The sequence below is a fragment of the Meles meles genome, chromosome 12 (assembly GCF_922984935.1).
Source record: "Meles meles chromosome 12, mMelMel3.1 paternal haplotype, whole genome shotgun sequence".
NCBI lineage: Eukaryota > Metazoa > Chordata > Mammalia > Carnivora > Mustelidae > Meles > Meles meles.
The window spans coordinates 13,542,455-13,595,713 of NC_060077.1; the positions used below are offsets into that span (position 1 = coordinate 13,542,455).

At 54.2% G+C, this 53,259-nt stretch overlaps 2 protein-coding genes across 3 annotated transcripts; one reads left to right on the top strand and one right to left on the bottom strand.

The window, feature by feature from the left end:
* The first annotated feature begins 5,422 nt into the window (after positions 1-5,422).
* On the top strand, positions 5,423-29,173 carry SETD1B (SET domain containing 1B, histone lysine methyltransferase). 2 transcript variants are annotated; one of them, XM_046026077.1, is made up of 17 exons: positions 5,423-5,616; positions 6,118-6,305; positions 6,551-6,649; positions 7,313-7,583; positions 9,642-9,754; positions 10,630-11,868; positions 15,389-16,216; positions 16,572-16,833; positions 16,914-17,266; positions 17,354-17,459; positions 18,028-18,531; positions 19,806-21,059; positions 21,883-22,049; positions 23,837-23,968; positions 24,057-24,176; positions 24,260-24,397; positions 26,533-29,173. In XM_046026077.1, exons 2-17 carry the CDS (start codon positions 6,132-6,134, stop codon positions 26,704-26,706), a joined length of 5,934 nt encoding a protein of 1,977 aa, XP_045882033.1. In that variant the 5' UTR covers positions 5,423-5,616; positions 6,118-6,131; the 3' UTR covers positions 26,707-29,173. The 2 variants fall into 2 exon arrangements, with proteins under 2 accessions (XP_045882033.1, XP_045882034.1); XM_046026078.1 differs by lacking the exon at positions 5,423-5,616 and adding an exon at positions 5,844-6,009.
* Positions 29,174-32,471: 3,298 nt separating this feature from the next.
* Positions 32,472-42,718, bottom strand: HPD (4-hydroxyphenylpyruvate dioxygenase). Its single transcript, XM_046026032.1, has 14 exons — positions 42,659-42,718; positions 42,518-42,544; positions 41,828-41,890; positions 41,366-41,470; positions 40,763-40,805; positions 40,487-40,569; positions 39,460-39,549; positions 38,030-38,133; positions 37,313-37,390; positions 36,615-36,777; positions 36,436-36,507; positions 34,934-35,056; positions 32,905-33,021; positions 32,472-32,807 (listed from the first exon to the last, which is right to left on the bottom strand). Exons 1-14 carry the CDS (start codon positions 42,659-42,661, stop codon positions 32,697-32,699), a joined length of 1,182 nt encoding a protein of 393 aa, XP_045881988.1. The 5' UTR covers positions 42,662-42,718; the 3' UTR covers positions 32,472-32,696.
* Positions 42,719-53,259: the final 10,541 nt, after the last annotated feature.

The following is a 53,259-nucleotide window of genomic DNA, read 5'->3' on the forward strand; positions in this document are numbered from 1 at the left end:
TAGAGATCCCATGGGGGAGGGGACAGAGATCAAGGGCCACACCACCTCCAGCTGTGGAGCTTCCTGGAGATAGGGGGAAATGATCAGCAGTCCGATCAGCAGTCCCCTTGAGTAAGGAGAGAGTTGCCGTTACTGGGAAGCTAACGCCTGTGTCACGCCCTGAGCTTGGGGTTTCCAAGTGCACTAGCTCCGGTCCTCACAAAACCTCCAGGTGTTACCCAGCCCAAAGGTTCTCAAAATGCGTCCTCGGCTTGCAACCATCAGCATCACCTGGGACCTTGTTAGAAATACAAGTTCTCAGACCCCGCCTACCGAATGAAAAACTGGGCCCTGCGGCCGGTTCTACCCGGCATACCCAAGACTGGGAATCAGGACCCAGCCCCATCTGTGCACGGGGAAACGAGCTCAGAGACTAAGCGGCTAGAGCAGAGTCACAGCACGTAAGTGGCTAGCCAGGTTTCAAATCCTTTTGTCTGTTTTTAGAAACAGTATTCTTTTGGGGGGGGGCGCAGAGAAAGGTGGAATTCCCAGGAATGGGGAGAAGGGTCAAGAAACCTCTTTCTCAAGAGGAAGCTGGCCCAGATCTCAGGTCCTCGTGTTCTCTACCTCCCTAGCAGCTAGACAGCAGAGAGAAGAGGCCAGCTCACATAGTCACCCCACCCGCCCCCACTCAGCCGGAAGGGAGGGCCAGAGTAGGGCCGGGCTTCCTGGCAGCAGACAGTGCCTTTCAGAAGAGGCACCCAGGGCCCTCCGCGCCCCCCCCCCAACACACAAGTGGGAAATGCTTGCAAGCAGCCTCCTATGCAGCTCAATACCGCAGAGAATTGCACGCCCCAAACACTTGACAACAGAAGCTGACAGGCGGGGATGGATGGATGGAGCAGGCCCAGCAGGGAGCCGACTTCACACACACACACATACACACACACAGTCCCACACATCTGTGAGGGGGAGGGGCTGCAGAACCAGCCTAGCGGGTTTGGGGTGCCCGCCCTCCCTGGGCACCAGGCCCAAGCCCCCCAAATCTCCCTCACAGGCTGGCAAAGGGCTCACACCTACCTGATTGTCAGAGTGAAATTTTAGGCCTGCTCCGGCTGTCCAAAGGAGGGTGGTTCACTCTGGGGGTACCGGGCGGTTGCCCTTCCTCCAGCCAAGAGCCTGACAGGACAAAGTCGGAGGGTTTGTTAGGGACTTGACAGCCACAAACGGGCAGGGTCCCCTTTGAAAGGGAGCCTTACAATAGCCCCCCCTTTTCCATCTGCCCAGGCGGCCCTCACTCAGGAAAGGATGGGGGGGGGGGTGCCGCTGAGTCACGAAGGTTCAGCCGGGGCGACTAGCAGCAGTAGGCGACTCATCTGCATTTCCAAAGGCCCGCCCTGTCCGCATCCCCTCCCCGAGAAACGGCCGGAGATGTGAGGGCTTACCCTAGAGTCCTCCGCCTCGGGGGATCCCGGGGAAGGCCCGCTCAGCTTTCCCAGGCTACACTCTCCCCCCCCACACACCCCCCCACCCCCGGCCTCCGGAGCGCAGGGTTGGAGGGTGTGCCCCGAACGACCAAATCAGGACGTCGGTGGCCTCCGGGAGGGCCTCAAGCGCAAACTGGGGACAAAGGGCGCCCCCACCCCTCGGGCTCGGGGAGCCAGACTTGGGCGCCGAGGCCCGGGTAGGCAGCGGGGATCGGCCTCGGGTCAGGGCCCGGCCCCGAGGAAGGTTGCCCCCGTCTCGGGAGGCACCGGTCGGAGTCACGGGGACCCTCGAGGCCCCGACCGTCCCCGTGGTCCTTTGCTACTGGCTCCCACGGCCCCTCCTGGCCATGAGGCCTCCTCGTGCCCGCGCGGGGTCCGAGACCTCTGCGGAGCCCGCGGTCGTCGTCGAGGCCTCCCCGGGCCAGGGGCGTCCACGCGGGCGGCGGCCTGGAACGCGGGCGGCGGCGCGCCGGCCTCCCCTCCCCCCTCGCCCGGCTCCGCCGCCTCCTTCCCTCCTCCCGCCTGGCGCGCAGCAGCCGCCACCGCCCGAGCCGCGGGCGGCGCGCGAAATGGCGCCGGTCTGGCCGCCTCGCCCGGCGGAGGCGAGCGCGGGAGCTCGGGCGCGCGACGCCCCCGAGCCCGCGGCCACCCTCCGACCTGGGGCTCTGTGCCCTGCGGGCTCTCGGGGCCCGGCCCGGCGAGGGGACCCCATCAGCCCCGGACTCCCAACGACAACCGGGAAGGAACGAGGGAGGAAGGAGGAGGAGAAGGACGGCCGCCATTTAGCCACCGGCAGCCCGGCCCGCCCGCCCGCCTGCCTGCCCCGGCCCCCGGCCCCCGGCCCCGGCCCCGGCCCCGGCTGACAGCTCTGCTCTGAACCTGAAAATAAAACTCGTGTTTGGGAGGGAGGAGCGAGCGCGGCCGGGAGAACAGGCACCGCTCGGTGGCAGGCGGGAGAGATGCTGCGTCATGGTGCCAACATGGACGCCGGCCTTTTGTCCTTTTTTTGCTTAGGAAGCGCAGGCACGCCCCGGAGCCCCGAAAAGCCGGCTCCAGAGTGCGAGCCCCACAATCAAAAGAGAAAGAGTTCCTAGGCCGAGCGGGGACGTTTCCTTGTCTTTGGAGCCCCCCCACCGCCCAAACACTTCAATTTTCCCCTCCCCATCAGGGCGCAGACCTAGAAAAGCCAGGGGGGGATGAGCGCAGGCAGCTCCGTGGATCCCCGAGCTCGCTGGGGGAGACCCTCCCCTCGCCTCCGGGGCAGAAGGGTCTAAGGAGCCCTCCTCGTACCCCCACCCCTCCCCATCCGGCTGCCAAACCTAAAGCTCCAGAAACCTCCTTCTCCCCTCGGCTCCCAAGCATCTGCAGCCCCTTGGCCTGCTCGAAAAAAGATTTCCTCGAAGGGGCAAAAGGCCTTTTTTTTTTTTTTTTTTTTTTTTTTTAAAACTTACCCGCTCAGCCCGGTGCCATGGAGTCTGGAAGATCAAGCTGGGCGGAGGTTTTGGACGTGTTATGTAAAAAATATCTTTTGGGGGGATTGTTTAGTTAGGATTTGGGGGAGAATGGTGGTGTCTTTCCTGTTGTTACCTTTTTGTAAGTTACACTCTCATGGCATTTTCTGCTCCTTCCACTTCTGCAAACTTTCCAGGGTTGGGTTGGCAAAAGGCGGCTTCGCTGAGGACTGTTTACTGCTCTGGATATAGCAATGGTGTGATCGTCATTAAGAGACAAAAGGCGAAAATACACAGTCAAATCAAACAAAAGGCAAAAGACGCACGGCCATCCCAACCACCATAGAAAATACCCGCGAGTTAACGTTGGTGTTTGGCTCGAACCAGCTAGGACTTGTTTTCCAGTTTTAATCTAGTTTCCTGTGACGGCTTTAGTCTCTGTACACAAAGAGAAGGTCTTCCTTTCCCTCACCCACTCCCCTACCAAGACGAGAAAAACAGAGCTGTTTTTCTCCAAATAGATCGATTTTCAAAGAAAGTGTACATGTTACTGGGAAGAAAGCTGACTAGCATTTATGGCTGTAAACATTTTCAAAAGCTTAAAGCTAAAACCTTAGCTTTCTAAAAAGCAAAATCGTCTAAAAGCATTTTAACTGGCTTATATTAGACAAGAGCGACAAAGACATACATGCAGATGAAGGTTCAGAAAATTAAGGACATCTCAGCAACATTAACATAGAAACTGCACTGCGGAAGGACACAATGGATTGGGTACTTACAATGTAAAAGGTTTTTAAAAACTTAAAAGAGTAACAACTGCTTACAATTTTTTGTTGCTGCCATTTCGCTAGTCCTAAAACTATACATTTAAAACATTACCTTGTTAAAAAGAGAGCAGAAGGAGTTAATAAGATGGCCAGGTTTAAGTGTTTAATAGAGGAAACTATATATATTTAAAAATTTATTGTTCAGTCAGTCAAGAGAATACAGATTAAGACAGCTCCAAGCTCCCCCCACCCACCCAAGAAAAAAAAAGAGGAAAAAAAATTAAATATGTCATTTACTTAGGTTTTTTGGAATTCAAAATTGTTAACTGCTGACATTAATGGTGTGCTATGACCTAGTTATACAAGACAAAGATGGATTCCAAGTCATAAGGAAAAATCCAGATCTTTTTAAAAAGTCTTCTTCATTCTTCCAATTGTGAGTCCTTTAGCCTGTTGACAAATGTTAAACACAACACTGAGGCGTCCTGAACTGGATGGTGGAGTCAAAGGAAAAACATTCCCCATTTGCAACAAAGGAAAAACCCACTTGGCCATTTAATTCCATTGCAGAAAAATGGCTCCCCTCATCTGTTGGCCTCTCCTTGGTGTCTGATGAACGATGTTTTGAGATCAGCGTCTAATAACTCAAGCCCTATAGAAGCCGCGCGCTGATTGGCTGCCGCGCCCTGCCGCCCTGCTCCAGCCAATTACCTACCCACGGCCAAATTACAAACCCCGAAAAGAGCCCCAATATGAAATACACCACCACGAAGCCCCAGCAAGGCGGCTCCTTCGCCTCGGCGGCCCGAGAGGAGAGGCAGAGGGGGCTGCAAATGCGTCCTCGTGAAGCCCGGGAGCCTCGGAGTTGAACTCACAAAATGGAAGCCGCGCGCTGATTGGCCGCCGCCACTCCCGGACCTTTAATAAAGAAAGGGGAAGGAAAAGATAAATGCAAAAAAGGGGGACTCTCTCCTCTGCTGGTGGAGGAAGAAGGGGGGTGGAAGAAGCATGTGTTTAGGACAATTACAGGGCGCTCCTCTCCAAAAATAAAAACAGAGCAAAAAGCTTCTATCACCCAAGTCCAGGCGAGGGCTACATCCTCCCAGGAATGTGAATGCTAATTTGGTTAAAATCCTGGTTTCCCCTCCCTAGCTCAGCTCCAAGGGGGAGGGGGTCTCGGGGCAGAGGAGGAAGCCGGAGCAGAGATACCTCGATTGCAACTCGTCTTGAGTCGTTTTGCCTCTCCCCATGGTTCCCAGAGTCTGAACACACAATCACACCCCCCCCCCCCACCACCAAAAAACCCAGCCCTTTCCCTCGAGCCCCCACGCGCCCACCTCCGGTCTTGGCAGTTTGGAAACAGTTTTGGAGGCCCCAGGCGCACGCCGCGGCGGCCGCGGCTCGGAGGGTAGCCCCAGCCGCGGGAGGTAGAGCCCGGGGAGACCCCCCCTCCCCCGCCAGCCAAGCCCCCCACCTAAGTCCCAGCAGAATAAATAAATTAAAAGGCCTTCCCCCGGGGAGGGGGGAGGCAGTGTGGGAGCGCGCGAGTGAGGGGTGGGGGGCCGCTGGGGCCCGGGGCTTTGGCGGCGCAGCTGCCGCCGCCGGGAGAGTGCCTGGGGAAGCGGCGAGGAAGGAGAGGGGAGGAGGAAGAGGAGGAGGAGGAGGAAGAGGAGGAGGGTGAGCGCTCGGGTCGGGCTCCTTAGCGGTGTATTGTGGGATGTGCGGCTACTGGGAGCCGAGCCTCCGCCGCCAGCCGCCTCCCGGGCAGCAGCAGCAGCAGCAGCAGCAGCGGCGGCAGCAGCTCCGGGCCCGGCAGCCGCGGCGGCGGCGCCCCCCCCTCCCGGCCCCCCGTCCGGCCGCCCCGGCCTCAGCTCCCGCGGGGGACACCATGTACTGGCTGGCGGCGCAGGGAGGCCGGCGCCCGGCGGGGATGTAAGCGCGGCTCGGGGAGAGAGAGGCCGCGGTCGGCAGCCGGGCGGCCCCGAGCCCCCGGCCCCGGCCCCGGCTCCGGCCGAGCGGGCGGGCGGGCGGGCGGGCGGCGCCAGGCCTGCCGCGAGCCCGGCGCGCGAGCCGGGCCGAGCGAGCGAGCGAGCGAGCGCCACGCCGGGCGGCCAGGCGGCCGGACGGACACCATGGGCCGGAGCCCGCGTCCTCCCGGCGCCCCGGGCCCCGCCAGCACGCACCGGGGGCCCCCGGGAGCCCCTCGCTGCCGCCCCGAGACGGTGGCCGAGCGGGCGGGCGCCTAATTCTCCCGGAAGGGTTATTCTCTCGCTCTATTCTTATTTTGGGGGGAGCCAGCGAGACAGCTCCTTTTGGGGCGCGCTGGTAAGGTGGGAGGGGGTGGGGGCTGGACGATTTGATTCTCTCGCGTGTGTGTAGAAGCGGCCGCCGCCGCCGCCGCGGCGGAGACGACAACAACTTGCTCGTTTTCAGGTTGGGTTAACGGCATGGAGAACAGTCACCCCCCCCACCACCACCACCAGCAGCCCCCGCCGCAGCCCGGCCCTTCGGGCGAGAGGAGGAACCACCATTGGAGAAGTTACAAGTTGATGATTGACCCGGCTCTGAAAAAGGGGCATCATAAACTGTACCGCTACGATGGGCAGCATTTCAGCCTGGCGGTGAGTAGCCGGCGCGCCTCCCCGCCGCCCCCACCCACCCCCAGCCGAGCCCGGGGCGAGGGGGGAAAGGGTCCGAGCGGCCCAGGGTACCCCCCTTCCGACCACCGGGCCAACTGTCAGCCGGGTCCCCAGTCCTGGAGTTTGACAAGTGCCTGGAGAAGGGGGGGGGGGTCTGCCCCTGCCCTTGGGGAGTGGGACCAGCCTTCCCATTCCGCCCCCCCCCCCCCACCGATTCCTCCCCACAGATGTCCAGCAACCGCCCGGTGGAAATTGTCGAAGATCCCCGGGTCGTTGGGATCTGGACCAAAAACAAGGAGCTGGAGCTGTCGGTGCCCAAATTCAAGGTAGGACCCCTCCCCCCCAACCCCACGGTCCCTTCCCTCCCCCCTCCCTGCTCCCCGAGTTCGAAAATAACGCCAGTCCTGACCCAGCCCAGCCAGATTCTGAGTTCCCGCCGTCCACGGCTGGGGAAGTTTTGGCGGGGAGGGGGAGATGGCAGCGAGAGGGGTGTCCCCTCCGGACTGCTGTAAACAGAGTAACACTCAGTGAAACTGTAATCAAGGATCTGATACAGTATCCTGCCGGCCCACCTGGGGGCTCCGGGTCCTCACCTGGCTCCTGCCAGCCGGGCTGCTCTGCCCCGGGACCCGCCCCCCTTCTCAGCCTTACGGCTTAAGGGGGACAACTTCCTAGACCAAGGGTTCGCCCCTGACCCCGCAGCAGGGAGAGGAGGCCGGAATGGGGGGTGGGGAAAGAGAAACTGTTTCTTTTTCCCCTTTCCTTTCGAACCCAAAGGACTTCCACGTTCCAAACGATTTAATCCTCCGCTTCCCGGGCCCGCCCGCGTGCATTTTTTTTTCCCAAAAAAACCCCCAAAACATACACATATATGTATATGTATTTTTTAAAAATTCTTCATTGTTTTAAACGGGCATGCAAGTGGGGAATGTTGTGTTTCCTTTTGGTTTCAATGTTCTCCAAACTCCCTTCCCCCTCGTCCCTGCCAGATCGATGAGTTCTACGTGGGCCCGGTGCCTCCAAAGCAGGTGACATTTGCCAAGCTGAATGATAACATCCGAGAAAACTTCCTGAGGGACATGTGTAAGAAGTATGGGGAGGTGGAGGAGGTGGAGATTTTGTACAACCCCAAGACCAAGAAGCACTTGGGCATTGCCAAGGTGGTCTTTGCCACGGTCAGGGGAGCCAAGGAGGCTGTTCAGCACCTTCACAGCACTTCGGTCATGGGCAATATCATCCACGTGGAGCTGGACACTAAAGGTGAGTGCTTAGGTTCTGCCTCCCCTTCGCAGTAGGCTGTTCTGTCACTAGGACTCCTTTCCCTCCCTGAGCCCCTCTTGTAGTGTTGAGGAACCCCCCCAATCCTATTTTATTTTTTTGCCCCCTCCTGAGGGTAGAGTCACGTGGAGCTAAATGTGTTGTCTGTTGCTAGGAGACAAGCTATAATTTACCAAATGTGCTGTCCTTGGCTACTGCATGTACCCCTGGGGGCCACCCAGAGGCTTCCCCACCACTGACACCCCTGTGGGCCCCTCTCAGAGCCCTGGTGGCCTGGGTTTAGGCAGTCCCCAGTGTTGCCATCTGTGTTCCGGGGAGGAGGCGGGGTTTGTTTATTTGTGAGGGGCTTAGGGAGAGCGGCCAGAATGCCTTTAAATACAGAAAGGGTAGGTCTTTCAACTAAAAAGAGAGCCCTCCAAGGATCCAGGGTCCTCCCTACCACCCCCATGCTACCCCTTCCCTCTAAGTGGAAGCCAGTCTGGGCCCAGAGTGTGGTTTCATTGATAATGTTCCGATGGAGCTGCTCTGGGTGCTCAAGGGTTGACACTGTGCCTTCCCTCCTCTCTCTTAAAGAGACAGCAGCGCCTCCCATGCACCAGGATCCAGCTGTGTGCTCCCTCTGAGCTGGCTGCTGGGAGAGTGCAGCTGGAGAAGCCACCCTTCCTCTCTTAGGTTCTTGGGAAGAGAAGCTGGATGCTGCAGAGAGGGGCTTGGAAGACTAGGGCATCCCCCAAAGTTCGCCTGCGGCCTCTTTAGGGAAGTTCCCACCAATATAGAAGAAGGTGCTGGGTGCCCTGAGGAGCAGCCTGCCCTGTGAGTGGGCAGGCCACCTTGGGTCCAGTGCTTCCTGGGGTCTCCTGGGAGATACTGCCTGGGAGGGCTTTGGCCTGCAGTTTCCAGGAGTTCTGTGAGCACAGGGTTTCAGGGCAACCAGGGCACACCAGACCCAAACAGGAAAATCCAAACCCTTCTTTTTTGCTTCTAATAATGAATACATGTTGACTGGGTCTCTAAGCCCTTGCAGGAGGTTGTAGAGGGATGCTGGAGGTGGGTGGACACAGTTATCCCACAAAGTGTTGCCAAGCCTGTACCTGAATCTGAGTTTCTTCAGGGCACAAGCCCAGGTTCGTGGCCAGGACACAGCAACCCTCTCCCTCCCTCTAGTTTCTCAGTCTTTGTCAGAGGCATTCAGACCCTTCCAAATCTACTCATCCCTGGGGGGGCTGCTTTCTGATGTCTCCCTGAGAATTGACTATGGACCCCTCTCCCCTGTCACATGCCCATTTTAAGGAGCAGCCAGCTCTCACCAAAACTCCACTTCTGAAAAGGGGGGGGGGGGAGTGGGAGGCCCTCAGAAACTACCAGCTAACTTTGTATTTCGAGAAAGAGACCAGTAAAGTGTAAAGTGTAGCTCAAGGAATGTGTCTCCTTTGCATATGTAAGCAGCTGCCTCAGAGGGCTCTATAAATATCAATAATCTGGGGCCCCCTGGTCTATAGAGGCCTCTCTCTGCTGTGGGGGGAGGGTTACCAGACAGGCTCTGGGACTGAGTCCCACGCAGAGCTGGAGAGCCTGGGGAGCCTGGTCAGAGGAGGAGGCCTGTGGAGTTCACAGTAATGGGGAGCTGGAGTGTGTTTTACAAACTGCCCCGATAGTTAGCAACAAACTGTTGCCTCTGTGTCCCTGGGTCTTTCCGCTTACTGTAGCCTCTGGCTGTTAAGTGGGAAGACCTGGCCCAAGTGACAGTGACAGGAAAGAGCTTTGTGTTGGGGGTGGCATTTCTGTTGTGGGGGTAGTCCCAGTCCCACAGAGAATTAAGTTCTGAATCTTGTCCAAAAAAAAAAAAAAATCATACAGTTTAGCAGCTTCATTGAACCGATGGGACTTCTCAGGTGCAAAGAGAGGGGGTTACCCAGTCAGGGTCACACAGCTTCCCAGGCTTGGGGTCTCAGGCATAAGGGACCCACAAGGAAGCCAACCTGTGGGGTCTACCCCAACCTGGAGCCTCCCTCAGTCCTCTCTCCCTTGCCTTTCTCACAGGGGAAACCCGCATGCGGTTCTACGAACTGTTGGTCACAGGCCGATACACACCCCAGACCCTCCCAGTGGGCGAGCTGGATGCTGTCTCTCCGCTGGTGAACGAGACCCTGCAGGTGGGTACATCGCCATCAGCACCCCACACACACACACACACACTCGCACTCACACTCATCACCAGCTTCTGGTGTGCCCCCGCCCCCACGTCACCATCTCCGGCGTTGGACTCCAGAGCCTAGGAGGGAAAGGAGCCTAGCCTTGTCGGGGCTGGGGTTCCCGCAGACCCGCAGCTTCCCAGGGCTTACTTTGTGTCGGTGCAGTGTTGTGTCTGACGTCCTGTCACTGCTCTGCCGCTGCCCCCAGAAAGCAGAGCAAGACCCCTTACCCAGCCGCTCCCTTCCACCTGCACGGCCCTCGCACAGGGTCTCAGTCTGGCCTTTCCCCAGCAACAGCGCAGCTGCCCTCAGGAGGAGCATTTCCAGAACGAAGGGTCTTTGCTGGCTTGCTGGGTGTTCAGTAGGCATTTTAACCATGCCATGCTATTTAACTCCTAAAATATTTGGGGACCAGAGGGAACAGGGCCTTTGGCCACCCCTTCCCTCCCCAAACCGTAGTTCTTCCTGCTGGAAGGTTTTTGATTTCTGACAATCTGAGACAGGAAGGAAATCCCAGTTCAAACCAAGATGTCAGGATCTTCTCTTTTCTCTGCTTTAGAGATTATAAAAAATCCTCAGGGTTCCTTGAGGATAACTGGATAGCCTAAGATTAGAGAAAAGTTAGGACCCTCCAGAAACTCCTCTTCAGTCTCCTGCTACCCCCCCCCCCCACCCCGCCCCACCACCTCCTCTTACCGGGCTGCAGTTCTGGAGTGACCAGTTTGGCTCTGAGATCCCCAGAGTGAGAAGGGAGAACAGCCCCCTCCCCGTTGCACGACGCCCCCCACCCATCCCGGATCTCATATACCGCTCTCCCTCTCTTTCCCTCTCCTCAGCTGTCCGATGCTCTGAAGCGCTTCAAGGATGGTAGCCTGTCTGCGGGCTGTGGCTCTGGCTCATCCTCTGTCACCCCCAATAGTGGCGGGACCCCCTTCTCCCAGGACACTGCATACTCCAGCTGCCGCCTGGACACGCCCAACTCCTACGGACAGGGCACGCCGCTCACACCGCGCCTGGGCACCCCCTTCTCACAGGACTCCAGCTACTCGAGCCGCCAACCCACACCCTCCTACCTCTTCAGCCAGGACCCCACAGTGACCTTCAAGGCCCGGCGCCATGAAAGCAAGTTCACAGATGCCTACAACCGCCGCCACGAGCATCATTATGTCCATAACTCTTGTGCCGTCACTGCGGTGGCAGGGGCCCCGGCTGCCTTCAGGGGCTCCGTGGACCTCCCGTTTGGGGCAGTCAGCAGCAGTGCGGGCAACAGTGGCCCTCCGTTCAAGGCCCAATCACAGGACTCGGCCACGTTCGCCCACACTCCACCACCTGCCCAAGCAACCCCCACTCCTGGAGTCACATTCAAGTCGACTTTCTCTCCGTATCAGACCCCTGTGCCCCCTTTCCCCCCACCCCCCGAGGAGCCTGCCACCACAACCACCTTTGGGGCCCGTGACAGTGGGGAATTCCGGAGAGCACCTGTGCCCCCACCCCTGCCACCTGCTGAGCCCCTGACCAAGGAGAAGCCAGGCACCCCGCCTGGCCCACCGCCTCCTGATGCCAACAGCATGGAATTGGGTGGCCGGCCGACCTTCGGCTGGAGTCCTGAGCCCTGTGACAGTCCAGGCACGCCTACGCTGGAGTCATCACCTGCGGGGCTGGAGAAGCCCCATGACAGCTTGGACTCACGCATAGAGATGCTGCTGAAGGAACAGCGTACCAAGCTGCCTTTCCTTCGGGAGCAGGACTCAGACACCGAGCTGCAGATGGAGGGCAGCCCAATCTCCTCCTCTTCCTCCCAGCTTTCCCCATTGGCCCCCTTTGGCACCAACTCCCAGCCAGGCTTTCGAGGCCCCACACCACCCTCCTCACGCCCCTCCAGCACCGGCCTGGAGGATATCAGCCCCACGCCACTGCCTGACTCAGATGAGGATGATGAGCTTGACCTGGGCTTGGGGCCCCGGCCCCCTCCGGAGCCAGGCCCCCCGGACCCTTCTGGTCTTCTGGGTCAGACAGCTGAGGTAGCCTTGGACCTGGCTGGAGACAGGACCCCAACCTCAGAGAAGATGGATGAGGTACCATGTCTGTCCGCCTCTGTCTTGGATTGGTTTTGTCTATCTTGTGTCTCCCTCTTTCCTCCTCTGAAACATTCTCCCCTTAGGACAGTGAGCTAAAACACAGAAGCATCAGGGTTAGGACAGCGAAAAATAACAGGTCAAATACAGAGAATAAAAAGAGAATACAAAAAGCACCAGGGACTGTGACTGAGCAGCTGGTTGGCTCTGAGCAACCCAGCAGCCATAGAGAGAAGGGCAACATGACCTAGTTCTGTTGCTCTCCTGTTAGGTATGGGAAGCTAAGACATTTTTCTAGGGATCCATTCTGACTTGAGCTTCTTGGGTGGGAGTTTACTGAGACCCCAGATAGTATGGACTGTGGTAATGGTTCTGGATCCCCTCTGTTGGGTGGCTTAGGTGTGATCAGGGCTGATCCTGACACTCAGGCTTATTTGGGAAAGAGATTAGCCAGAGCATTCTTAGGCTAGGCCAGGTGGGAGCTCTGGAGCATTGTATCCTAGAACTTAGAGCCCTCTGAAGAGATGGAAAGCCATGGTGGGCAGGGAGGACATTGAAATTTCTCTTAGCCCTCTCTCTCTGTCTCCAGGAGTGAGGGAGTTAAGGGTTAGCCCACAGGGAGGGCCACAGCCAGAAACAGGCAAAATATCATTCTCTACTGCTCCTCACCCATAGAACCTCATCGGGGGTTATCTTATTACCAAATCTCCAGCCTCTGGGTTGGGGTGGGCGCGCTGCTGTGCTACGGTCCCTTGGAGGGAAGGATTAGGTCATCTTCCCTTGGCTCTGCTCCTCCCCATTTCTGATCCAGGCACCTGTCCCGGTACTCCCAGAGACCTGAGTTGGAACCTGTGCGCCCAGAGGCTTTGAGCAGCCAGGGACTTAGACAGAGCTCTGTACCCCTGTGGGCGGCAGGAAGGAGGGTTCCCCCCTTCCCATGCCCTTTGATTAGGCATGTTTGGCTGCCTCAGGGAGGAACAGAGAGGAACTTGGCCTGCCCAGGAGGGGACTGCCCAGGAGGTGGCTGGTGCTCCAGATGCCCTTGAGACGGTTCTAGGGAAGTGGTTTCTGGTGCCAAGGGGTCTGAGCAGGAGGAGTTGACAGGTGTGTAGAGGTGAGGGGCTGATAGCCCTGCCATCTTCTCTTCTCTGTGCTACCTGGGATAAGGGGAAGTTTACCATGCTGACTGGCTAGTCCAGGACTGGGAAGCCCAGGGCAGCCAGAGGGACTGGACTCTCCTATCTTGTCTCTGTAGGAAAGGGGAGACTGAGGCCCAAGAGAGGTGGGGTCGGGATGCCCCAGGACATTAGCCCTGGGAAGCCCACAGTACTGATAACATCCAGGCTGGCCCTCGGGAGCCCCCTGCTGGCAGCTTGGAGAGCGGCACCAGCGTTCCTCCAGACTGAACTGGGAGGCTGTCCCAGCTCATGCAGAAGACGAGAGAGAGAGGAGAGAGAGAGAGAGAGAGAGAGAGCGAGCGAGCGAGAGCAGGGGGCACCACTAAGGGGCATTCCCTTTCTTCACAGAGGCTGGTGGTTAAAAGTTCAGGCTTCAGTCCTTGAGCCTGGAGACCCAGCTCTGTCACTTACTGGTTATGTGACCTTGGTAAGGCACTTTACCTCTCTGAGTCTCAGTTTCATGGTCTGTGAAATGGGACGGTGGAAGTACCTGCCTCCCACTGTCTTCGGCTTAAGCGAGGGGCCCCAAGGAGAGCTCCAGGCACGGTGGCGGGCTGGTGCCGAGCACTTCAACTGTTGGCTAGTTCCCGCTGGTTCTCACCCCCACCCCCGGGCGGGGGAGGGGCGGAGGGAGAGGCAGGGCCTGGAGCGCAGGATCCCGGTCTCCTTGTGATTGGCTGGCCCCAGTGCCCGGTTAACCCTGTGTGTGCTGCGCTTTCGAAGCGGGGCGCTGTCCGGGACTGATCTCCCTCCCCGAGACTCACGCTGAGCCTGTCTGTGTCTCGTCCAGCATGTGCTTGATGAACCCTTCAGAAGGAGAGAGAGAGAGACACGAGTGTGTGTGTGTGCGTGTGTGTCTGTCTAGAGGGGGTCTAGCAAAATCCAGAGCTTCCTACAGGTGCTGAAAGTTTGGTATTCCTCCTCCCTGCGGTGCTCAGCTTTAGGAGAGGGAGCTCTCCTAAAGCTGACCCTGGACCTTAGAGCCTCCACACACCCCGCCTCCTCAGGCTTCAGGTGCACTCTCCCTCCGTCTCTCCAACCTACAAACTCTGTCTCCTCAGCCAAGTTCATCTAGGTCAAGACCTGAGCCACCTTCTCACCTCCTGTCCTGACATTAGAGCCTGACTCTTTCTCCCACCTCTGCTCTGCCGTTTCACTCCACCTCTGCCATGTGCACCAAAGTGTCCCCTTCCATTTTCCAGTCCTGTGTCCCAGTGTAAAGGGGCCCGTGCCCATTTCAGAGCCGGGGTCGCCCTCGGCTCCTCCCCTCTTCACCTGGTACCATGTCCCTAGATTCCATGGGGATCCATTCTGAGCTTGAGTCCCAGCCTTCTTTCCACCTGGCTGTGCCTCCTTGGCCAGTGGCTGTTTTCTCACCTGTCAGGGGGGCTGGAGTCGACCCCCCACCTTACAAGGCTAGAGCGTGGATGAAAAATGAAACACTGTACCCACAGCACTCAGCCCTACACAGGCCCGTGCTCAGCGTGCGGTCTCAGGACCAGATAGGAAGAGTAACTAAGGAAGGGAAAGACACACAGCCTTAAAACTGCCAAACCTTTAGCTCAAGTGTCACCTTGGACAGCTGGCCCTGTCGCAGTGAGGAGGCAGGGGAGCCACTTACTGGTTTGAATCCTGGTGCCATCTCTTATTGGCTCTGTGGCCTTGGGCAAGTTACTTAAGCTCTCTGTGTTCCAGTTTCCTTGGTAAAAAAGGAGATAACAGATCTACCTTGTAGAGTCGTAACTGACTCAGTCCATATATCAAGTCGTTAGGAAGATGATGGAAATGGAAGCACTGTGGCACCTTAGTATTACTTTTTCTGAGTACAGATGGAAATAGAATCTCTCATGCTCACGGAATGTGCTTCTCTCGCCACACCCTGTCTCCCTCCCCAGTGTCCTTCCTCTCCATGGTGGGCTCTGTATTTCACATCTGCATTCTGCTTATCCTTTGCCTCTTCCCGCTAGAAGCTTAGCTCCATGAGAGCAAGAATTTTATCTGTCTTGTTCACCACTGTGTTCCCAGCACCTAGAACAGTGCCTGGCCCACAGCAGGTGCCAAGCAAGTGTTTGTTGAATGAATGAACGAATCCTCATGAACCTTGAGGCAGGTACTGAGATGCTCATTATGCAAACAGGGAAACTGGGGTTTAGCAAGGTTAAGAGACTCACCGAGCCTACATGGTCCAGGAGGGAGGGGACCAGGATCTGAACCACAGGATCCACAGTGCTCCTGAGTCTTGTGGAGGGGGTTCTCTGACTTTCCGGTGTTTGGAAGGGCTCTCTGAGCCAGCTTGGTCTCCCAGGCTTAACCTCAGCACTCTCTCCTGGCTCTCCCTGCAGGGCCAGCAGTCCTCGGGCGAGGACATGGAGATCTCGGATGATGAGATGCCCTCAGCCCCCATCACCAGCGCTGACTGCCCCAAACCCATGGTGGTGACCCCAGGGGCAGCAGCTGTGGCGGCCCCCTCTGTGCTGGCTCCCACCCTGCCACTGCCCCCACCCCCCGGCTTCCCACCACTGCCCCCGCCACCGCCACCGCCTCCACCACAGCCAGGCTTCCCCATGCCCCCCCCTCTGCCGCCGCCCCCACCCCCGCCGCCCCCGGCCCACCCAGCTGTGACGGTGCCCCCACCACCCCTGCCAGCACCCCCACCCGGTGTCCCACCCCCGCCCATCCTGCCGCCGCTGCCGCCCTTCCCTCCCGGGCTCTTTCCGGTGATGCAGGTGGATATGAGCCACGTGCTGGGTGGCCAGTGGGGTGGCATGCCCATGTCCTTCCAGATGCAAACGCAGATGCTGAGCCGGCTGATGACCGGCCAGGGCGCTTGTCCCTACCCACCCTTCATGGCGGCGGCAGCGGCGGCGGCCTCAGCGGGGCTACAGTTTGTCAACCTGCCGCCCTACCGTGGCCCGTTCTCCCTGGGCAACAGCGGGCCGGGCCGTGGGCAGCCCTGGCCTCCCCTCCCGAAGTTTGACCCGTCAGTGCCGCCACCAGGCTACGTGCCACGCCAGGAAGACCCACACAAGGCCACTGTCGATGGCGTCCTGCTGGTGGTACTCAAAGAGCTCAAGGCTATCATGAAGCGTGACCTGAACCGCAAGATGGTGGAGGTGGTGGCTTTCCGGGCCTTTGACGAGTGGTGGGACAAGAAGGAGCGGATGGCCAAGGTAGGCAGCAGCTGTGGGGTGCCCCGGGGCGGCCGGCCAGCCCCTGCTCCTCTCCCAAGCTGTGTTACTGGAAACAGCGCTCCCTCTGACTCCTAATTAGGACAGCGTGCGTGTGACTCCGTGAAGCTGTGTGTCCGTGACACGGGTGTGCACCCGCTCCGTGGGTGGGGATGTCGGGGTTCAGGGAGGCAGAGTGGAGCGCTGCCTGTGACTTGAACCGTGGGCACAAAGCGCAGCCAGTTTTGTGGGAAGGAAGCAGCAGTTACGATGTGGCTGTCACTTTAGGGAAGGCAGGCTGCTGAGAGAGGGCCGCCCGTAACCATGGTGACAGTCTCCTCCTCTCTGGCACCCCCAGGCCTCACTGACCCCAGTGAAGTCAGGTGAGCACAAGGACGAGGACAGGCCAAAGCCCAAGGACCGCATCGCCTCATGTCTGCTGGAGTCGTGGGGCAAGGGCGAGGGCCTGGGCTACGAGGGCCTTGGCCTGGGCATCGGGCTGCGTGGCGCCATCCGCCTGCCGTCCTTCAAGGTCAAGAGAAAGGAGCCGCCAGACACAGCCTCTTCTGGTGACCAGAAGCGCCTGCGACCTTCAACCTCTGTGGATGAGGAAGATGAAGGTATATGCACCCCTCACCTGGTGCTGGGCTGTCCTCCAGCGCTTCCCCAGCCCGGCTCAGACACCCTTCTTTCCCCTCAGAGTCAGAGCGGGAGCGGGAGCGGGACATGGCGGACGCCCCCTGCGAGCTCACTAAGCGGGACCCCAAGGGTGTCGGTGTGCGGCGACGACCAGCCCGACCGCTGGAGCTGGACAGCGGTGGGGAGGAGGACGAGAAGGAGTCCCTGTCGGTGTCCTCATCGTCATCGGCGTCCTCGTCCTCGGGCTCCTCCACAACTTCACCGTCATCCTCAGCCTCCGACAAGGAGGAGCGGGAAAGCACTGAGGAAGAAGAGGGAGAGGAGGAGGAGGAAGAGGACGAGGAGGAGGAGGAGGAGGAGGAAGGCCCCAGGAGCCAGGTCTCCTCTTCCTCGACCTCATCTATGTCAGATAAGGTACGTTTGGGTTGGGGAGGCCTGGGGTGCTGTTCCCGACAAAGGGGCCACTTTGGCTCACCCTTGCTTCCCATCCCTCTCTCCCAGGATGACGATGACGACGACAGTGAGGACCAGGATGAGTCTGAGAATGATGATGAGGACATAGCCCTCTCGGAGGCGAGTGAGAAGGAGGAAGGGGACTCAGACGGAGGTGAGTGGCGTGGGCCGAGGCACCTGGCCTGGCCCAGGGTCCCCTGTAGGACACAGCCTGTGCAGCTCTCAGCTATACTTTTGGGGCAGGATTTCTGGCCTTCAGCATGTAAGCTCAGTGACGTGCACACGCGTGACGTAAGGGACAGTTCCGTGTACATTGACACGTCCAGGATAGGTCAGTCCCTGGAGACAGAAAGGAAACTAGTGGTTGCTTGGGTCTGACGCTGGGAGGCTGGAGGCCTGATACCATGCTAAAGGCGCTGGCTGGCTTCTTGAGCTCATGAGGATGTCTTGGAACTAGAGGTAGTTGTACAACACTGCAGATGTACTGAACACCACTGAATTATTCCCTTAAAATGGTTAGTTTTATGTTCTGTGGATTCACCTCAGTTTCTTACGATGGTGACTAGTTACCACATGTGAGCACGCGCGCGCACACGCACATGTCCCCCGGCCACCCAAGGGCCCCATGCAGCCCTGGGGGCCACGCATGCGGGAGCTGCGGGGAAGCGTCCCTGGAGCACAGCAGATGCTGAAAGGGCTCCCGCCTGTGTCCCCTGCCCCAGAGGAGACCGTGAGCATCGCCACCTCCAAGGCTGGAGCTGGGTCCTCCAGTGAAAGTTCTGAGTCTTCTGAGTTCGAATCAAGCTCCGAGTCCTCGTCATCGTCGTCGGAGGATGAAGAAGAGCTGGTGGCAAGGGAGGAAGAGGATGAGGAGGAGGAGGAGGAGGAGGAGGGGGAGGAGGAAGAGGCAGCAGTGGATGAAAGTATGGCTCCAGCGGCTCCCGACGAGGACTTTGAGGAGGACGTAGCCACGGGGGCCCCTGTGACGGAGTCCTCAGTCATGGAGGAGGAGGTGGACGTCGAGGCTGAGGAGGAAGTCCCCAGGGAGCGGACCCCCGTGCCAGAAGAGACCCCCTTGCCTGTGTGCGTCGAGGCGCTGGCTAGCTGCAAGGAGCACCCCCAGGAGCCAGGCCTGAAGCAGGAAGCCACCAGGCTGCTGTCTCCAGAGCCCCCTGCCGGAGGAGAGGCAGAGGCCCGGCCCCTGCCGTCCCCGGAGTGCACCCCAGGTAACACCTGCACCCCCGGTGGGGTGGTGGGAAGGGAGGCGGGATGGCCTCACCCACAGAATGAGCCCTGGCTCCTTTGGGTAAATCGCTGAAACTTCCCGAGCTCCAGTTTCCTCGTCTGTAACATGGGGTCAACGGATTGTGTCTCTCCCATGAGGTCAGATGGAACGACAGAGGGAGGGGACATAGTGTGCCAGCGTGGAGCCTGGCACCCAGCCAGAACTCCAAGTAGTCCTCAGTGCGAGTAATTCCCCATGGTTTGGGCCTTGGCCCGTGAGGCCTATGGGATGCTCCCAGGAAGGTAGGGAGGAAGGGGATGGGGGGCAGACGTGCATGGTCATTTCAGTGACAGGCAGGTGGGGGAGGCCGTGGACACTGCCCCCTCCACCATCTTTATGGAGCTGCACAGAACGTACTCAGTGCTCTAACGTACTGCCCGGTGGACCTTTCTGAAGTGATAGAAATGTCCCCTCTCTGCCCTGTCCGGTACTGTAGCCATTAGATGCAGTGTTGCTAAGAGCACTTGAAATGTGGCAAGTGGAACTGAATTTGTAATTTTATTTAAGCTTAATTAGTTTAAACTTACATAGTCATGTGTGATTAGTTTGTACCTCTAATAAGTCCTTTAGGAAAAAAAAACCTGTTGTATTTTCTGTAATTTTGTATAATTTGCCTACAGAACCACAGGTCTTTGAATATTGTTGTAGGTACTTATTTAGCCTATTTTGTGTCCCTAGTACTATTTTAGGCACTGACAATACAACATTGGGCCAAACAGACAAAAATACCTGCCCTCATGGAGCTTACATTCTAGGGCAGGGTGATAAATGACAGCAGATAAGCTAGAAAAATGTATTCTATGACAGTGGAGATAAATGCTAGGAGAAAGGCTCTGATAAGTCCTGCAGAAAAGGGACTTGTTGAATTTAACTCAACAGCAGAGCTCATTTTCTTGGTCCACAAGACATTTCCTTTTCACAAGGACACCATTCTAAGGACCTAATGTCAAAGGCTAGCAACCGTGTCTTCTTATGTCTTTCATTTATTCCACCATCATTTATCAGGTACGTACTATGTGCCTGACAGTGGGCTGAGCATTGAGAAGTCTTGAGTAGTTTAGCTATACGGGGACAGTCCCCATACTCACAGAACTCCAGGGGTCTCAGAGGGCTATGAGGTCAGGTATTAAGCACACAGTGTGGCAGCATAAATAGGGCACCAAGAGATGTTTGAATCGAATGGTAATGGCCTGGTTTTTGCCTACCTCTTTGCAGAGGAGAACCTGGAAGTGGAGCCCCCTGTGCTGCTCTCCTTACCCCTGCAGCCGCCGTTACCACCCCCACGACCACCCCGGCCGCCTAGCCCACCACCAGAGCCTGAGACCCCAGAAACCCCCTCGCACCCACCCGTCCCTCTGGAGCCCTCTGCAGAGGAGCAGCCCCCGCGTACTCCGGGCCTCTGTGGCAGCCTGGCCAAGTCACAGAGTACAGAGACAGTGCCGGCCACACCGAGCGGGGAGCCCCCACTTTCAGGGGGCAGCAGCGGCCTGTCGCTGAGCTCCCCGCAGGTGCCTGGCAGCCCCTTCTCCTACCCTTCCCAGTCCCCGAGCTTGAGCAGTGGGGGCCTCCCCAGGACACCTGGTCGGGACTTCAGCTTCACACCCACCTTCCCTGAGCCTGGCGGGCCTCTGCTCCTGCCTGTCTGTCCCCTCCCAGCCGGCCGGCGCGATGAGCGGTCTGGCCCCCTGGCCTCCCCGGTGCTCCTGGAGACGGGCCTGCCTCTCCCCCTGCCTTTGCCCTTGCCCCTGCCCCTGGCATTGCCTGTCCCCGTCCTGCGGGCCCAGACACGGGCCCCTGCCCAGCTGCCACCTCTGTTGCCCGCGCCACTGGCCCCCTGCCCACCCCCGATCAAGAGGAAGCCGGGCAGGCCCCGGCGATCCCCACCGGCTGTGCTCTCCTTGGATGGGCCCTTGGTCCGGGCTCCAGGGGGCGCCACCCTCGGCAGGGACCTCCTGCTCCTGCCAGGCCAGCCACAGACCCCTGTCTTTCCTAGCACCCATGACCCCCGGGCCGTGACCCTGGACTTCCGGAACGCGGGGATCCCAGCCCCCCCACCACCCCTGCCCCCCCAGCCTCCTCCGCCCCCACCACCACCCCCTGTTGAGTCCAAGCTGCCCTTTAAGGAGCTAGAGAACCAATGGCCCTCGGAGGCCATTCCTCCAGGCTCTCGTGGGCGCGATGAAGTCACCGAGGAGTTTATGGACCTGGCCAAGGTTCGGGGGCCCTGGCGCCGGCCGCCTAAGAAGCGCCACGAGGACCTGGTGGCCCCAGTCTCGCCTGAGCTCTCGCCACCACAACCCCTCTTCCGGCCCCGGTCGGAGTTTGAGGAGATGACCATCCTGTATGACATCTGGAATGGTGGCATCGATGAGGAGGACATCCGCTTCCTGTGTGTCACCTATGAGCGGCTGCTGCAGCAGGACAACGGCATGGACTGGCTCAATGACACCCTCTGGGTCTACCATCCCTATATCCTAGCCTACGGGGCGTGGTCCTCGCCCACCTCCCTGGGCCCTCTCTCCCAGGACACCCACACAGGCACCAGCACAAATGCCCATCACCTACTAGCCGTGCCTGGGCCGGCATGATGCGGGCTCTGTACAGAGTCATCACTGGCACTCTGAAACACACCTTCTGTGCCAGGCCCATCTCACCCTGTGCAGGTCTCAGGGCCCAAGGTAGCAATGTGAATGTACAATATCACAGTTGCGGAGACTGAGGGCCCACTCCTAGCTGCCCTCGTCACCTCATTTAACCTTCCCAACAGCCCAGGAAGGTGTGGGCTATTATTCCCATCTTATCTGTATAGACACTGAAGCTCAGAGAGGTTGACTGACCTGCCCCAAGCCCTACAGCTATGAAGTAGCAGAGCTGAGAGTTGAACCCAGGCAACTCTGCTTCCAGACTCTGGGCTCTGGACCGTTGGTTAAGCACTATCAAGTTGGGAGTGGTCATTGTCCCCACTGTATCAAACTAATTTACTGAGTACCTCCACTTCAGGAAGTCTGCTAAGCTCCTAAGCATATGTACTCATTCAGAGAGGCATTGTTAAGATCCACACCCAGGGCCGTGCACCTGGTACCCATACCCGACAGAGGTCAGACCATCAGCGGGGTTAGCCTGCGGGCAGCTTCATGGCAGTGGCTTAGCTGTGGGTTAGCTGTGGGGTTGGGGGGGTGGAGCCTCCTGGAGATCAGCCCGAGGGTAGGCAGGCTGGGCTGTGGGACTGGCCTCTGGAAGGACTGGGAGGGGCTCTTCAAAAATGTCCCTGTGGCCCTTAACCCACACCCACCCACCAGCCTCTCCTCAGCTAAGAAAAAGAAACGGGATGATGGCATCCGTGAGCACGTGACGGGCTGTGCCCGCAGCGAGGGCTTCTATACCATCGACAAGAAGGACAAGCTCAGATACCTCAACAGCAGCCGCGCCAGCACCGATGAGCCCCCGACAGACACCCAGGTAGTGCCATCAGGCGCCTGGCCACACTGGAGGCTCCTGGGCTGTGGTGGGTGGGACTCCAGGACGGGGTGCCAGGCAGCATGGGGGCTTGTGGAGTCAGAGGGGCTGGCACAGAGGGTGTTACTCACCTGGGCGGTCGGATTGGAAAAGCGCAGTGAGGGTGGGAAGTGGGAGCCTCTGAGATTTTCATCAGGGATGTGAGCCGAGTGGAGTTGCATTTCCAGAAGGTTCATTCTTTCCTTTTTAAATTCAGCAAATGTCTATTGAGTGCCTGCTGTGTCCCAGGCACTGTTCTGGGTTCATTCACTGGGTTCAGTGAATGAAATAAAATCATGTTCCTTGCAGAACTTACTTTTAGAAGGGAGGTAGGAAATATGTGAACAAATAAGCAGAATTTCGAGTGGGGTAAACAGGAGAGGAGGTTAGGTGCGGTCAGTCAGAGAAGGAGACAGTCGAGCCAGGTCTGAATAGAGTAAAGAAATGAGCCATCTGGATAACTGGGAAACACCACAGAGAAGTAGAAGAAGGCTTCAGTAAAAAGTTAAAACAGGAAGGGTACCTGGCTGGCTCAGTCAGCAGTTTTATCTTGGGGTGGTGAGTTTGAGCCTTGTGTTGGGTGTGGAGCCTCAAAAAAAAAAAGTTAAAACAGCAGAGGGACTCACTTAAGTCTGGAAGTCAGCACAGCGTGAAACAGCATGTGCAAAGGCCCTGAGGTAGAGAGGATCTCAGGTGGTGTGAGAAAGGGAAGGAAAGATGAGTTGAGGAAAGATGAGCAGGTTATCAAGGCCCTTGGAGGTGGCAGTGACAAGGTTATGTATTCTGTGTGTGACAGTGAGCTGCATAGGGGTTTCCAGACAGAGGGTGAGGGTGATGTGGCTCAGCCCATGATTTTGATAACTCCCACTGGCTGCTGTGGAGAGTTGATTGCAGGGGTCTTGAGGGGAGACTGTGGCACAGTTGTGGCAGTTCCCAGTCCAGACGTGGGCAGGTTCAACGGCGTTGGCCGTGAGAAGAAAGGGGGTGTGTTTGAAAGAATACTAGGAAGCTGAAAGGACAGACTGGCCACAGGGGACAAAGACCCAGCTGGGACGTCAGTGGGTCTGGCTTAGGGAACTAGGAAGCGGGGTGCCAAGCACTGAGGTGGGAAGCTTGAATTTTCGGGTTTGTGGAACATCCAGGTAATGAGGTCTGTTAGGCAGTTGGATTTTTGGGCACAGAAGAGAGCCTGAGAGGGGGACAGCTGTCTGGTCATCAGGATGGAAATGCTGAGGGAAGGTCACAGCAAGGGTGAGCTTACCCAGGGAGAGGGCGTTTGTGGGGAGGAGGGCAGAGGATAAGGGCGACCAAGGGAAAGGGAGGGAGGCAAGGATGTTGAGGAAGAGGCTGTGATCTCAAATGCTTGGAAAAGTCAAAGGCCCCGCGGTGAAAGCAACAGGGGTCGGGATGGATAGACACCCACCATCCTCCCTCCTGAAAGTAGAGGTAACTTCTGGCTGAGATGGGAAAGTTGTATTATTTGCTTTGCCTGGAGAACGTTGAGCACGTTCAGATTCCAGCAAGAAGGACCAGCGAAGAGGAGAGGTGACAAGTAGGAATGGGACAGACGCAGACAGGCCCAGAGCAAGGGCTGGGAAGTTGGGAAGACAGGGACCCAGAGCTTAGGATGGAGTCACTAAGAATGTGATAGGGACACGGGTACCAGTAGCACCATGAGTGGGCCAGCTCCCCCGCCCCCACGCCACCACATGGCAGCCACGCCCCTGACCCGTGGCCCCTGTCCTCCGCAGGGCATGAGCATCCCGGCGCAGCCTCATGCCTCCACTCGGGCGGGCTCGGAGCGGCGATCCGAGCAGCGTCGTCTGCTGTCCTCCTTCACTGGCAGCTGTGACAGTGACCTGCTCAAGTTCAACCAGCTCAAGGTGAGGCCGGCCCCACCTAGGGTAGCCGGGGGGGCCGCGGGACTCTTGAGACCAGAGCTTTCACCTCTCAGCTCCTTCTCTCCCCCAGTTCCGGAAGAAGAAGCTCAAGTTCTGCAAGAGCCACATTCACGACTGGGGCCTGTTTGCCATGGAGCCCATCGCAGCCGACGAGATGGTGATTGAGTACGTGGGCCAGAACATCCGCCAGGTAGGCACTGCCTGGAGGGGAGGGCGTCGGGGTGGGGGCGGGGCGGGGCGGCCCAGCTCAGACTGAGGCCTTTTCCCGGCCAGGTGATCGCGGACATGCGGGAAAAGCGTTACGAAGACGAGGGCATTGGCAGCAGCTACATGTTCCGGGTGGACCACGACACCATCATCGACGCCACCAAGTGCGGCAACTTTGCACGCTTCATCAACCACAGCTGCAACGTGAGTGCCCGGCGCGCGCCGTGGCTGCCCCAGGAAGCCTCTGGCACAGTATGGGCGTGGCCTCCTCCCCAAGTTCCGGTCACGGGGTGATGGGGGCGGGGCGGGAGTGAGGTCTTGTCTGCGGAGTCTGTCTACCCTGAGGTTCAGTTTTCTCTTCTGAAAAACGGGCATAACGAGAGCCAGCGTGCTGAAGAAGCGGTCCGCTCGGCTTACAGGACGGCGTTTCTCCTCTACCCTGGGCTCCGCGCTCAGAGAACTTTCGTTCTGGGGCGGGGGCAGAAATGCTCTGCGTCCGCGCTGTTGGCCAAGGGGGCACGAGCTGCGGGTGGGTTGGACGCGGGACCAGTGCTGCTGAGGAGCTGAGCTCGTCGTTTACTTTGGTTTAACTTAAGCTTAAATAGTCACACGTGGCTAGTGGTGGTGGCGGACGGCACTGGACCCGGGGGCGCAACGGCTGCTGGTAACAGGGGTGGTTCTTGTGCTGAAGACAAGCACGGGGAGCTCCAGACGGGGCAAAGATAAAGTTCCAGAGCAAAGATACCAAACTCTGAAGTCACGACTTCGCTACTCAGCAAGTGACCGTAGGCTGGTGATGTCATGTCTCAGTGCCTCAGTTTCCTGATCAGGATGGAAATAGCCCCTCCCTGTAGCTTGTTGGGAGAGCTCAGTGCTCCTGAGTGCAGGCCCTCTGTGTGTGCTGACCCGGGCGGTTCTCCCAGCCGTCACTGGATCGTCACCTGGGCCAATAGGGATTTTTGCTTGCCTCTCCTTTGGGGTCTAAGGGTTGACCCAGGTGGCAGTGAGTGGGGCAGGCATTCTGCTCAGGGAGGCCCAGGAGGGGAGAACACCTTGAGAGACAGGGAGGCTGGCAGCTCGGGTGCAGTAGGGGGCGAGAGGGTGGGTAAGAGAGGACGTTGGCAGGATTGGGGTGGCCAGATCAATGAGCCTTGCTGGCAGAGCTGAGAAGCTTCTCTCTAAGCCAGGCAGGCTACTGGAAGGTTTCGAGCCATGGGATGACAGGATCTGCTGTTCCCTGGGAAAGGTTTCCCTGGCTGCAGGGTTAGGAGTAGATTTTTCAGAAGTTGGAGAGGCAGTGGGAAATGCAGAAGTCCAGCTGAGTGAAGAGAGGAGCCTGGCTGGGGCTATGGCAGTGGAGGTAGAGAGCTGTAGACAAAATCAGTAGGTCCTTTGGAGGAAGAACCCACAGGATGCGGCAGATCCAGCATGTGTGGAGGAAGATGCAGGAGGTGGGTGTCCAGGGGCCTGAGGGCCTAGTGTGGCTGCTACTGTGAGTTTTAGGTTTGAGTTTACGGAGTCAAAAAAGGTCTCCTGGAGCTGCCAAAGGCAGATACCTAAAGCAGGTACTTGGATTTCTGGGTCTGGGGCAGGGTCGAGCAAACCTTTTCTTTAAAGGGCCGGATAGTGGGCGCCTGGGTGGCTCAGTGGGTTAAGCCGCTGCCTTCAGCTCAGGTCATGATCTCAGGGTCCTGGGATCGAGTCCCGCATCGGGCTCTCTGCTCAGCGGCGAGCCTGCTTCCCTCTCTCTCTCTCTGCCTGCCTCTCTGTCTACTTGTGATCTCCCTCTGTCAAATAAATAAATAAAATCTTTTTAAAAAAATAATAAAATAAAGGGCCGGATAGTAAATATTTTTGGCTTTGTGGCCCAGAGGATCTCTTAGCAACTACTTTAACTGTCATTGTAACAAAAGCAGCTACAGACAGTACGTAAATGAATGGGGGTGGCTGTATGCCAGTGAAACTCTGTTTGCTCAAACAGGCTGTGCGGGGCTGGTGTTTGCTGACCCCACCTCTGGAGCCCAGAAATGAGGCCTGGGCTAGGAACAGAGTTTTAGGAGTCACCTGTGTATAAATGGAAATTGATGCCCTGAGGAACATTTATTATTCTTACTACCATTATCATCATTCCTGTTTAGTATCAGAGGCAGGGGCTCCCCCGTCACCCAGATAGGGCAGCCGAGGTTCAAGCAGGTGGCCCGTGGGCATGGAGGTCATGTGGCACCTTTGTCAGGCCTTACAGGGAGCTCTGCCGGGTTTCGGGGGGCCTCATGGCAGAGGGCCTGGTTGGGGTACCGGGTGAGCCATCAGCTCACCGTCCCCTCCTGCCTTGCCCACAGCCCAACTGCTACGCCAAGGTGATCACGGTGGAGTCACAGAAGAAGATTGTCATCTACTCGAAGCAGCACATCAACGTCAACGAGGAGATCACCTACGACTACAAGTTCCCCATCGAGGACGTCAAGATCCCCTGCCTGTGCGGCTCCGAGAACTGCCGGGGGACCCTCAACTAGGCCCCGCGGATGGCTGCCCATGCCGCCCTAGGGCTCCCAAGCGTGGACCCCAGGGCCCCGGGGCCCAGCCCCACCTCCCACCCCCATTTCAGGTGCTCTCCCCTACCCAGCGGCCATGTCAGGGCCTGGCACCCCCAACACTACCCCCAGGACCCAGCGCAGCTCCAGCCCCTCAGCGGGAAAGGGCTTCTCTGTCTCGGCCCACGTCTCTTTGGTTTTTTAAAATGCTCCCTTCAGGATTTTTGTTCAACTCCAGCGTAAACTTCTCTCTGTCTGTGTCTCTCACTCTGTCTCTCTGTCTCTGTCCTTCTCTTTTTCCGTCTTCCCCACCAGCCTCTCCCCATGAATGCTGCTATGTTGTTTTGTCTTCTCTTTACTCTCTTCCTTGTCATAAGAAAAGACGTTTTAACCGTTGAAATGTGAAACCAGAATCAGAGAGCGGGGACCCCCCGCGGGGGCTGCAGAGGCCTTGGTGTGATGGTGTGTCGGCCCACGTTCCAGAACCCCTGGGCCAGGGCGCTGGGCCAGGTGCTGCAGAGAGGAGGGGGGTCGGGCCACATGGCTCTGACCTCACAACACTACGCAAGGCCCCCTCTCTGCTGGTGATGACTCAGTGAGGAGAAGACCCCCGCCTTCTGTTCCTTCCCCAGCAGCCTGGGGGCGCCATTTCCCCTAGCAGACCCTGGTGGAGCCAAGCTGGTCCCAGGCAGGGATTTCCCCTCTGGGCTATCCTGCCACCCCACACCCTGCCACCCCCAAAATCTTGGGTTCAATGTTTACTTTCTCATTCGAATGCCAGCAATGAGGGAGCCTCCCGGAGGCCCCAGTGTGGGGGCGTGGGGGCACTGGGAAGGGTCCTGTCTACTCTCTCCTGCCCTTACCTTCACCTGGGCAGGAGGGCCTCCCAGGGCAGGCGGGTCCACCAGTCCCGCCACTACGGGTCTCTGACCATATGCACGTGGCATTTTTTTTCATTTATAAGCTTCACCCACTTGCCCCTATCCCACACCCCAACTCACCCAGCCAGCAGCCCCCTCATCCCAAGAAGGCAAGAGCATATTTATTTTTGGAGTGAGAAGATTATTCTCCCAGAGAGAGGAAAATCTTGGAGAAGATTTTAAAACTCATCTAAGTCTGACAGGTTTTTTTCCCCCCTTAACCTTTTTTACCCCCTTCCCATCATCGTCTTCAGGGTTTATTTCCATGGATTCTTTTTTTTTTTTTTTTTCCTGTGCGTGTATAAAATCAAAACGAAGGGAAGAAATAGATTTTTGAAGTTCAGAACCAACTTCTGTATATAGGCTGCCATAAAGGACTTTTTCTCGGGAACATTGTTTCTTGTAGAAACATGTGGAAGACTTTTTTGCTCATTTCTTTGTATTTCCAAAAATCTCACTCACACACACACACACACACACACACTCACACACACACAAACACACAAGGCAAGTCCCTCGCATCCCAGAAAGCAGAGCAGGCATGTAAATAATTTCTGGAAAGTGACTGTTGTGACCAGGAGTCATCTTCACCCAGATGGGAGAGCTCCCAGTGGGGCCGCCCCCCCCCCCCAACCCTGCGGACGCAGGCCCGGAGCCTCTGGTATCTTCAGCTTGTGTCAAGCTTGTTATCATGTAAATTCTGTACAAAGAATTGTTATTTTTCTCTTTTTTTTTTGTCGTTGGTGGTTTTGTTGTGTTTTTTTTTTCTTTTTTTAATTTCTTTACCCCATGCCCTCCCTGTTTGAGATTGTGCCCACCAGTTTCAAGGTTTCAAGGTCGATGAAATCGGTGGCATTAAGACACAGAGGAGGGACCTGGGCACAGCGGCGACCTTCTCTTCCGTTTGTGGTTTTCTGCCTAATTGTGCAACTGAGGAAATATTTATTTTTCACATGAGGAAATGTGTAGTCTGTAGAGATGGTTGATTTAAGTTACTCGTGCAGCCCCCAAGGGGCTGCCTTCGTGCTCACCCCTCTCCCCCAAGAAGTAGTGGAGGGGGATGTGAGGAAACCAGGGTTGGGGGCCAGCCTCACGCCCGCCCTGGCCTCACCATGCCCAACTGGCGAGGGGCTGCACCCTCCCTGTCCCTGGGAACCCCCTCCGTACCCCCAAAATGGTTTGCCATATTCAGAAACATGGCTCGTTTTTCTTTCAATGCCTTCGTTCTCATTGAACAAATCTTTGCTTTTGAAAAGTTGGGGGTTTCTGCTTTTGTTTCTTAAATTTTTCTTGTCCCTCCCTCCCTGCCTCTCTCCTCCTACAAAGAAGAGAACCCATAAGTTTTAGGGATGTTTGTGCATATAGACTCTGTCATCCGTATGTAACTTGTTTTGAAGAGAAGTGTTTCCGTTGTGGGTGTGTCTTGCTGTAAATATTTGTTCATATTTTTGTGAATTCAATACTATGTACCATTGTATTATAGTAACTTTTATAAAGCAAACCATAAATATACTGACTTTTCTTACAGATACGCCGTCTCTCTTGCTCTCCTCTCTCCTTCTCCTCCTCCTCCTCTTTCTGATGGGGCACACCCTGCTCACAGGGAGGGTGGCCTGCGAGGCTCAGCCAGTCGGAGCTAGGTGTGGTGTGGTCCACTCAGACCAGTGGTTCTTAAACTCTGAGCCTGTTAGGTGGATTCTGACCCTTTCAAGGTTTTTTTGCTTTTAAGTTTTGCTTCTACAACTTTTCTTAAAATCTTAGGTATCTAACACTGCTAAAGGTTTGTAATTAGGAAACAAGCCCAAATATCCAATTGGAAAGGTAGTATCTCAAAGATGGTCACTACTCCTTTTGAGACAGCCCTCTGGTTTGCCTTTGAGGGGGAAGGGACTGATAAAATAGTCACAAGCCGAGAAGCATTAAGTGAATCTAGTGTTTGTGGTGTTTGAGGCTCTGGCCTCTGTGCCCCGCGGGTCTCGTCTCTTCCTGATCCTGTGGCGGGGTAGCCACGAGGTCCCTGGGGACTCTGTTAGATGTTGTCCACTTACCCCTAAGAAGGACAGATGCCAAACCCCAGCCATAAGCAGCTTGACTGAAAAAAAAAGAAAAAAAAGCCTGACCTCCCTTCTCACTAGGAACATGTGAATTCTACCACAAAATAGCCAATGTTGGCTAGTATGGGGCGGGGGGCACTTGGACATCGTTAGTGTACGCTCAAATGGCCACAACCTCCAGGAGGAAAAAGTAGATATTAACAATTGGTTTTAAAATGCACAAAAACTTTCAGCACAGGTGTTCTGCTGCCTGGAGTTGAGCCTGACACTCACAAGCAGGCAACAGTATGTACATGGATGTTCTTTGCAGCCTCACTTGTGAAGGCAGGGGAGATGCCCTTGTTGGTGGGCTGCTTTCCAGAATCGTACCTCCAGACAGGGGAACACCACTGAAGGTGGATTTGTGGGAACAGAAAAAGCTGAGGGTGGGACTGACCAGGAAAGAGAGGAGCTGCTGGCCATTCTGTCCATTCAGCCAAGGTGACTGCGCACCTATGAGGTGTCAGACGGTTCTCTAGGCACTGTGGACACAGGATTGGAGAAAACACCCCCCCCCCCCGGCTTTATGTGACTGTGTTCTTGTGAGCCAGGCAAACATGAAGAACACATGCTATCGTGAGAAAAACAGCTACGAGAAAGGCATATCCATTGAGAGGGGGTGAGATTTTAAATACAGTGGTCAGGGAACTCTGCTTAGCACACATGTGAACAAAACTCAAAGGAGATCAGGGAGGCAGCGCTGTGGACACACGAAGGAGGGTAGTGAAGGCAGAAGGAATCGTGAGTGCAAAGGTCCTGAGGCTAAAGACGCCTGGTGTTTGAGGACCAGCACAGAGGAGGTCTGTGTGGCTGCAGCTAAATGAGGGAGCCAGGAGTGAAGGAAATGAGGTCTGAGAGGTCCCGAGTTGGGGGGAGGGGGAGGCAGATGCTGTGGGGGGCCTGGCAGGGCAGTGAGGACAACCCAGGGCAACTAGCCAAAGGCACAGAAGGGAAACACATCCAAATTTGAGTTTCCTTCATCTTCCCTCTGGAACCTGCTCCTCCTGCCCTAACTTCCACCTTGGTCAATGGCACTTCTATATGTCCCCTCCACCCACCATGGCTGTGGCTGGTTACCTAAACCCAAACCCCCGAAACCCCGAACTTCTCCTTTCCTCTCCACTATCAAGTCAAGAGAAGGTTCTCCTTCTCCCTTATTCAAATCTATCCACTGCTCCCTCTGCCCTCTCAGTCCCATAGGACAAGTCCTTTCTTCTCTGGTCCTGCTGTGGGGGCCAAAAAGGGAACCCCAATTTCAGCTATCTGCGTGTAGACCCGGGTGGGATGGGGAGGAGGAAATGCCAGGCAGACTCAGGCAAGACCTCTCACCCAAGTCCCTCTCCCAAAATAACAAAAGCAAACACATACCAGTGACATCATGCCAAGAGCCACTGTTTTAAATATCTGCTATTAAAGGTTCAGCAGTGCTAGGAGGTGTGTGTTGTTACCATCCTCATTTAACAGACAAGGAAAATGGAGAATGAGAAAATGAAAAAGCCAAGTAGCTTGCCCAAGTTCACACAGCTAGCAAGTAGCTGACATGGGCTATGAACCCAGGCAATCCTGCTCCCTAGTCTGTGCTCAGCTAATGAGGGTCTGCTCTGCCCACGTCCCGTCTAAGGAGGCACCCACCACTTGGCACCAGGTGATTGTTACTGCATAGGAAGACAAGCCCAGAACTGCCTGGTTATTCCAAGAAGAACAGAATCCTAGAATTTGTATGTGAAATATCCAACTTTCTGAAATGATGACTCACATTTGTTTAAAACTATACAGACTAAATAAAATACATCTGTGAGCTAGATTTGGCCCATGAGCCACCAGTTTGCAACCTCCTGAGATACAGAATTTCTCTGCTTTGCATAAGCCATGGGAAAATGGAGGGAGAATATTTTAAACTAAGGTTGCCATTGTTCCTCTGGCTTCTCACTGCTGTTCTTTTTATTTCTGAAGTTCATGATCCTAGAAGCCCTGACTTCTACAATCTGGGGGGGGGATCCCCCTATTTTACCAACTTAGAATTTTTCCTTCTGCTCAGATGATCCGCCTGCTGAAGCAGAATAGACCCAATTTGCCCCCAATTCCTCTTCTGGTTTTTAAAACCCGAAGGCAGAAGCTGAGGGGCTCAGAGCTCCCCACCCCCACCTGCTCTTCTTCTCAGACCAGGAACTATGACCTTAGATTGCTGGACAGGAATGTGCCCCGAAGTCCCCTGGCTAACACCTTCCTCTCTCTGATGGCCAGAAGTTTGGGCGCTGTGCAGCAAACCTGGGGAGAGCTCATCTTTAAATATCATCAAGTCATCAGACGGGTTGCTTTCAAGCACGGTTTCACCTCAAGGCCTACTACCCTTCCCGGGTATGCTCCTTCCCCAGGTTTTCCCGTGGCTGGTTCCCAAATGTCGTCTCTCCAGAGGGGCTCTCTCTCAACCGAAATTTGCACCCCTCCCAGTTTTACCTTTACACAATCTCATCATCGCCCCTTTATCTTCATAACCCTCTGTGAAATAATAGTCTTCCCCTCTAGCATGTCAGCCCTCTGCATCCCTTGTTTCCAGAATTCTCCCTGACCCGCGCGGTCCCACTTGGCAAAACGCAGTCCACCCTCTCCGGGCTTCAGCCTCGGCAGGGCTCGGAAGCCAGAACGCGACGCCAACAGCAGTGCTGCGGCCCTGAGCTCCCCCTGCAGGCCAAAGGGCGTCACCGCCCCAGCCCGCCGCAAACACCAAGACCGCTCACTAGACCCGGGTCGGCTTTATTACGGAGGGCGGGAGCAGGGAGCAGGGAGCGGCCCACCCGAGGGGGCGTGGTCAACACCTTGGGCGTACTGGGTTGGTGGGCGGGATCTAAAGGGAGGGGCCAGTAAGGCGGGCTTGCAGTTCAGGGTCTGTGGGGCGGGCGTGTTCCAGGACTGGGGGCGTGGCCCACCGTACGTCGCGGGTGGGCGGGGCCGGCAGGGCCTACATGCCCCGTAGGGGCCCGTTGGTCTCCAGGTCCGTGAGGTTGCCCCGTAGGTCCTGCTCCTCCTCGAAAGCCTTGAACAGTGAGTTGAAGTTGCCGGCTCCGAAACCCTGGAGCGGGAGAGAGGCGAAGGTGAGCTGCGGGCCTAGAGAAAGCCAACCATACTACCCTGCCTGGCGTCGGGGGCTTGTCGAGGGTAGCTGGTACCTGGTGATTGTGGCGCTGGATGACTTCCAGGAAGAGCGTGGGCCGATCCTGCATGGGCTTGGTGAAGATTTGCAGGAGGTAACCTTTCTCATCGTAGTCTACCAGGATTTTCAGCTCCTAGGTAGGAGGCAGGAGGCTGAGTTAGAGGGGCGGCTGGCCCACACCCCAACCGGGCAAGGTGGAGTCTTTAGAAAGTCCATGAAAACTCCTGCACCCGAGAGCCAAGAAAAGACCCCATTCTCCCGCAGTTCCAGACACCTCCAGATAGATCCCTAAATTTTCCTGTTACCATCTGCCCGCTACAGTCCATGTGTAAGCCCCCATGGCTGTCCTGGATCACCCCAGTGGCCTCCGCACAGGTCCCCCTACCTCCGTCTTGCCTCCTTAGAATCCATCCTCTCCCTAGACACCCCAAGGGATCTTTAAAAAAAAAAAATCAGATCATGTAGTTCCCCTGTTTAAAATCCTGTTAAAATTTACAGTGGAAATCAGAACCCTCCGTGTTACTGGTGGAATGTAAAATGGTTGCAGCCCCCTGGGGAAAACTGGCGAGTCCTCAAAAGGTTAAACCTAGGGTTACCTATAACCTGGCAGGTCCACTCCTAGGTATACACCCAAGAGAATTAAAAACACAGGTCCACACAAAAACTTGTATATGAAAGATTACAGCAGCATTACTCATGATAATAGCCAAAAAATGGAAACAACCCAATGTCCATCAACTGATGAATAGGTAAGAAAAATGGGATAGACCCACACAACAGACAATGGTAATTCAGCCACAAAGAGGAAGGAAGCATGGACACCTGCTACAACGGACACCAGAGCCTTGCAAACATGCTCAGTGAGAGAAGCCAGACACAAAAGATCCCGTAGTGCATGAGTCCATTTATATGACACGTTCAGAATAGGCAAATCTTTAGAGACAGAAGACAGATGAATGTTTGCCTAGGGCTGCGGGGAGCCAGGTCGGGGGCATGGAGGGACTGGGAGGTGATGGAAATGTTCTAAAATTGATCTTGATGATAGCTGCACAACATAGTGAATAGCTAAAAACCACTGAATTGTGCGCTTTATTTTTTTAACTTTTTAAAAATTTATTATTTTTATTTTTTTATTATTTTATTTTTATTTTTTATTTATTTTATTTTTTTATTTTTTATTTTTTAATTTTTTAATTTTTTATATATTTTTAAAAATTTTTTTAACTTTTTAAAAAGATTCTATTATTTGAGCGGAAGAGTGAGAATGAGAAGGCGAGAGGGGAGGGGCAGAGGGAGAGGGGGAAGCAGACTCCCTGCTGAGCAGGGAGCCCCACTGAGCAGCTGAACTGGGAGCCTGGCATGGGGCTTGATCCTAACCTGGGACCCCAGGATCATGACCAGAGCCAAAGGCAGATGTTCAACTGACTGAGCCACCTGGTGCCCCAAATTTGAAAGTGCCTTATATGTTACGTGACCAAACCAAAACAAAACAAAATCTTCCAGTGGTGTCTGGGCACGGAAGAACAAAATCCCAACTTCTAAAGAGTCTGTAAGAGTAATCAGCCTCTGCCTACCTCAGTGACCTAGGCCAGTCCCCAGACACTTCCTTTCATCCCTTCTTGCCTTCGTTCTGTTCCTTGGACACTTGCAACCTGCTCCTGACTCACCTGTGCTTGCTCTTCCCTCCATCAGGACTGTCCCTCCCCTAGCCCTTCACACAGTCGTCTCCCCCTTATTGTTTAGAGTTTACTGAAAAGTCACCTCCTCAGAGAGGCCCTCCCAGATCACCTCCGGTAAAGTAACCCTAGGTCATTCTCTGTTGTAACGTGTTTTAATTTTCTGCGCAGAACCAACTCTCTCCGATGGTGTTTGTGTTGTTATTTATTTGCCTGTCCTCTGTCTCCCCACCAGCCCCACTTGAAAGTCCCTTGATCACGGGGACCTGGTCTGGTTTTCCTTCTGTGTCCCAGTAACTGTTGCAGGGTAGAGGCTTAGACAGTCTTTGTGAGGTAATGTGGAACTCAAGGGTCCTACACTAGCCTTACCTCCAGGACATCGATGTTCTCCTTCACTTGGATCTTGGCGGACTTGAGCTTCTCCCTCAGTTGTTTGTAGTATGTTGATGGAACAGCCAAGAACTCCATGCCTCTCGCTCTCAAGTGGCGAATCTGTCTCAAGGAAGCGTCAGGGTCAGTCTCCTCTCTCCATGCACGACACCCCCAGCCAGGAGCAGGCAGAGTCCCTATCCTAGTTCCTCCTGCCTGCCAAGATGCATCCCCATGACCTCATGCCTTTCCACACTGGAGCCATGTGGGCCTGGAGAGAACAGCAATCACTAACGTTTATGGAATTCTCCTTATGTGCCTATCTCGAGCACTTTCCGTGTATTGCCTCATTATGTTCATGCCGTCATTTTTTGAGGCACCTGGACGATTATTATCCCCATTTCATAGCTGGCGAAACGGAGGCATCGAGAGATTAAATATCTGTTCTCAACATAATAGAGGGATTTTATTTAAAAACACAAGTCAAAGCATGTCCCTCCTCTGCTTACCCCATGGTGTCTTGTCTCAGAGTCACATTCAAAGCCCTCACCATCTGTCCTCACTCCCACCTTCTGACCTCATCTCCTACCCTCTCGTCCTTGCTCATTCTGTCCCAGCCACATTTTGATCTCTTTCAGCCTTCCTCTGCCTGACCTGTCGTTTCTGCTTCGAGCACTTTTCCCAGATGTCCACGTGCTGCCCTCCTTCCAACCCAACTCTGTGTTCTCAGATGTCTCCTCAGTGTGGCCTTTCATGACCGTCCTGTTTAAATGTGCAGTGTCCTTCACCCTCCCTCTCCCATCGCCTGCTTGGTTTCTCCCAGAGCACTCACACCATCTAACACATGTTTTCCCTGTTGTGTTTTCTGCCATCATTAGAACAGAGACTATCGTTTTGTCGGCTCATGCATCCCAAGTACCTAAAAAAGTGCTCGGCACATAGTAGGTGCCCCATACCCAGCTAGTGCCTGGGTGAGTGAATGGATGAGGTTTCCAAGGTCATGCAGTGACTTCTCCGTTAGGCCAGGATGGAATGGGACAGTCAGGCTTGTGTCCACTCTGATATATGGCTGCCCTAGAAATAGGCTGGTTCCACAGACTCAGCACTTTTAACTCGGATCAGAAGACCTAATCAATCTTGTAGCCTAATATCCTCATTGTCAAGGTGAGTCAACTGAAGCCCAGAGAGGGAGCTGAATCCCCCAGGAACACACAGCAAGTCACTTGCAGAACTAAGACTAGAATCCAGGCTTCCTCTTACTCTGGCACCTGCTACTTGTAAAGCCAGCCGTGTTTCTGTCCGCAGAGAAAGGGAGCTCTCTGGGGTGGGAATGTGCCTGCCCTTGAGTAGCAGGAACTAGTAAGAGAGCCCAGTCGGCCATATGGGCTAGCAAAGGGGGCCTAGGATTGACACTACCCGCCCCCCACTCTCCCCTCCATTTTGCAGAGATTGGCTCTGGAGCTAGATGAAAGGTGAATTAGGACCAGGAATGAGCTTCTCACTGCTGTGATGATGTCTTGGGTCTTGAGAGCGATGTGCTGGACCCCAGCGCCCCCATTGTAGTCCACATATTCCTGTGGGCGCGAAACAAGGCAAACACGGTCATTGGCTCCTGTCACCCAAGCTCTTCCCTGCTTTCTTCTTCCGCAGCCAGGGCCCCAGGGTCTAGGGAAGGCCCCACCTGGATCTGGGACTTCTTCTTCCCCGGGGCCGGCTCATTAATGGGCATCTTGATGGACTCCTCATAATTGGCCACCACAATGGAGCGCAGAGAGCTGTATTCTGTGTGCACCTGCGTGTCATCCACGGACCAGAACCGGTGAAACTGCAGATTCTTCAGGTACCTGTGGGGTAGCCGTAAGGACCCATGGGCTCCGCGTGCCCACCAGGGACTGGGTCCTTGCCCTGACTTCCGCCTTCCAGAATTTGTCTCCTGAGCAGGCTCCAGAAAGGAGCCGCTGTTCACCTCACACACATGGTACACGAGGATCTCGATTCTGACCATTTTCCTTCAGGGGGACGTGAAGTGTCCCGTGACAAGGCCTGCATGGTCTGGCACGGGTCCGACCGAGAGAAGTGCTTTGAGAAGGGAACCTGCTTCTCATTTGCACGAGGGCGCTGTTGGGGTCACGACAGACTTCCTCTGGTCTCCCTGGACTGTGACGCCCTGTGTGCCAAGCTTCCCCAAGAGTCCTCCAAAGCAGGACTTGTAGGTCCCTTTGAGCCTTCAAGCCTCTGGTCCTCAGGGAACAGATGGCTCAGGGACATCAGGCGAAGCTCCCTCTTCCTCCCACTCCATTTCCCACTCACGTGTCCCGAGAAGGGAACTGGGGAGCGGGCCTGTCTCCTTTGCAGCGAGGGGTTGGGCCAGGGACTCACCACTCGGAGGCAGACACCATCTCCTGGTCAGGCTGGTTCCCCACAATGTGGTCGATAATCTCGAGACTGCAAGTAGGCCTGGGGGGGATGGATGGGGGTGGGGAGGAAGGCGTTAGGAGGTGAGGACAGGGTTACTTCCTAGACCTCCCCCTCCCCACAGTGACAGCTCACTGTGACATAGCGCCTACTGGAGGCACCTTGCAGGTGTCATGACTGGCGCGCTATTACTAGCCCCATTGTACAGATGGGGAACTGAGGCCGAGAGGAATAAAGTAACTACAAAGGTTAAATAGCTAGGAAATGACCGAGCCCTAGGGCGCCTGGGTGGCTCAGTTGGTTAAGCGGCTGCCTTCAGCTCAGGCCGTGATCTCAGGCCTCAGCCACGTCGGGCTCCCTGCTCCTCAGGGAGTCTGCTTCTCCCTCTCCCCCTCCCCCCTGCTCTCTCTCTCTCTCTCAAATGAATAAATAAAATCTTTTTAAAAAAATGGCAGAGTGGGGGTTCTAGCCCAAGCAGTTGGTTCCAGAGCCTAGCTGCTTAGCCTCTGCGCTGCCTCTTCAGGCTGCCCTTGGGGACTCTCAGGTGTTCCCCAGCAGCCTCCCAGGGCAGCTCAGAGATGCCCAGTCTGCATGGAGGATAAGGCATTGCTTTCCACCCCTCCCCCCACCCCCTGCCTCAGGACTTTCTGCTCCCACCGCCCCAGTCCGAGGGGCACTCACAGCTTGGAAAGTAGGGGGTCCACAGATGCTGGGGCCTCGAATCCAGGCAAGAACCGGCCAGTATAGTTCATCTTTTCCACCAGGGTGTGCGTGGTGTCCCCATACTATGGGTGGAAAACAGCCCAGCTTGGCCCGAGACCCCATCCCGGCCGAGACTGGGCCCCGTCTCGTGGTGCCCACACAGTTCCAAGCCGGGTCTGACCCTAACTCTCTTTGTGATCTTGGGGAAGTCACTTCCCCTCTATGAAATGAACTGCAATCTGTCATTTGTTTGGGACTTTTCTTTGGCAGTCCGCCTGCTCCACGGGACCAGAATCTCTGTGCGGGCAGGGTCACTGTTTTGCTCCTCATGGCGTAGGAGTACCTAGGACTGCCCAGCTTGCTGGAGGTGCTCCATACAAGGGTCCATACAAAAGTGAGAGTGATGAGGGCGTTGGCTCAGATGACATCACAGGGTTCTAGGGCACCTGGCTGGCTCCGCTGGTGGGGTGTGAGACTCTGGATCTCAGGGTTGTGAGTTTAAGTCCCACACTGGGTGTAGAGATTACTTCAAACATAAAATTTTAAGGGGCACCTGGGTGGCTCAGGTGGTGAAGCAACTGGCTCCTGATTTCAGTTCAGGTCATGACTGCAGGGTCGTGGGATAGAGCCCCGTGTTAGGCTCCATCCTCCTCAAGAGTCTGCTTAAGATCCTCTCTCTGCCTCTCCCTCGGCCCCTCCCCCCTCAATAAATAAATAAAGTCTTTAAGATCTTTTTTTTTTTTAAAAAAGGGTTTTTTCGATCATCTTAACAATCTTTAAGTTGCATTTAGCCTTGAGGAGGTGGGACCTCTAATCGTCTCTGTGTGGCAGTAACACAGATGCGGGAATCTTTGCTGGGTGTGTGAGATCCCAGGCACTGTTGTTCTAAGTGCTGGACGTGAATGATCTCATCTGAGCCTTGCAGTGACCCTGGATGGGGTTATCGGTGAAAAAAACGGTTAAGTAGCATGCTGCAGGCCACACAGGTGGTCCAGCCGCCGTCCTTGCTCATTTCAGTGGAGTCCCGGAGAGGAGGAGTGCTTTGCTCAAAGTCATACCGCTAGAGCAGGGTAGGGCTGTCCCCAGACCCCACTTTCCCCCTCTTCAAAGCCCTTGTCCTCAGTTTACATCCTTGGTGTATCGTTAACCACCTGCCTCCCGATGCCCTCCCCAACCCCCCACCCCCTTCCACAGAGGACGAAGGGAAGCACCAAGGGGGGACTGGTGGCTCCCATCAGCCTCTGCAAACTGGCCAAGCCTTATGGGCAGTCAGACTTGAGGGAGAATGTCTGCTTCAAAGCACCAGGGTGGGATGGCATGAGGGCGCGGGGGCGGGGAGGGGTGTGGGGGATCCTGGCATCTCAGGGGAGCTGACAGCATGAGGGGTAGGGGCACCGAAGCGAACTTACCGTCTGCAACACGGCCAGTTTCACCTTCCCAAACTTATCTTGCTCTATCCAGGGCTCCCGCACAATTTTGGCTCCTTGTTCCCGGGCTTTCTGCAGAGAAGATGGGGCAGGGAGGCAGGAGGTGCTGGACCCTTCTGGAGCCCTGGCTAGCTGCTCCTCACCTCGGCCTGCCTTTAGGTTCCTCCAGCTTTCCCAGCCCCAGGCGGGAACCACAGCCAGCGTCAGTTGTTGTCCCCGTGCCTTGTGCCCATTTGGCAGATAGGAAAACTGAGGCCCAGGCCCAGATTTGGGGCTATGAGAGACAAACCAGGTGGGGTGGGGCTGTGTCCCACCTCTGCTAACCCACTCTGGCCCTCCCCCCTCTGCAGGCCTCAGCTTCCCCGTCTGTAAACCAGGCAGTGGGAGGCAGGAGAGGAAGAATCAGAGCTAGACCTGACTGAGCACCTGCTGTGTGGTAGACCCCCTGCATGGCCTTCCGGGCATGGCTTCCACATTTATGTAGCAAAACCTTACTGCATGGCTGTGCCTATCACATGCCAGGCGTTGGTGAAGATATTTACCAAACTCCTTTTCCCTCCTAGCAACATTACAGGAAAGGTATTGTTCCTGCCTCCATTCTGTAGGTGATGAGATCTATGGGCACAGAGAAGTTAAGTCACTTGCCCAAAGTCTAACAGTAATAAGATTCAGACCTGGGCAGTCGTCCTCTGGCTTCTACGCTCTGAACCTCTGAGCTGCTTCTAGAATATGGTGTTTGGTTAAGAGTCCTGCTCAAGAAGTGGTAATTATGGTCTCGTGTCCTCTGTGTCCAACTCCATGACGTAGGCACTCTGCTTGTCCCCATTTTACAGATGTGGAAACTGAGGCTCAGCGAGAGGGCCTGCAGCTAGCGAGGGCCAGGGTATCCCTGGAACTCGGGTGTGCATCACACCAGTGTCTGGGCTTGTCACTCCAAAATGACGGGCCCTCCAGCCCGGACCACGGAGGTCCCTGTGGCAGGCAGAGGGCAGCCCAGGTGCGGGCTCACCTGCACGATGTAGTCACAGTCTTCCACCTCAAATGCGATGTCCTTTACTCCGTCGCCGTGTTTTACCAGGTGGTCGCCCATCTCTGCGGCCGGTGGGGGAGGTCATGGCGCTGGAGTCATGGCTCCCTCACCTCAACTGTCAGCCTCTGGGATCCGTCGTCTTCTAGGCTGGGAACCCTTGCTGAACCAGACCCCCTCCCTGTCCCTGAGCAACCCCCCTCCCCCCGATAGCGAGTCTTCACTCCCTGGCGTCCTGAACCCCCTGGGCCTCCTCACCTTTGTTCCAGGGGTTGAGGGCGGAGGAGAAGACGAACACAATCTAAGGCACAGAGGAGGGAGGACGTGTAGCCGGTGGGTCAGGCACCCCCATCTCCTCCTCCCCACCCCTGTGTGAGTCACCCCTGTGGGGCATTTGGATCAGATCACCCCTCCCAGCCAGGAAGGACTCCTTGACCCTGGGTTCCAGCCCCTTCTCTGCCTCAGCTTCCCCTCTGAGATGAGCTGTTGCTTTGCCCCCCATTGGCCCTTAGTGTCCCAGGGATCGGGACACTAGTCAGACTTTCAGCTCTGATGTTTGAGGCCTCTGTCAACTTCTCCCAAACATCTGTGAGGCCAACATTGGGCCAGGCCGAGAAGGAGACGAAACTAAGGTCCCTGTGGTCTGTTATACAAAGGTGCCAAAGGAGGGGCGGGTGGGAGCTCTCAGCTCCTGTTCCCTTAGCCTCGCCAGACATCCTGGGAGAGAACCAGGTGGGCCTGGGGAAAGGGCCTCCTGGTCTACTTCACCCAGAGGCACCAGAGGCCTTAGGAGGCTCAGAGGCCAGCAGGGGCAGAGAGGCTGGCCTCCTCGGTGAGGGGGATCCTGGGGTAGGGACTCACCTTGCCTTGCTTGATCACATGGCTGACTACCTCCCGGGAACCCGTCTCCAGGCCCTTGTAGGCTAGTGGTTCAAAGCCCATCTTGTTGCAGTAGAATGACGCAGCCTGAATCACAGAGTTGCAACGGGGTTCCTGAGGCCCAGCCTAGAGGACCCCCCACCTCGCAAAACCTCCAGTCCCCATCAGCCTGGTTGCCCTGTTGCCCCAGGGGCAGAATGCATCCTGGGATGAAAGGCGGCTCCCTGGCCCTTTCCAGCGTCAGATAAGTTTCCTGGTGGGGTCCAAGGCCCTGATTGTGTAATTAGGATCTAAAGAGTGTCTGTATATCTGGGATGGTCCCAACACTGGCCCTGACCCTCCCCACACAGGGACCAATCACAGGCCCAGCTGGGGACCCGCCCTTGTCCAGGAGGCCCTCTGGCCCATCCTCTGCCTGCTCTAATACCTGGCCCCAGCTTTTACCTGCTTGGCATTGCCAACCCAGAAGGTCACCGAGTGGAAATGGAGGAATCGGCCTCTCTCAGGCTGTAGGAGGAGAAAAGGGGGAGAGGCTCAGTCTCTGGAAGTGGGTCTAGAAAAGTCTGGTTGGAGAGGTGTCCCCTAACCACTTCCCTTGTCCCAGTCTTAATTCCAAAACTGAGAAGCCAAACACCCCGCGGTCTTGCCAAGCCCCTAAAAAGGGTTCTCATGGAGAAACCGAGGTCCTGGGTGTTGGAGATGGGAAAGCCCTCTCCAGGAGGCCTGCCCAGATTTCACAGAGAGGGAACTACTGTGTGCTACAGCAACACGGATTTAAGTTAGACCTTTGAAAGAACTTCCAGGGCCACCTGGCTGGCTCAGTCAGTAGAGCATGCAACTCTTGATCTTGGGGTTGTGAGCTTGAGTCCCACATTGTGGGTAGAGATCACACATTAAAAAAACAATCTAGAAAGAACTCCTAGACAGGATTAAGAGATTAGCGGGAATTTAAGAAGAGGTAAATTTTTTCTTCGGAGAGCCAGGTTGGGTCCAGCTCAGTCTTGGGGGCACGGGAAGGCGAGAGATTAGGGCGAGCATCTTGGGACATCACATACCCACTGAGGTTCCTTTTCTGCTCTTTGCTGACATCCCAGTTTCCCAGGACCCAGACCCCACATTTCCCCTCCTGCTTACCTTCTTCCCTTTGTCACTGTAAGTCGTCTAAGGAGAAAGAAAAGGACAGTGAGACTTGGAAGCTCAGACACAAGGCGCTTCTAGAAGTCTCACTGTAGATCATCATGGGGGAGGCTGCTGTGCCCCAGGGCACGCGCTTACCATGGTTGATCTTGGTGACGCTTCCTGCTCTGAGATTGGGACAAGAGACCGGTGGAGCGCTGGACAGAAGTATTTAACACCGAGGAGATCCCGCCCCTCACTTCCTGGCCTTCCTAGGGACGGGCAGGATCTGCGCCAACCCTGGAAACTCCTAGGCTTGGGAGACTCTGATCTGGCTGCAGCCTCAGTGGACAGGGTGATGTCGTCAGGTCCAGAGAAGGGGAGTGACTCCCCAGGCCACTGGCCAGTGGGGCAGAGCCAAGGCAGAGAGCCAAGGGCGCACTCCAGGACCCCGGGTGGGGACTATGATCTCTGCCTTGCAGAATCCAAAGTTCAGAAGTCAAGGCCAGACTGAGTGCATTGGTGGCTGTTTAGGGAGAATTTGAGGAGGAATTAGGGATTGGTCTTGAAGCCCTGTTTGCATAGCGAGCATGTGGTTTATAATTAGGTAAAAGGGTTGTACTCCATAGTGATTAGAGGCATGGGTATGGGGGTTTGAATCCTGGACCTGCTACGTACTATGTGACTGGGGAAAGTCACAGAAGCCCTCTGAGCCTCAGTCTCCCCATGTGTAAAATGGAAGCAATAATAGCATGGTTGGGATTAAGTGAGATAAAATATAAGTCTTTGGAGCAGAGCCCGGCACACAGGAACTTCCCTGTTAATGTTGGTTATGCTTACTTACATCTCTTTAGGGCGTTGGGCAATGGATGGAGAACAGGGGTCCTTGGGGTTGCCACAGCCTGAGTAATGGGAAAGAGGTTATGGCCTTGCCCCCTGCCCCAGCTTTTCAGTATCTGCAGGGTGGTGCAAGGGAGAGCAGATGGCTCTGGGGGGAATTTCAGAGCTCTCCCAGCAAAGCCACACCCGAGTCCTTAGGTCTCACATTCCTAAAAGATAGAACGCTGACTGACTGCTGGCCAGCCATGGCATTCACCTGAGGGATCCAGGACAGCCCCCTGCGACTTGCTCTACCCCAATCCTCAGAAACTCTGTTGCTGAGCCATCTTGCCCTCTTTCCAGGGAACTGACTTTCAACTATCGTCATTGCCTGGAAACTTTTTTCCAGCCTCTGATGCTTTCAGTCTTGCCCCATGACTGTGTTATGACCCCTGCCCTCTTGCATCACTTGGGTTCCCAAAATGTCCTGCACCAGCCCTTTTTTTTCCTTTTTTTTTTTTTTTTAATACAGAAAAACATCAGCATGTCTAGTAATGACTTCAAGGGTCAGTCGGTCCAACATTGCCATATTTCAGATGAGAAAAAGTAACAAGCAGCAAGAAAGTGCCTGAGGCCACTGTCTTCCTTCCTTCTTTCTTCCCTCCTATACCTTTCCCTTCCCACCAGGGAACAGAGAGGGGCTTGTGCCAGGGAAGACCCCCCCCCACCTCCCGCCTTCCTCGGCAAACCCCACCAGGTGCCCTGAGCGGCTCTCAAGTTGCCGTCTTCCGCAGGAAGCCCGTGGGCACTCCCCAGCAGCAGGGAGGTTCAGCAGGCCTGAGGCTGAGCTCTGCCTCTGGTCAACTTAGCCTGCAACCCTGGAGACGGGACCCAGGATGCTTGGAGAACTTTCCCAGGCCATGCAATTAGCAAGAGACATAGTAGAGCTGGAATGTGAACCGGGTTATTCTGACTCCAAGACCACCCTTCTAATGGCCGCTCTGCCTTCTGTACACATCGGAGATGTTGATATTCCCCCCAGACAGATGGGGAAACTGAAGCTCTGGAGAGGCGAACGTAGGTCTGCAAGATTGCAGAACTGGGAAGAAGAGAAACCCAAACCATGGCCTGTTCACTTCTGTAGTTGGCTCTCTTTCCACCAGTCCAGACAACTTCTCCCCAGCTTCTCTCCTCTGTTTTCTGGGCAGGTCTGGAGGCTGGCCAGCTAGTCCCACCTCCTTATTCTGCCCCTCCTGGGGATGTCTTGCCAGGCTTCCCTCAGTGTCCTCCTCAGCCCCCGGGTCTAGGTTTCCAACTGAGAAAATGGCATGGAGGCAGCCCAGAATGGAGCTCACAGGCTAGAAGTTTCCGCGAGAGGAGAAGGGCTCGATGCAGCCCTCTCAGCCTCCCAGGTGAACGTCCTGTCCCTTTGTTCCCAGTGGCCAAGTCGAGCCCCTGCTCCTGCAGCCTGGCCTGGCTGGTGTCCTAGGCACACAGTCAATGTTTACCGAAACCAGGGAGCAGATTATCAGAAGCCTCAGAGTGCTGAAGGCAGGTGAGTGGCACAGCTGGCCTGGGCTGGTGGCTCTGTCCTACCCCCGGACTTTGCTTCCAGCAACACTGTGGATCTCAGCCACATTGTGGATACACTGCTAAGTTCCTCTTCCAGTGGCCGCCAGAAACCAGGGAGGGAGAACCTGCAGGGCCCAGTCTCTGGAGCCCCCGTGTTCCCTCCTAATTCTCCTTCTCAGGCTGGGCCGGGTAGGATAACAGGTCAGCGGTGGCCCACGGTGGCTCTCCTCCTTCCTCCCGAGCTGCCACCTTCTGTGCAACCTGAGCTGGGAGCTGGATGGGTCCTAGAGACGTTGCTCCTGGTGCCTTCTCTTCAGAGGGGCCCTTAAGACCCATCCTCCACTGGGCCCTGGTATGCTGAGAGGAGGGAACCTGGCAGGCTCGAGGCTGCCATTCTCGGAAAGGCCTGCTTGTAAGGTTGAAGCCTTGGCTGGTCCTGAGAAACTCGGATTTCAGGAATCTCACCTGCAATGAAATTAAAGGAGAAGGAATTTTAAAAATTCCTTTGTATTTCATAGCTATTGTATTTAGATGTATGGGTAACATTGATGTAAAATGTCATATGCCTATAATTTCATAAGCCAGAGGGATTGTCCCCATCAGAGAGAGTCGCAAACAAAAAAAAAAAAAAAGGAAAAAAAGTCACTGGGATGTAACTTCCTTGGATTTTGCTTGGAATTTGAAATCTTTTTTTTTTTTTTAAGATTTTATTTATTTATTTGACAGACAGAGATCACAAGCAGGCAGAGAGGCAGGCAGAGATAGAAGGGGCAGGCTCCCTGCTGAGCAGAGAGCCCGATGCGGGGCTCGATTCCAGGACCCTGAGATCATGACCTGAGCCGAAGGCAGAGGCCTAACCCACTGAGCCACCCAGGCGCCCCTGAAATCTTCTGAGTATTGAAACCAGAGCAATCTTCTGTAACTAGATTCTTACCACGATTTTTGCCTTTTGGAGCATCTGGAGTTGGGGGAGGGAGGAAGACAACTGAGAAGGAGAAGCAGTCTCCAAATGGAGATACACCTTTGAGGCTTGAAAAAGCAGTTTTTTTCGTTGCTAATGAGCTCTTGTGAAATTGTCTGTGTGACCATTAGAGGCATATTTTTGAGGACATCCCCTTGGACTCTAAGACCAACATGACAGAAAGGGTTAGGAAAGCTGTCTTGCTTGGCTGCAACAGAAGAAAAGCCAGAGCCTTTTCTCCCTTGGCTTTAGGGAGGTCTAACAAAAATTGCCTTGATGATAATCAAGGCGTTCAGTGTGATGTTTTGATAAATGGTATAGGCACGGTGCAAGGTTTGCCACAGTCAAGCTAACGAGTGTATCCATCATCTTACACGATTACCTTTTGGCCCCTGACTTTTGGAATCCCGCATTCACAGATCCCACATGCCTGGCTCCACCTCCAAGCTGACACCTGCTGCTGTTTCAGCCCCATCGCAAGCTGCGTGGATCTAAAATCAGCACCTGAGGAGTTGGGCAGATTTGGGAGATGCCCCCACCCCCCCCCGCCCCGTGCGGCAGACGCTATGAAAATATTACAGATGCCGCTGGACTGTCTGGTTGTTGCAGGTGTCCACGATGAAAGGCTTTCTTTCTTTCTTTTTTTTTTTAAATTTTATTTATTTATTTGATAGAGATCACAAGCAGGCAGAGAGGGAGGGGAAGCAGGCTCCCCACTGAGCAGAGAGCCCGATGTGGGGCTCAATCCCAGGACCCTGGGATCACGACCTGAGCCAAAGGCAGAGGCTTAACCCACTGAGCCACCCAGGCACCTTGGAAGGTTTGATGGCACAAGTGAAAACCCAGCTGCTGATTGGCTGTTTCTGGTGCAGACTTGTTGCCTGCCTAACTGTGATCCTGCCCAAAGCAGCAGGTTGGGCGAGGGCATGTCACAAGGATTGTGAACCTCCCCCCGATTCCTAATGGACGGGGGACGTCCCATGGCTGTGGATTGTTGCATTTGATTTTTCCATTAGCTGCAATTTCCATCAGTGGACAGATAGTCTGACTCTCCTTCCTCACTTTCTCTTGGTGCACACACCTTAGTGGGGCCATCTGCTAAGTGCAGCTGTCCCCCTGAAAGACATTATGTTTTCCAGGGGCCTCACTAGATCCGTGGTCAAGGTGGAAGGGGTAGAGAGTTATAGAAACCCATTTTGAACACTTTTGAAAAAGCAAGATTTTGCCCTATTTCTTGAACCTAAGGAGTCTTTCTAGATAAGTCGCATAAAATTTTTTTTTCCTTCAAAAATACTTTTGTCCTTCTTGTGTGGAACACTTCCCGACAAAGGTCTGGGTGAGGGTAGGGACTGAAAAAGAATTAAAGTTTTAGTTACTGAATGGGACATACTGATTTTTTAAAAAGATTTATTTATTTATTAGAGAGAGAGAGAGAACATGAGCAGGAGGGGCAGACAGAGAGGGAGAGGGAGAGAGGATCTCAAGCAGACTTCATACCAAGCACAGAGCCCAACACGGGGGTTGATCCCAGGATGCTGATACCGTGACCCAAGGAGAAACCAAGAATCAGACAGTCAACTGACTGTGCCACTCAGGCTCCCAATACTGACTTTTTTCTTTCTTTTTTTTACACTTGATCTTAGCCAAAAGGCCAAGAAGCGATTTTTTTTTTAAACACTAGAGAAAAACAAAACCCCTGTACTAGGATGCTCAGGGGAGGAGAGGAGAGAGCATTACTGATCTTGGTTTTCCAGAACTGTTCTGGAAGCTTTCCTTTCTGAAGGGAACTCCCCTTGCTGCCTTCCCAAGCAGCTTCTAGCTTTGAACTCAGATTCTACGTCCAAGAGCCCACCTGACGGCAGGGTGTGGCCTAGGTACTGCGCTTTCCACGATTCGTGGGTTTCCCTGCCCCTGGCTAAGTCCAAGATCCCTGCGGGGTGTAACTGAGCTCATCTCACCCTGCTGTGTGGGTCCCTAGTGACCATATTCTGCTTTAAAGATGCCTTGGCAAAGGGCGAAGGGAGAGTGCAGAGGAGAGTTAGCCTAGTAGTTCTAGAAAGGCCTGCTTCTAAGTTTGTCCCCTGGCTAACGTCTGAACATGTGGATTGGGGAACGTTCCAGTGTTTCACTGGATGGCTATGGCAGGGCTTGTTAAGACTTCTTATGAACATCTGTAATCAGCCTGTTGACAAATCAAAGTGGGAGTCTTGGTTGGGAGACAGAATATAAAGAACAGAAGTTGGGAGGCATATCCTTCCATCTTACCAAGAGGAGAGTTCTACCCTGGTCTCTAAAGGTGGTACCTCAAGAAACAGAAGTTGTAGAATTGTATTTAAGTGACGAAGAGAAGGAATTGCAACCTAACTAAAATGTGTTTTGTGGAAGCAGGGAGTGGAAGGGGGCAATGGCACCGTGAGACGTCAGTGGATAGGTGAGCTTGGAAAACAAACCAGGAGCCCCCAACAGGCGTGGCCTCTAAGAAGAGAGAGGAGGTTCATAGGAGCCCCAAGGGAGACGAGTTTTGTTTTGCTTTTAAAGATTTTTATTCATTTATTTGAGAGAGAGCACGAGCCAGAGGGAGATCATGAGCAGGGGGAAGGGGCAGAGGGAGAAGCAGGCTCCCAGCTGAGCAGGGACTCAGTACCAGGACTCTGGGATCATGACCTGAGCTGATGAGGGACCCAGGTGTCCTGGCACCAGTTTATTTCTTTTTTTTTTTTTTACTTTTTTTTTTAAGGTTTTAAAAATTTATTTGACAGAGAGAGATCACAAGTAGGCAGAGAGGCAGACAGAGAGAGAGAGAGAGGATGAAGCAGGCTCCCTGCCAAGCAGAGAGCCCGATGCAGGACTCGGTCCCAGGACCATGAGATCATGACCTGAGCCGAAGGCAGAGGCCTAACCCACTGAGCCACCCAGGCACCCACCAGTTTATTTCTTAAAGCCGTTTTAGAGGACAGTGATTATAGGAGTCACAGTGAGAGTTTCTGGGGTACTGGAAATGTTCTGGATTTGGGTGCTTGTTACCAAGTGTGTTCACTTTGTCAGAATTAATTGACATGTGTGTAGATTGAGAATGTACTTTTTTTTTCCATTTTATTTATTTTTTCAGCGTAACAGTATTCATTCTTTTTGCACAACACCCAGTGCTCCATGCAAAACGTGCCCTCCCCATTACCCACCACCTGTTCCCCCAACCTCCCACCCCTGACCCTTCCAAACTATGGAAAGAACCTAGATGTCCATCAACAGATGAATGGATAAAGAAGATGTGGTATATGTACACAATGGAATACTATGCAGCCATCAAAAGAGAATGTACTTTTAATTTCAATTAAAAACCCATTTATTTTTTGGGGGGGTGGCTGGGTGGCTCAGTCAGCTGAGCGTCCAACTCTTGGTTTTGGCTTGGGTCATGATCTCATGGGTCGTGGGTTTGAGCCCCGTGCATGCTGGTGCACATCTTTCCCTTGGGTGGACACCTCGGAATGAATTACTGGGTCATAATGTAACTCTTATTAACATTTAGAGGCACTGTCAAACTGGTTTCCACAGTGGCGGTGCCACTTACATTCCTACCAGAAAGCAGGAGGACTGCTTGCTTGTTCTTCCCAACCCCACCAATGGCTGTTGGCTACCGTTTTGACTCAAGCCTTTCCAACTCTCCCGGAACCGATGCTTCATTGTGGTTTTGATTTGCATTTGCCTAATGGCTAATGACTTTGATTTTTTTTTTTAAAGATTTTATTTATTTATTTGACAGAGAGAGATCACAAGTAGGCAGAGAGGCAGGCAGAGAGAGTGAGGGAAGCAGGCTCCCTGCCGAGCAGAGAGCCCGATGCGGGGCTCGATCCCAGGACCCTGAGATCATGACCTGAGCCGAAGGCACGGCTTAAACCACTGAGCCACCCAGGCGCCCCATGACTTTGATTTTTAATGTGCTTATTGCCAATTTACATACCTTCTTTGGAGAAATCTCTATGCATATCCTTTGCCTATTTTTATTTTTATTTTTTATTTCTTAGAGATTTTATTTATTTATTTGACAGACAGAGATCACAAGTAGGCAGAGAGGCAGACAGAGGGGAGGGGGGAAGCAGGCTTCCTGCTGAGCAGAGAGCCCGACGCGGGGCTCGATCCCAGGACCCTGGGATCATGACCTGAGCTGAAGGCAGAGGCTTTAACCCACTGAGCCACCCAGGTGCCCCCCTTTGCCTATTTTTAAATTGTATTAGTTATCTTTTTATTTTTTATTATTTTATTTATTTGTTTGTTTAAAAATTTTTATTTATTTATTTGACAGACAGAGATCACAAGTAGGCAGAGAGACAGGCAGAGAGAGAGGAGGAAGCAGGTTCCCCGACGAGCAAAGAGCCTGATGCAGGGCTCGATCCCAAGACCCTGGGATCATGACCGGACCGAAAGCAGAGGCTTCAACCCACTGAGCCACTCAGGCGCCCCTATTCTTTTTTTAAAAATTCTATTTAATTATGAGAGAGAGAAAGCATGAGTTGGGGGAGGGGCAGAGGGAGAGGATGAGAGAGAAGCAGACTCCCCACTGAGCAAGAAGCCTGATGTGGGGCTTGATCCCAGGACCCTGAGATCATGACCTGAGCCAAAGGCAGACGCTTAACCCACTGAGCCACCCAGGCACCCTGGAAGATTTATTTCTATGTTCTAGAATCAAGTCCCTTGTCAGATAGATGATTTGGAGTATTTGTTCCTATTCTTTGGGTTCTCATTTCACTTTCTTGATGGTGTCATTTGCAGCACAAAAGTTGTAATTTATTTTATTTTATTTTCCTTTTTAAAAATTTAAATGCAGTTAATTAGTATTTAAGGATTATTGGTGTCAGAGGTAGAAGTCAGTCTTATATAGTACCCAGTGCTTGTGCCCTCCTTAATGCCCATCACCCACTTACCCCATCTCCCCACCCCCCTCCTCTTCAGCAACCCTCAGTTTGTTTCCTATGATTCAGGGTCTCTTATGGTTTGTCCCCCTCTCTGATTTCATCTTGTTTTATTTTTCCTTCTCCTCCCCTATGGTCCTCTGTTTTGTGTCTCAAATTCTCTATATGATGAGATCGTATCATTGTCTTTCTCTGATTAACTTATTTCGCTCGCATAATACCCTCTAGTTCCATCCACATTGTTGCAAATGGCAAGATTTCATTTTTTTGATGGCTGAGTAGTATTCCATTGTGTATATGGACTACATCTTCTTTATCCATTTATCTGTCGATGGACATCTGGACTCTTTCCATAGTTTGGCTATCATGGACATTGCTGCTATAAACATTGGGGTGCACGTGCCCATTCAGATCACTACACTTGTATCTTTGGGATAAATACCCAGTAGTGCAATTTCAGGGTTGTAGGGTAGCTCTATTTTTAACTTTTTGAGGAACCACCATACTGTTTTCCAGAGTGGCTGCACCAGCTTGCATGCCCACAACAGTGTAGGAGGGTTCCCCTTTCTCTGAATCTTCGCCAACATCTGACATTTCCTGACTTGTTAATTTAAGCCATTTTGACTTATCTCACTGTGGTTTTGATTTGTATTTCCATGATGACAAGTGATGTTAAGCATTTTTTTTTCATGTATCTGTTGCCATTTGTATATCTTCTTTGGAGAAATGTCTGTTCATGTCTTCTGCCCATTTCTTGATTGGATTATTTGTTTTTTAGCTGTTGAGTTTGGCAAGTTCTTTATAGATTTTGGATCCTAGCCCTTGGTCTGGTATGTCATTTGCAAATATCTTCTCCCATTCTGTTGGTTGTCTTTTACTTTTGACAACTGTCTCCTTTGCTGTGCAAAAACATTTTATCTTGATGAAGTCCCAATAGTTCATTTTTGCATTTGTTTCCCTTGCCTTTGGAGATGTTTCTAGCAAGAAGTTGCTGTGGCTGAGGTCACAGAGTTTGCTGCTTGAGTTCTTTTCTAGGATATTTTTTAAAAAAGATTTTATTTAGAGAGCACAAGGAGGGGGAGTAGCAGGCAGAGAAGGCAGAGGAAGAAGCAGGCTCTCCATTGCTCAAGGAACTCAATGTGGGACTTGATCCCAGTACCTGGGATCGGGACCTGAGCTGAAGGCAGACGCTTAACCAACTGAGCTGCCCAGGTGTCCCTCCTCTAGGATTTTGATGGATTCCTATTTCACATTTAGGTCTTTCATCCATTTTGAGTCTATTTTTGTGTATGGTATAAGGAAATTGTCCATTATCCTTCTTCTGCATTTGGCCGTCCAATTTTCCCAACACCATTTATTGAAGAGACTTTTTTCCATTGGCTAATCTTTCCTGCTTTGTCAAAGATTAGTTGATCATAGAGCTGAGGGTCCATTTCTGGGTTCTCTGTTCTGTTCCACTGAGCTATGTGCCTGTTTTTGTGCTAGTAACATACTGTCTTGATGATTACAAATTTGCAGTAGAACTTGAAGTCTGGAATTGTGATGCATCCAGCTTTTTCTTTTTCAACATTCCTTTGGCTATTTGGGGTCTTTTGTGGTTCCATACAATTTTAGGATTATTTCTTCCAGCTCTGTGAAAAAGTTGATAGTATTTTTATAGGGATTGCATTAACCATATAGATTGCTCTAGGTAGCATAGACATTTTCACAATTATTTGTTCTTCCAATCCATGAACATGGAACAATTTTCTTTTTTTTATTTTAATTTTTTATTAACATATAATGTATTATTAGCCCCAGGAGTACAGGTCTGTGAATCACCAAGTTTACACACTTCACAGCACTCACCATAGTACATACTCTCCCCAGTGTCCATAACCTAACCACCCTCTCCCTACATGCCTCCCCCCAGCAAACCTCAGTTTGTTTTGTGAGATTAAAAGTCTCTTGTGGTTTATCTCCCTCCCGATCCCATCTTGTTTCATTTTTTCCTTCCCTAACCAAGCCCCCCCACATTGCCTCTTAAATTCCTCCCATCAGGGAGATCATATGATAATTTTCTTTCTCTGATTGACTTATTTCGCTCAGCATAATACCCTCTAGTTCCATTCATGTCATTGCAAATGGCAAGATTTCATTTCTTTTGATGGCTGCATAGTATTCTGTTGTGTGTGTGTGTGTGTGTGTGTGTGTGTGTGTGTGTGTGTGTATATATACCACATCTTCTTTATCCATTCATCAGTTGATGGACATCTGGGTTCTTTCCATAGTTTGGCTATTGTGGACATTGCTGCTGTAAACATTCAGGTGCATGTGCCCCTTCAGATCACTACATTTGTATCTTTAGGGTAAATACCCAGTAGCGTGATTGCTAGGTTGTAGGGTAGGTCTATTTTCAACTTTTAGAGGAACCTCTGTGCTGTTTTCCAGAGTGGCTACATCAGTTTGCTTTCCCACCAACAATGTAGGAGGGATGGAACAATTTTCTATTTGTTGGTGTC

Coding starts and splice junctions, on each gene's coding strand:
- HPD (XM_046026032.1), bottom strand. Junction 36,508..36,614: donor AGAAGAAGTCCCAGATCCAG/GTGGGGCCTTCC, acceptor TCGCGCCCACAG/GAATATGTGGACTACAATGG. Junction 33,022..34,933: donor AGAACATCGATGTCCTGGAG/GTAAGGCTAGTG, acceptor CCTCCTACCTAG/GAGCTGAAAATCCTGGTAGA.
- SETD1B (XM_046026077.1), top strand. CDS start 6,132: ATGGAGAACAGTCACCCCCCCCACCACCACCACCAGCAGCCCCCGCCG. Junction 16,834..16,913: donor TGTGGATGAGGAAGATGAAG/GTATATGCACCC, acceptor CTTTCCCCTCAG/AGTCAGAGCGGGAGCGGGAG. Junction 22,050..23,836: donor AGCCCCCGACAGACACCCAG/GTAGTGCCATCA, acceptor TGTCCTCCGCAG/GGCATGAGCATCCCGGCGCA.